Genomic DNA, 72089 nt, shown 5'->3' on the forward strand with positions numbered 1-72089 from the left:
CTCTTCATTAAATGGATTCTAGGGATTCCACTCAGGTCTTGGAACATAATACAGGGGTTCAGATCAAGCTCCTGTTCTCCAGACCTCGAATTTTTAGTTATAGAGGATAAATAGGACCTTAGTGTGCTGCCCAACTATTTAATTCACGAGGATCTGACCAACAATTAGCCATCACCAGAGATCTTTGCAGGTTAGATCATTCACATTTCCATTCAGGCCCCAGTGTTTATTAAGACCAAGCTCATTCTGCCCCTGGTAGTTAAATGCCCTATTTGAATGCTCATGCTGCTTTGGATCCTAGCATCCCCATTGCAAACAAAGAGCTCATGCCAACTGCATCATCTTTTACTGGCATTCCTGGCTTACAGAATATTTCCCTAGAGTATTTTTTCAAAGTTAGTGGTGCTCTCCTCATAAATATGTTTCTCAGTGTCTTAGTAAAAGGAAGGTCTTCTGGTCCACAAAGCAGACATGATTAAGGGGAGGGTGAGAAAATCACATTTGATAAGTCCATTTCAGCTTTCCTGCCTCCTTCAGTTTAGATTCTTCTCATCAAGGAATTTTGGCATTTCAACTTCATTAAATGTAGGTCACTGTTAAATACACATTTAGTCAACCAGTCAGAGAACTACTCCCAACTGCTTGTCTATATGCACCCATATATATAAGTCCACCCCTACCTAGAATTGTTTCTCCTTTCCTACTTTAGCATCTTTAAGATCCGTTTCTAATTCTGTTCTCCTTTTCTCCAAAATAAATTAGCACAATGTTGCAAATGTGGGCATATTAGCCCTCTCTTCTTGTTTTAAATTTTACTTTATTTTTTAAAATTTTTATTTATTAATTTTTTTTTTTTTTTGCGGTACACGGGCTTCTCACTGTCGTGGCCTCTCCCGTTGCGGAGCACAGGCTCCGGACACACAGGCTCAGCGGCTATGGCTCACGGGCCCAGCCGCTCCGCGGCATGTGGGATCTTCCTGGACCGGTGCACGAACCCGTGTCCCCTGCATTGGCAGGCGGACTCTCAACCACTGCGCCACCAGGGAAGCCCTTACTTTATTTTTTAATTGGAGTATAATTCTTTACAATGTTGTGTTAGTTTCTGCTGTACAACGAAATGAATCAGCTATATGTATACCTATACTCCTCCCTCTTGGACCTCCCTCTAACACCCCCATCCCACCCATCTAGGTCGTCATAGAGAGTCTGACTTTGTATTTTGCCTCTGAGTCAGGCTGGAATTTGATTCTAGTTGTGAGTTTGAAGACAATCAGAGGAGGTGACAGTGAGAAATGAGCAGAATTAGATTCCCTTGAGAGGTAACTCTCTCAGGAATGCTCAATAAGGGATTTTCAAGTAAGGCAGGAATGTCCTCATTTAACCACAAAAGGAGCGTATGGTTTTTCTGGCAGTGGATGCTAAGAAAGATTCGGGAATTGGGGATCTCTGAGTCATCTAAAACTTCCCACAAGACCCCACCCCTATTCTTCATACCATACTCTTTCTTGAAAAAAAAAAGAATTGTACTCACACAAGATCTGGTAGGACTGTGAATTTCCCTGATGCTACAACACTATAAATTGCAGAATAAAATTTGGAGTTTACAGATCAGAAAAATAAAATTATTTTATCACAGTTATAAATTTTTTGGAATTCCTTAAGCAAATAATTTAGTTTTCTATTTTTTTTTTAACTTCTCCAGCACAATGTTAAAGCAAAGAGCATACTGTTCTTGAGTTCCTCGTGACCTTCCCACTGGAGACCAACATAATCCTAATACCAAAATATACATGGACAAGACTAGAAAAGAAAACTACAAACCAATAATCCTCATAACCTTAGACACAAAAATCCCTCAAAATATTAACAAATCAAATCTATCAAAATATAGAAAATATTACTATAGTATATAATCAGGTGGGGTTTATCCCAGGAATGCAAAGTTGGTTTAATCTTCAAAAAAATCAATCAACGAAATTCACTATCTTATCAGAACAAAGGAGGAAAATCATATATAATATAACTAGACTTAGGAAAAGTATTTGACAAAATTCAACACCAATTCATGGTTTTGAAAAACAACTTTCAACACACTAGGAATAGAATGGAAGAACTTCCTCAGTTGGGTAAATGCTACCTTCAAAAATCCTACAGCTATCATCATATTTAATGATGAGCTATTGAACGCTTACCCCTTACAACTAGAAATGAGGCAGGAACATTTTCCTTACTAACACATTTCAACATTATTCTAGAGGTTCTACCCAGTGTAACTGAGGACAAAATAGAAAAGAAGATGTAAATTGTCTGTATTAGTTTTCTAGGGCTTCTATAACAAAATTCCAAAGACTGGGTGGCTTAAACAATAGAAATTTGTTTTCTCATGGTTCTAGAGGCTAGAAGACCAAAATCAAAGCGTTGATAGGGCTCGTTCCTTCTGAGGGCTGTCTTCTCTCTGTGTCTTCACATAGTCTTCTCTGTATGTATGTCTGTGGCCAAATTTCCTCTTCTTATAAGAATACCAGTTATATTGGATTAGGGCCCACCCTAATAACCTCATTTTAAATTAATTACCTCTGTAAAGACCCTTTCTCCAAATGCAGGCACGTTCTCAGGGGATTAGGACTTAGGAATTTGGGGGAGACAGTTCAGGCCATAACCTTGTCTTTGTTCACAAATGACATGATTATATACCTAGAAAATATTAAGAAATTTACAAGACAAAAAACACTAAAACTAAGTAAATTTAGCAAGATAACAGTCAATATTTTAAAATTAATTATATTTCATATACCAGTAAGAATAAAGGAATGTTCTAGGATGACAACTGTGCAGTAAGCACAGACAATAACCAGTACCAATTAGAGTAGAATATAAAAAGAGAGATAGTGTGATGGCAAATTAAAGGCGGTTGAGGATTTAGCATGAGAAAAATAGAAAAATAACTGGAAACTACAGGGAGAGAGAGACAGATGAGAGAGAAATAATCAATGGTCCAAATATAAAACACAGTAAAAAAATGGCATGACTTTGAGCACCTAATGGAATGTATAAACTGGTGTTGAAAACACTTTCTTTCAACTGTCCCCAAGGTTGTAACACTGGACCCCTAAAGAAGAAAAGCTTCTTTGCCTAAGAACTAAAAAACACTTTCATGGTGCTAATGATGTAAATGTTTCCTATTTTTAATCATTTAGAATTATCCTAGAGACAATGGAAGAAATATTAGTCTCTGGTTACAAGGCAAAACAGAGTATTAACAAATATGACAGTGTAACAATATAGCTACAGAAGGTGGGAAATTGAAGGGGAAGAGGTAAGATAGAAAATAAGGTGGGCACTCTAGTAACTTCATCTTCCAAGTGAGAAGTCAATAGGTGCTTCCTCAAGATGTTGGAGTTAGGATTATAGTTATACACTTTAAGTGTATATAATTAACATTACAAATGTAACCAATGACACAACAATTATTTATCAAACCCTGGAAGCAAGGAGGGAGTGTAAGTGTTCTATATTCTCATCTTTTGTATTGAAGAGGCAATAGATCTTATCCAAAATTAATACTTTAAGAACTTTATAGACATGAAATTTTGAGTTCTGAAGGCAACTACTGGAGGAATTAAAAACAGAAACAGTAATTACCTCCAGAGAAAGGAAGGGGGCTGAGGAAGGCATTGCATTGTGTTATAAGCTATTTTATACTATTAATTTGTTACCACATGCAGGTGTTACTCAAAATGAAAATCCATATTATCTATTATCTATCCCCTCTATTTCTGTCTATAAAATTTGGGGACAATTGAATGATCATTTAGAAAAAAGTTATTTTAGATTGACTTTCTCATATAATAATTCAAAGCCAAATTTCAGATTGTTTAAGAATATTAATAAAGAAAGAAATCCTAAAATAACTAGAAGAAAATCGGGTGAGCATTAAAAATCTTAAAATAGGAAAGGATTTTATTGCAACATGATGAAATTCTGAAACCACAAGGAAAATATTGATAGATTTGATTCAAACTGGGAAGATTCCTGGTCTTTTATCATGATTTTTTATTATTATAAATATAGTAAGAATAAGTAATATTACTATTATTTTTACCAAGGGGAAGGGTAAAGTTGAACATACAAAATGGCCTATCTCAAGCTCTCTTTAACTTTTTGGTTTTTTTGGTGACTATTTATTAATTTGGAAAAAACAAAGATATATTTTAAAAGTTCCTTGAACATGTAGAGTCCAGTGGAAAGAAAATAAATGTCTCTGAATTTCATTAAATCAACTACAAAAGAACATATGCTTTGGTAAAATGTGTTGGACTTGACAGTTCCCAGCAATAAGTTATTAAATACTGGAATAGTCTACCAAAAAAAATAGTATCATCAATTATACATTAGTATTAGGTGATACATTTCATTTTCTTAATATTTAGATGCCACTGGTTGTTTTTTGTTTGTTTTTTAGTGAGTCAAGAGTTGCAGGTATCAGTGCTCAAGATATATACTAAGAAGATAAGTCATTGTTTCTATATCTGTGGAACTTCTAAAATTTTTACTACACTTTTGTGTAAAATGAGGTGATATTTTTATTCAAAAATACAAAACTATTTTCTTTATTTTTATTTTTCTGCTTTTGCTATTATTTTGTTTTAGGGATTAGAGAAGTAGAAAAAGGAAGAAAACTATGGAGGACAAATGATAATATAATATAAAAATTTGTTTATCACTGCCCTCTACTGTATGATTTTCTCAAACCAACACTATTTGGTTAAGGAGACCACAATGTTACTGATAGGGATGGAACATTGACCCAAGAAGGTTGGGAACTCTTCAACTGCAGCATCAGCCTGCAGCAGGTTTTCTCAAACTTGACGTTTTGGACCTACTAACTGTTGCAGGTGGCTGTCCTGTGCATTGCAGGATGTTTAGCAGCAGCCCTGGCCTCTACCTGGTAGATGCCAGTAGTACTACCCCCAAGTTGTGACAAGTAAAATGTCTCCAGATGTTGCTAAGTGACCCCCGGGGGACAAAATCACTTCTGGTTGAGAACCACTGGTCTACTGTTTAGCAATCATATCTGTAATGTAATCTCATTATGAATCAAGGCCCTAGGCATCCAACAATGTTATCTGTTCCCAAGGGTCCACTTATAATCTAGATGACATATAGACTTACTTGTTTACGCCATCAGTTCAGTCCTAAAACACGTGTGTTGAGCTAGATGAGAAGGCAGCTCAAGTGATAGCATGACGTTCATTGATGGTGCTCTTCCTCTCATCGTCACACCCTCCAGCCATCATCACACAATCAACACAGTGTGAGAATTCTATTATTAATTAGTTCCAAAGCCTGAACAATGTTGTTTCTGCTACCTCAGCTGACCTTAACTTAGCATTTTGCATGTTGTCCAGTGTTCCAGGATTTCACTTGGCAAATAATCCTTTCCTCCTTGTGTTCTGACCTCATTTCCTATTTGTGTATCTGCTTCCCCCAGATCCTGACCTTTATGTGTCTGACCCAAGGCTGATAATGAGACTAGGTAATGAGACTCAAAATCCTGAATGTTTCCTTTGCTTAATGACTTGGCTTGGTATTTTGACTCTTGGACACCACTTTGACACTGATAGCAATATAACTCAGCATGAAAGTTTTTAGAGAATAAAACTGATTATTCTAAAAATAGTTGACAGATATTTGCTCAGTTTTATAGAACTTGGAAAAATTTGGGGATGCAGACACAACACACTACATAGGTTACCAATCTGATTGCTTTCATTTCCCTCTCATTCTCTCTCTTCATATATATTTCTGATTATAAAATAATTTTAAAGTTTGGAAAATACAGAAATATATATAGAAAATACAGTCACTTCTAATTCCACTATCGTTCAGAAATAACTATTGTTAACTAATTAATTCAAGTCTAAATCTATATATGTCTGTAAGTGTGTATGGATCTATCCACATACACTTTTTTTTTTTACAAAAGTACTATCATATTCCACACAGTGTTTGTAACCCAATTTTTCACTTTGTTATGTATCAAGAGTCATCTCCAATATAATTAACAACGCATATAGCAGAGACTGGTCCCACCTGAGTGAGATAACTCTATCATAGCTACATAATAAGGGAGACTCAGAGAGTCTAATAGGAAGGGCCCGGGTAGCCAGGGTGGTATGGGACATTCTAGTGGCTCAGAGCAGCTGCTACTTACCAACCAGTAGAAGTATTTCAATTATTTATTTTTTTAATTAAGATTTTATTTATTTCTTCGAACAGTTCACAGCAAAATTGAGGGGAAGGTATGGAGATTTCCCACATATTCCCTACCTCCACTCTTGTACAGCCATTATCAACATCCTGCACCAAAGTGGTACATTTGTCACAATTGATGAACCTACATTGACACATTGTGATCACCCAAAGCCCATAGTGTAAAATATGGTTCACAACTCTTGGTGTTGTACATTCTGTGGGTTTGGACAAATGCATAATTACACATATAATGACACATATCCATCATTATATTATACAGAGTATTTTCACTGCCCTAAAAATCCTCTGTGCTCCACCTATTCATCTTTCCAATCCCCCTCATAACTCCTGGTAACAACCAATTTTTCTACTGTCTCAATAGTTTTGGCTTTCCCAGAATGTCATAGTTTGAATCATACAGTATGTAGCCTTTGCATATTGGCTTCTCTTGGTAATGCCTTTAGGGTTCCTCCATGTCTTTTCACAGCTTGATAGCTCATTTCTGTTTAGCACTGAATAATGCTCCATTTTCTGAATGTGCCACAGTTTGTTAAACCATTCACCTGTTGAAAGACATCTTGGTTGCTTCCAACTTTTGGCAACTATAAATAAAACTGCTATAAGCATCCATGGGCACGTTTTTATTTGGATATAAGTGTTCAGCTCCTTTGGGTAAATACTAAGGAGCACAATTACTGGACTGTATGCTAAGAATATGTTTAGTTTTATAATAAAACACCAAACTGTCTTCCAAAGAGGCTATACCTGTACTATTTTGCATTTCCACTAGCAATAAATTAGAGTTCCTGTGGCTCAACATTCTCACCAGCACGGTGTTGTCATTGTTCCAGATTCTGGCCATTTTAATAGTGGTATCTCTTTTTAATTTGCGTTTTCCTGATGGCATATAATGTGAAACATCTTACCTCAGTATTTTAACAACGGGTTAGGATCGTATCCGTGTATATCAGCTGATTAGCAGTCCTGAATACTTATATAGTAATAAAACTATGATATATAATGGCTGGAAAATACCTGAATCTGTGGATATTTTATCCACTACATCTTTATATTGGTCTCCAGCACTTTTTCCTTTTGCTGAATCTACACCTTCACGATTCATCAAAGAAACCATCAGTTCTCGATCACATTTATGTTATGAATTACTCTTGCTGAATGACCTAGTGGCATCCTCAAAATTTGACCATATTAAACCGCCTACCACACTGTATTTACCTATCTGCTTCCCTTACCAAGATGTACATACCGTAAAAGTGGAAACTGTGTTTTGGCCATATTTTGTATTAGTGGTATTTGCTGTTCAATAGATGTTTACTAAACTGAACTGTAATAATATTCTTTCTCATGTTCTCTAGGAGTCTTACTTATTCATCAAATTAATACTTAGAACTCCAAATGATGTTTTTAAAAGATAGAGCATCATGAATTACCATATTACTTTCGTTTTCCCTCTGCCTACTCTTCTAGGCAAGCCTAATTAAAAGCTACTTTGGAAGTAAATCACCTTCTGAATCTGAGAATTTTTGGAAAACATTCTATTTAGAAAATTCTCGTCAGCATTCCATTCCAGTTACTTGAATGACCACTGGAATCCCATTTTCTTCACAGACCTTAGTGGTTAGCAATCATGATAACTTCATCTTGCCCTCTCTGGTTTGAACTTGGAAACTTATGAACTTGTGCTTGATACTCATGTATTCATTCATTCAAAAATGCATTACATCTTTATTAAACTCATATTACCTTCAGATCTGTGGATCAACAGATGAATAAAACATGGTCTTTGCCCTTGAGGAATTCCAGATTAGTGGAGGAGGCAGGCTTTTAGTAGTGTTGTGAGTTTCGTAAGATATTTATGTACAGAGTGTAAGAAAGCACTGTATTGTCATATTTCCACATTCTATTTCTTCAGTGGTAGGAATACCCTAACCAAGCTTAGAAAAATGTTTTGCCCCTACTAGCAAAATAAGACTTCCTAGGCCTTAAATGATTAAAAACAAGATTTAAATAAAAATAAGAAAAAAAACCTTGAATTTTCCAAACACTGCTTCTTGTCAATATCATAGAGCTCCTGAGTGATAAAGGAGAAAAGGAAAAGGAGAATCTGTGAAGGTTTTCCAGCAATGTTAAAAGTCCTTACAGTCGCTGAAATTTTTCATGTTGTATCACAAAGAGAAGATGCTTGATAATTTATCTTTACATTACCAGTCTCCTGAAAATGAATGTTAGTAAGCTTTCAGAATCGAACACAGAAAATAGTTATAGACCACGATGCCATTGTGTATAAATACATTTACATTTGCCTTCTGTGAGAAGCCCCTAAGTAAGCATCTCAGTGTATTTACCACCTGGAGCAGATAATTTTCTTAGTATACTCCACTTAATAATTTAAGAAAATTATTTTCAAAAATAATCATTACATGAAATAAATAATGATAATAGCCAGAAAAGAAATTCAGACAGTATACATTCTTTTATTGAACTTCATTATATAATCATGCTTGTAATGAATAATTAATTTTACAGTGAAAAGGAAAAAAGTAATGGATTAATCCCTTTTAATTACATTTAAGCAATTTTTGAAAAGGGAAAACATATTGGCATGTTGCAGTAATAAAAAATCTACATTAAAATGTAATAGCAATTAAATATCAAATGAGAAAACTAACAATTTTTAAAGAATACATTTAATTTTGAAGATATTATTTAAATTTAGGAATATGTTTCATGTATGAGCTAAAATTTGCATTTAACAAACAAAAATATTACCCCAGCAGTTCATAGACAGTTTCACTGTTTTAAATTTAAAATACAAATTAAAGCTCCAAGTGATCATATAGAATTACGTAATTGAAATAACTCAAGTTCTGTGTCTTTGTCTTTACAAATCAGCATGCTTTCAATGTTTATTTCCAACTCACTATTTAACAGGAATATGTGGTGCCAGTTATTAAAATTCAATCATAACTTCAGAGGTTGTTTAGAACTTAAACCAACAAAATATTTTTTTAGGGAGAAATATTTTATCACTGACACTGTTTAGAATCACTGGCACATTGTGACAATAAACGCAGACTGTGAGGATTATTTTTAATCCTCTAAAGACAATGCTCCCTCTTATTTGCCTGCTCCCATTGTAATGCCCTTAGAATAGCACTTACTGGACCATTTACCTAACGGTACTGTCACTTCTACAAATAATACTGTTTTATGATTACACTTCTGTGCCAAGCACTGGGCTAGGTACTCATACGTTACTCCTTTGGGCCTCGCCACAATCTAACAAGGCAAAGTATCCTTCCTTATTCTTATTTCAAAGGTGAAGAAACAGTCTTAGGGATATTGAGCAACTTGGTTCAGGTCATATGAGCAAGTAACAGTGTTCAAACGTAGGTCTGTCTGACTGAAAAGCCCTACTATACCCAATACTGCTTCCATTTATTCATGCAAAAAGTAGGAATTGAGTGCCTTTGCAAGCTGGGAATAGCGCAGTGCATAAGAAACAGACCCTGTCAGCAAAGCGTTGTAAGATTAGTCAAGCACCTCACTTTCCGCAAAGGTGGCCACTCTCCTATGTCTATCACCCGAGATTAGTTTTACCTATTCAGAAACTTCACCTCCATGAGTATGAGTCATAGAGTATGTAGCCTTTAGTGTCTCCATTTTTTTTTTCTGTTCTCTCTGGAACTCCTAGCAACAGGTTTTCAAACTTCAAGACCAACCCTCAAATTTTTCTCTTTTCTCTCTCTTTTTCTTGTTTGTTCTACTTTCTGTATTGATTTCATTAATCATGACATCCGAAACTCGCATTTTTAGAATTCCCCTATTTATTCTCTCTGCTACAGTCTCTCAGAGTCTTCATTTCTTTAAGTGATTTGTTACATTTGAGCGTGGGCTCATTTCCAGCAGAAGTTCCTGTTTGTGTCCCAGCCTGAGGAGCAACCCTAACGGGTATTAGTGTATTTGTCTCCATATAAGCTCTCTCCTGTTTCACTCGGCCTGACCAATGTTTACTACCTTGTTAAAGGGTCCCTGCGCCTTGTAAGGAGTCTGAATTTGGACTCTACACTCATGCATGGGTGCAGGTCTGGGGACTAAATTCCTCTGGGTTGCCTTTTCATTTATGATTCTAGGTAGATGGTTGGCAAGCTTCTTTGCTGTGTTCCCAGTTTCACAGAAGGAGCAGTCCTCTGAGATTACTGGCTTTTTGCAAGATGGTTAGCTTTAGCTCCCTACAAATCTATGACCTCAGGCTTGTCTTTAAAAAATGATTAAAGAAGACAATTTAGGTGATGCAAAAAAAAAGTTATTTAACACTTCATGATGTGGACCGTCTCCATTTGGAGAACTGCAAAATGGGTTTCCCACCACCTTAAGACAATAATCTCTAGTTCTTTCAGCTCCAGTTCTTACTCACTATTCTGACTTTGAGTTTTCTCTTCTTTTCTGGCACCTGAGGGTTTCAAGCTTTTTTTTATTGTATTTATCCAGAATTTCCATTTGTCTTGGGGGAATGGTCTTGTGACAGCTTCAGAGCCACTTATCCATCATTCTTCTCAATATTGTCCCCCTCCCATGTGCTGAACCTCCAGAGAGCAATCCCCTCTGCAAAGTCTCCTTAACTCTCGTCCCACTAGTCACTTGCTGTCTTTTTCCTCTCTCTCTTCTTCTCCAGATTCTCCCATCAAAAACACCCAGGAACCAGGTCAGGAAGTAGAACCTTCCTTAAAGCCATCTTTTTAGTTGAGTATTGAGAGTGGAAAAGGCTGGAAACTTCCATTGATATACAAAGTAAGACTATTATCCTACTGCTTATAACTTATCTATTAAGTGACTCAATGAATTTTAAAGATGTAAAATTAGGTCATGTAAAGACAGCATTTTACTCTGCTTTCTTCCCTTATTATATCCCTGTCAGGGAGGATATATTGCTTGGCACAAAGTTAAGAAAATATTTCATTTCAAAGTTTCACTCTTGTGGCCTCTCCCGTTGCGGAGCACAGGCTCCGGACGTGCAGTCTCAGCGGCCATGGCTCATGGGCACAGCCGCTCGGCTGCATGTGGGATCTTCGCGGACCGGGGCACGAACCCGCATCCCCTGCATCGGCAGGCGGACTCTCAACCACTGCGCCACCAGGGAAGCCCTCAAAGTTTTACTAGCAAGTTTTCAAGATGATAGTTTTCTTTGCAAGATAGGGACATAGCAGAACCTTAAGACACAGGCAAAGGTTTCCCTGAGGTTATGCTATATGAAGGATTTAAATTTTCCTTTCTCTTGGACTCCTGGTAACAGTCATATTTTGCATCCGCTTTGAATCTCTTCCCTATATTCTAATTCCCTCTACTTAGCCTTCATGCAGTACTCTTACATAGCCTTACCCGAACCACTTCTCTTCTAAATTTGGTATGACAGTGGCAGTATAACAGTCGAGTTCTAGGTGGTCCAGCTTCAAAATAAGCAGGGATACAAGGCAAAGCTAACAGTAGCACAAAGGAGCATATCTGCAATATGGATAACTTACAAAGGGTCTTAACACTATTAATGATGATGATAATGGAAGCTGACATTTATTGTATCATAACATTTATCAGGCATTAACCTAACTGCTTTGCTTGGATGATATTATTTCAATCTAACACTCCTATAATTTACTTACTATTTAGCTACTATTGCTATTTTAGTTTACAGATCAGGAAACAGAGGCACAGAGTGTTAAAATAACTTTCTCAAGGTCATAAAACTCATGTTAGATATAGTGACAGAGAAAGGGAAAAAAAGGCAAGGAAAAAACCAGAGCATCTCTGGGGTATCTGAGCAACAGGAGCCTGTGGACCACCTATTTACTGTGCTGGAATTAATGCAATTCTGCCACCCTGACTTCAGTTTTCAAGTTTCTTCATTCCCAATTTCAAATCCTAAGAGAATGCAACTAATAGGCCCAGCTTTGGTCTGTCCCTGGTAAGTTAATGAGCTCTGGTCAGCTAGCACAGTAATGTAATACAGGTATAGTCATCCCTATATATTAGGAGCATTGCCTAGAAATGCAGTAGTGGTTGTAAGTGGGCAGCTACTCCAAGTGGTATCTACTATATGACCTAATGATGTAAGAAGCTATCACATGTGTGTACATATACAATTTTCTGCAGCTGATACATGGTCTAAGAATAAGAATTACATTCACTACAAACTCTTGGGTGTAAGATAGGCTCAAGGATGTATTGTACAGCATGAGGAATATAGCCAATATTTTGTAATAATTATAAATAGAAAGTAACCTTTAAAACTGTATAAATTTTTTTTAATATCAAATCATTATATTTACACCCGAAACTAATATGTTTTATGTCAATTATACCTCAACAAAAAAGAAACAAAAAAACAACAGAATTATTGATACATTCATTAATTAAAATACATAGAGTGTAGGTTTTATTATTTTTTAGTTTTCAGGAATATGTATGTATATTGACTGAATTGGGAACCATATATTATCTCTTTTTCCTTAATATGGAAAACTCCCTGAAGAAGCTCAGTTTACACTGAAATGATGGATTTCTATTTCTATTTTTTCTATTTCTGACAGCATTCCCCCTCTGAATGAACCACCTGCTGAAAACAACAAAAAATGAAGAGTTAAAAAAAATCAAATACATTGATGAACTGGTAGGAAATGAAGAAATTCTCACAGGGAAAAAAAAGGAAGGAAGGAAGAAAAATGAGAATATCCTGAGAAATAATTGAGACCAAAGTGGGCTTCATACCTGTCTTGACCTTGGAACCCAGGAAGAAAAAGTCTCCCCTGAGAATCTATAACAAGCCACTTGGATTTTAGGCCCAAATTCAATCTATCTGTGCAATCCAATAAACTTCAAGTGGAGAATTTAATCTGGTACTAGGATTGATGGTGCCTCCAAGCAACTTGCAGAAGCAAATTCTAAAAATCTCTAGGAAAACTCAGTTTTAACTCTGGCCTCAAAGAATTCCCAGTTACAATCCCAGAAACACAAGTGCAGAGTCCAAAATAACAACCCACAAGGAAAAAGGCACCATGCGCAAAAGCTAGAAGAAACAGCAAACAGCACAAAAAACCAGTAAAATTTTCAGTATTGGATTTAACAGAGTATAGACTATGTTTAATTTGTATAAGAAATTAGAAAATGGCTCAAAAAGAGAAGCAAATAGAACAACTAAAATTAAAAAGTATTTGAAAAATTTGAGATGGACCATATAAAAGAAAGACTAAGTGAAATGGAGTTTAAAGTGAGAAAATTTTATTGATATCATATAGATGTTCTAAGAAATAATGGAGAAAAATAAGAAATGAGCAACTTTAAAGAGATAAGGGCTGAGAATTTTCTACAATTGTTGCAGGGCATTATTCCTGAGATTTAGAAATCCTCTCAAATCTTAAGCATGGTTAAAAAAATTTTTTTTAAGGAAAGAAAGAGGAAGGGAGGAAAGGAAGACATTCATACTTAGATTCATCACTGTGAATTGCAAAAATATCAAAGAGATCTTAAAAGCAGCCAGAAGAAGAAAGGGAGGGAGGAAATAAGACAATGCACTAGATTTTAGATAAAAGTACAGAAAATAAACTAGGTAATTCTTATTAGGATTGAGGTACGTTTCCTTTGATATTCATCAACATGACAGGTAAGTATCCTGATTAAGAGCTGTGAAAAAGTCTTGAGTACAAGAAAAAGTAAAGGAGGGAGAAAGGATAAAGTGTTTCAAAAGTAAAGGAGGGAGAAAGGATAAAGTGTTGCATAAAGTGTTTCAACTCCAATCTGAAAAACATAAACAGAACATTAAATTATGAACTAAAGACACATTTCCCTGAAAAAAAAGTTAAGACAGTTGTAAAATAATAATACCCAATCTCTACTGAGTGCAAACGTTTGAAAGAAAAAGGAAACAAACTGAGCAGTGAAAGGCTAAATATAGCACGGTTGAACAAATGCTGGGAGTAGTCGAAAGATTAAAAAAAAAAAAAAAAAGACAACTCCCGGGACTACTGACGTCTAATACAGGCTTTTTACTCAACGTTATCTAGTTATTGCTAAGATAGCCCATTAGATAGTAAGGTTTCATCCGTTATTTCTGCTTGCTTACTTTTTTTCTGGTGCAGGTATATGTATAGATCAATTACATTAGAGCGAAGACCAGACGGACCGCAAAATAGACTGTATAAGAGGCTATTGAGAAATATTTGTTCACCTTTTAATAAGGGAAATACATATTTACTCCATATTCTGAGTGTAAACTATTTTAGTTAGATGGCAGCCAATCTATCGTCCCACTTACATCTTTAGGAGTGGATACGGAAGATAAATTCCAGCAATGAGCTCTGTTTTAAACAATCCCAATTGCCCGAACTTTGCTGATAATTCTAGCGTTAGAACCTTTGCCGTCTGCCTGGCACTACTTGAAATCCATGACTCAAACGCCGGGGCGTGGAATCACAGCAGTAAAAAACAGGTGAAAACTTGTTCCTAGTTGTGTTCTGCAGGTGCATACAACTCCCGTCATTCCCCGTGTAAATATCAACAAATAAACAGAGGCACCGCATTTCAGATTCTGTTGCGCACCGTTCGCAACGGCGCTTGGTTTTTGTAGTTTCCACGTGGAGGACTGCCAGCGTGTTCAAGTTTGCTGGGGAGGTGCTAAAACTACACTTCCCACAAAGACGCGGAGGCGGACTCCGGTCGGCCTACGTCAATGCTTCAGCCAGCCAATGACCGCTCCGGGCGGCGGTGAGGCAAGCGCTGTCAGGAGCCAAAGTGGTTTTTTTTTTTCTTTTTTTTTTTTTTTCCGCCGAAGCCGAGCGGGCGCTGCTAGCGGAGGCGCCATATTGGAAGGGACAAAACTCCGGCGACAGCGAGTGACACAAATAAACCCTTGGACCCCCTCGCTCCCCCAGCTCTGAGGGCCGCGATGTTGTACCTAGAGGACTATCTGGAAAGTGAGTGGGCGGCACTGGCGGGCCCGACTTGGGGACCTGCGGGCGGGCGAGGGCGGGAGTGGACGGGCTGGCGGGATGGCGGGAGGGAGGGGGAGGCGGGGGATGTTTCTTTCTCACGGTAACTGGCAGCCTCGCTGTGGGCTGCCGGCTCCCTCGACCCCCCCCCCGACGCACGCACGCACGCACGTAGCGACGTATGCGCGTACTTTCGCCTTTGGCCCCGCCCCTCTTGACGGACTCTCCCTTTGACAGTGATTGAGCAGCTACCAATGGACCTGCGGGACCGCTTCACCGAGATGCGCGAGATGGACCTGCAGGTGCAGAGTAAGTCGGCGCGTTTGCCCTTGTTCGCTGCGCGCGTTCGGTGCCAGACTTACTTGCCATCGACACCAGCGACTCTGCTCTTTGGCTCTCCTCCGGCTCACTCGCTAGTACAGAAGGAGTTGTCCAAAAGAACCGGCAATGCCAAATCTTGCCTCTTCTGTCTCCCACGCTAATTTTCTCCTGGCTTTTACAAGAGAAGGTGGCATTAGAGCACGTGTGCTCCTTTCTCGAATTTGTGACTGTGCAATAAAAGTTTCTATACCTTCGTTGAGAATGTAGATATGTTTTAGTGCACATCGGCATACATGTTGCGAAGATTTTGACTTGAGACTTCATGTATAGAACATAGATTTCAGCATTTATATTTTTGTTGAAGTTCATGCCAATAAATATTCAAGAGCGGACAACACATAGAAGCACAGGTTATATGTAGTTCTTTAGAGACCCTGGTGAACTTGGAATGTCGCATTTGAAAAGTTACACATTAAAGGATGAATTCTCAACTGTCAACAATATGGTAGTTTCTCAGTCAAAATAAGAAAGTAAATAAAATTTTACTGTAAAGCTTCTTGTCTGCTGTAACAAAAATTTTGCCTTTTCTTCTTTCAGTTATAGCTTGGTAGTCCGGAGACGTGTTCCCCAAAATAACCTTGCTCTTTCATAGAACAGTATTTAATTTATTTGATCTTTTTTTTTCTGTGAAGTTTCTTAAAAGAGTTTATGATTCAGAGAGGGTAAAGAATAAATACCTTTGGAGATAACAAGGTAAATACTTAGAGCAAAATTTCGAAACAAGAAAACAGTGCTGAGTACCAAATGTATGTCCATCATGCTCTGAAAGAACCTCACACACCTTCCCCCTTTGTGAAATGAATATAATATAGCTGTTCCAACTATCTTGTAGAGATACTATATTAAAAATTTTAAATGTGAAATATACGATACATAATTAAAATGTATAATCAAGTGTACTTTGTTGGCTTTGTGTCACTCCTTTTGTTTGGAGAAATGTAAGTACTCCTTAATTGTTTGAATAATATTAATGACTGGCCTTCATGGGGTGTATCTGCAGATGTTTCTTGATCCCATGTGTACCAGCTATGTTTGGAGTATACATAGAATTAGGATTGAGGTAAGTTTCTTGTGCTGACAGGTTTTCTTCTTAGAAAAGTAGGGGTGGGGGAAGATCTGGGTTTTGGGGTATGATAGGGAAGAAAGGAGTATCATGGAAAGCGATCAGAAAACAACATTCCAGAGTGCGGGAGTCTTGAGGTAGCTAAGAACCTGCCCCCCCGCCCCTGCTTCTCTGCCCCACCATGCCACACACACTTCCATACCCAGTGTTCGTGAATATTCTTTTCTTAGCCTCCTGTCGGTTTTATGTGGTGCATAATACAAGGTGATACATCATGGAAATCACCTTCTGTTCAGTGGATTGCAGTGTGGAAGTCTGAATTGTGTGTTGTTTCTCCAGCTTGCTCACGAAATTCAGTTTAACTTTAATGTAGTTGAAATGCTAAATATTTGCTAAAGTAGTGTTTTCTACAGGATTGAACGTAGATTTTATCATCAGACAGATCTGAGTTCATTTTAGGGCTTTACTAACTTATTCGTTGGCCTTGACCACATTGCCACTTCTGAGGGATTTTTATTGTCTTGCGGATTAAAAGAAATACAGATAAATTAGAAAGTTTAGTACCTGATACGAAGTGGGCATTCAATAAAGGGAAGTTGTTATTTTATACTTTCATTACAAATGTTAAGTCCTCTAGCAATTTGGACTTGATAATGTAAGTTAGAGGTTTTTTTAAACTTGCATTTTTTACAATAATTAGAATTATCTAAAGTGAATAGGTATTATGGATTAACAAAAGATATCTCTTTGTCAAATAAGTTAGGAAATGCACTATTATGCACTGCAGATCTCCAAAACAGTATAGTAAAACAGTTTTCCTCAATTTACATAGCAACAAAATCCCTTTTATTTATTTTTCCTTTTTTAGCAGACATAGAATGAAATGACTATTCTTAGCACACACTTCAGGAAAAACTTATCTAGAACAAATAATAATGTGCGTTAAGTGAATAAATGATTGTACCTACCACATTCAGTCATGATATGAGATGATGAGGTGCTTAATGGTATATAACAAGAGGTTGAAACCTTTTTATCACATTTTTTTATTGAAATAAATGAGAGGATTATCAAGTGGTGATTTCAATAACGAATCGTGTTTCAGCATATTTGGCTGACTTTATACTGTTAGTTTTTGACCCCAAGCCTATACTATTCAACAACTATGGTATAGAATCTATCTACATTGTTGACTACTTTGACTATTGGAAAAAGTTTAGAAGTAACAACAAAAATAAATTGTCAGTAGGGAAAATTGTAGCTTTTTTTTTTACTAAGGTAATTAAGGCACCATATATTTACATTATTAAAACATGACATATTTAAGTTACAGACCAAGTAAAACAGTGTATGTGCTCAGATATTTTTTTCTTTCTTCACATCAAAGCATGTATATTCAGTGTATGAGTTTGGTCATCTAAATATGAAATGTTATGTCCTAGATGCAATGGATCAGCTAGAACAAAGAGTCAGTGAATTCTTCATGAATGCAAAGAAAAATAAACCGGAGTGGAGAGAAGAGCAAATGGCATCCATTAAAAAGGTATGTTCCACACTCCGGATGATTTATCTGTGAATTTTTGAGACCCTCTGAGGAAGCTATTTTAAAATTAAATAGTTTGGGGGATATCAAAATGAGGGAAAGTTATCAATAGCTCTTTAGAATTTAAACGTAACTTATAAAATTAAAAATGATGTATTAAATGTTAGAGCTTCAGGTATAGGAATTTATTTTATATATAAATTTGTTTATTTATTTTTGGCTGTGATGGGTCTTCGTTGCTGCGCGCGGGCTTTCTCTAGTTGCGGCGAGCCGGGGCTACTCTTCGTTGCGGTGTGTGGGCTTCTCATTGCAGTGGCTTCTCTTGTTGTGGAGCATGGGCTCTTGGCACACGGGCTTCAGTAGTTGTGGCTTGCGGGCTGTAGAGTGCAGGCTCAGTATTTGTGGCACAGGGGCCCAGGTGCTCCGCGGCACGTGGGATCTTCCCGGACCAGGGTTCGAACCCGTGTCCTCCACACCACTGCGCCACCAAGGAAGTCCAGGAATTTTTAATCATTGAAGCATCTTGGTAATTTAGAAAATTATTTCAATAATTAGTGACTCATTAGAGAGTCACAAAACCATTTAAAAAGTACATTTTTTCTTTTAATTTGTTTTGTTGTAGTTACAGGTAACTAAAGTTGCCTTGTCTTTAAATGTGTATTGTCTTCCAATTTGGGCCACAGACTGGAGTGAAAATTAGCAACGTTGAAGCATATTTTATACATTGCTAGGTACCTAGGTTGGTGGAATCATAGAAGAACAGAATCCTAAGAACTGAAAAGATCTTTAAAAAATATTTAGTTTAAAACTCTTAATTTGTACATCAGTTGGTCCTAGAAATACAGAATTCTTTGAGTTTTTGTTAGTATTATAGTACTCAGAGCTCTCTTCCAGTTTAGAATGGGTATCAGCTCTCCCCTCAAGGTTTGCTTTAAAGGCGTGATTTAGTTTATTTGGGGATACGGTGGAAGAACTACTCACAAGCCCTCAGTTTGGTCATGACTGTGCCATTTGACTATGTGACATGGGACAGGTCCTTTAATACCTCTGAGTAATAATGGCTCCCTTACCCCCAACCTTCATAGAATTGTTCAAGAATCAACTGAGAAAGAAATTTGAAAATTAGTTGTGTTGTTTATTTTACCAAATGGGGGGAATGTTATTTCTGTTAGGAGCAAAAACTTCGGAATCTTTTATAGAATTAGTCCTGACTTGGAGGATATCTGGAGGCCCAGGTGTGTGTGAGTATAGACTTCACATATATGCATCCTAAAGTCATTCATCATCCCTTTATCCTATTAGGTTTTTGGGGTAGCACGGCTTGGATATACCCTAAAAGTCTGATACTTAATGGAACTTCATAGAATTTTTAAAAAATAATTTGCTTTATACAGGGGAGAAATCTAAAGTATTGGTTGTATGAATTGATACCTAGCTTAAAATGAGAATTATAGAACAGTTGAAAACAACGGACATGCAGGTCAGAATCCTTTCAATAGTTGCTTTTATAACAAGTTTTAAAAATGGTTAGCATAAATACTCTTTACAAATTAGATAAGTCTTACATCTTAAATAACATTTATTTTTGAAGAAAAAGAACTATTCATTGGCTCACATAACTTGTACTAGTATAGAGGCTAGACTTGGATGATATTTATTTTTTATTTATATCTTTTCTAGGAATTCTGAACATCTTCCTTTAATCCTTGGCTGTTGTCTAAAATTTCTAATCTTACCCCGTTCCCACCCAATCCCTAACTGGATTTTTATTGCTAATGTATAATGGCTGACAGTGATAACAAGCTATGATAATGAAAAATGCAGTTATATGTCCTGCATACACATATTTTTAAATTATTAATTTATTCTTGAAACACAAATGTTTTTATTCAGGATTACTATAAAGCTTTGGAGGATGCAGACGAGAAGGTACAGTTGGCAAACCAGATATATGACTTGGTAAGTAAATTTAATGTGCATGCTATGCCGTATTTGAATTATGGATTATGTTTTAAATGGTGCTTATATGTAATAGGAAGAACAGACTAAACTGAATTATTGCTCTCTTGATCCCATTTAATTTCAGAGTTCAGTGTCTACTTTTTGGTTTCTTTGTGGAAGAGAGCCAGAGAGTCCACAGTCAGTAGTAGGTCAAGAACCTTATATTTTAGCCAAATCTACGTTGCTATAAGATTGTAGCTGATGTTAAGCTTTTTTTGTTTTTTTAACAAAAATGGGTGTTTATAATACTAATCCTTATCTTCTTAAGGGAGTGTGCTTACTTGCCTGATAAATCATCTTGAGATTGTTTCTGTGACAAAATACACGTAAGAGTACTATGTTGATAGTTCTTGGTAGTCTGATTAAAATGAAGAAGAGACTTATTTCAATCTGTGTTAATGGATAGCACTCAGCTGTCAATTAAGTGACGTCAGTAGATAGTGCTCAACAACTGGCACAGGTGGCAAAACTGGGAAACATGATTAAATGAACTTTAAAAACAGGGTTTTTTACAGTAGCAGCAGCACTTCTTAAAGATTGAAATCACCAAGAAGACAGATATATGCAATATTTCTCAAATTGGTATAATTATGTTTGGTTTTTTTTAACGTAAAGCATCTTCTCCCAAAGTACATACTTTAGGAAATACTCATTTCTGATTCTCTCTCAAAGCAAGTTAAAGCTGAAGACAAATGCTCACTTTTGATTAACTTTAGCATGTGGATTCATATCTTATTTTTGTAGTCTTGTGTGGATACAATTTTATTACTGAACAGATACATGTTAATATAAATGTCATTGGTGTGCATGACACAGATAAAAGGTACATATCCCATTTGGTATACATTGTGAATGCTATACTAAACTAGAAAGCATTTGTCATGTAAAACCACAGAAGATGCTTAATTGTTTTTACATAGTGAAAATATTTTAATGGATATAAAGACCTAGACTCTTTTGCTCATACAGTTAGTCTGAAAACAGTTTCATTAAAGATACTGACTAAAGAAGGGTAGAGTGGGCTGGTGGCTTGATTTACTGTGGAACGAAAACCAAAAAATGTTCTAAATTGTTTTGATCTTGAATTAGGTCTATAAACATAGAGAAGGACATTTATGTTTGAATCCAGGACTAATTTGTTTAAAACATTCTTTCTCATATGTAGTGACTAGGTGTCAATCTTTATTTAGAAACTACCTGCTTTTTAAATCATACAGCTCTTTGGTTCCAATCTTTTGTTTATATTTTACTTTACTACTTTTTACACCTTTATTAAAAGTACTTCATGCATTTAGAAAAAATATATATAACAAATATATGCTTTTTAAATGTGTGTGTGTATCCATCTCTTGTTTACAAACCACACTCTTCATCCACTGTGTACTTGGTGTAATGGAGTTTTATGTGGGTACAATGGAGGAATGAAGAGTAAATGCTGTAAATGCTCCTGTCCTCAAGGCGTCTGTTAACTAGTTGGGAAGACATGCCCACAGAGACATGCCCATAAGTAAAATGGAGAGCCTGTATAGAAACATGTTAACAAATAAAGATTAATACAGTTGGGTATTAAGGGGATATGGTAAAAGACTGACCTAAGTCAAGCAGAGTTACTGTCGATTTCTTAGAGTGTATGAGATGAGTTTTGAACAGAATTTATTCAGAGCCTCGGGGGCCTGGATTCAGGTATTGTATTGAGGGGAAAGCATTTCACTCAGAGGTAATGGATAAACACAGAATGAAAATAAAAATTAGTAAATTCTTTGAGGGAGATAGGTTATTTAGGCTAGAGATTGAAGGAATAACAGGTGATGTATTAAATTTAATACAATGTAATGAATGTAATAAAAAGCAAGGACCCATAATGGATTCTTGCAGACGTGAGTTCAGCTACTTCACTGACAGTAAGACTTTGGAAAAGTTATTTAATCCTGAAACCTCAGTTTCCTTATCTGTAAAATAGCAGTATTAATTTGTGCCTTAAAGGAAGATTTGAATCAATCTCTCTCTCTCTCTTTTTCGACAGAGATATAGAGACAAATATAGATACATCTATATACATATGTCTATATCTGTCTCTGTAAATCTCTTATCTATATTTGTGCGTGCGCGCGCACACACACACACACACACACACACACACACACACACACAGAGTGCTCGTAGCTTGGCAGATAGTAGGCACTCGCTCTTTAAAAAAACTCACTTCATCTCATTTCTCTAACAAATTTTCTACTTTCCTGAAGCCACTGCTTCCCTTTCAGCTCTGCCAAGTTAAGCCTGTTTTTTTTTTCCATAGTCCCCCATTATTTATTTCTAAGACTACCTTTTGTCTTTTCTCTACTCTTCCCTATCTCTGTCCCTTTCTTTCCCTCCCCTTTTCTTTTTGTTACTCCCCCCCTTCTTCCTTTTTAAAGACTCCATTGCTATTCCAGGTGACCACAATATCCTTAATATAAAATCCATTCTTCTTGAGACTTTATGTTAATTTATTATCTTCCCACCTTTGTGGCCTTTCTCAGTCTCCTTGGATATCACTCAGAGCGGTTGCTGTTCTGAAGGGTTCTGTCTTTGACCTGCATTGTTTCTTACTCTGTTCAGTGGTTCCCATGTAAAGGTAGTTTTCTTCTCATCTTCAGCCCCAACTCCAGAGGCTGATGAGACCAAATGCCACACGGTAAAGCATTGTTGTGATGCCAGTTTTACCCCCTCCCCGCCACACTCACCACCCAAGCTGAGAAACATTTCTCCATTACTTTTCCATGTGTACGCTTAGTTTTAGCAATTATGCAATAATTATTCTTCAAGCTCAAACTTCTCCTCTGAGTCTGTTCTTATCTGAGAATTCCTAGGCCCTGGAACTCATTGTATTAAGACTTAAGTCTTCTTGTTTTACTTCTTTCACTAGCATCACTTCTCATGAATAAATAATTGTTAAAATGTTAAAATCAATTATGTACCCTCATTAAATTCCTATAACATTTAACAGGTGAGAGCTTAGAAGGCCCTGTGCTTCAGAGGTGAATAGATAGGATATAGTGTAAGCGTTAAAAATACAGTAATTTTTATTTATAGATCCTTTACCCAGTAAACAATGGTACTTGTATTTATACAGTTCTACCTAGTGGGAGAGTATAACTTTCACTCATACAGCAAATATTTATAGATCTCCAACTATGCGTGGTCACTGGTGCTGGATGGGCAGTAATGATACAGACAGGAAATGAATATAGGCAAACTAGATTATTGGAGATTTTGGTAAGTGCTGTGAAGGAAATAAACATTGTGGAAAGAGGGGGAAAGAGTGAGTCACTGGGGGAGGCTTTAAGAGTCTACTAGTCAGGATGAGTGTAGTCTAAGGAGGTGACACCTGAGGCAGTACTTGGAAAGCGAGAAAGAGCCACAGCCATGTGACAGGCTTAAGGAAGAACATTTCAGGCAGGTGATGGACCAAATGCAGTGTCTGAGGTGCAGTGTCTCAGTCTCCTTGGGTAGACTGACAGGTTGCACCAGGAAAGAGGCCAGTGTGCTTGGTGTGTTGTGGGAAAGAAGAGGGTGTGAGCGGGGCAGGCAGAGGCCGGCACGCGCAGGCCTAAAAGCCGATGAAGCAGTGTTTTTAGTCTAAGAGCAGGGGGAGGCCAGTGAAAGATTTTAAACAGAGGAGTGGGACACACCTTAGAGGACATTGTATGTATGGCTTTGCTTAAACATTATATTATTATGGAAATGTCAAGTAAGCAGGTATTATTGTTACAGGTTTTGAGATACAGCAATTGAGTATATAATTGTGTTTGATTTTGCCCCTCAGTGTTTTCTATAGCACAGTATTTAATTGTATTATTTTTCATTAAAATATTTTATTTACTTTTAAAATCAATAGTAAGCTTTTTATTCCTGTGACCAGCACTGTACTGACTACCTCATGTATTAAGGAAAAAAATCAGACTGCATAAATATCCACAAATGAAGAAATTTGTGGAACTAGGGGTTCATTGGAACGAACCGACGCTTTATTTAAGAGGGTTTAGTGAAATTTGACTAACAGACAAAAAAAACATCTATCTTATTAAAATAATTTCTTTCCAGAATCCTGATGTTCGTAGGCTTTAAACACTTTTTGGTGTTCCTCAGTCAGATGTCACTGTCATAAGTCCACATTAGATTACAATACCTAGTAAAGGTGATTTATATATACGCTGATAAAGCTTGAGCTCTTGGTTAATGCTTGAATGGTTTTAGCAGCCTCTTACAGCGCTAAATACCCTTGAACTTGCTTCTTTTTTATATCCTGGTTTATTCCTGAGATGATTATATTTCAGGCCCACATTTTACCTATAAATTTGAGAATTCCTTATCCGATACTCTAATTAAGGAAATATATTATGTGAGCTTGACCTTTTGATTTGTCTCCTATCCTTATTGTCTTTTAGGAGAATGATTAGATGTAGTTTATGTGCTAAGGCCTTAAGTATTTGATTCACCCTAAAGATGGATCAAATTTTCATCTAGTTTAAATTTAATTCAGGATGTGAAGAATCATTTTCATGACTTACCATCAGAGAAATGATTTGCCATCATGTTTCCTTTTTATTCCCCAGTCTACCCTCCTGATTCCCTATTACTAGATCTTTTCATGGATAGAAATTTCTCTCTTATTGCCATGGATTTCCACTTAGAACCTTGTAGACTGAGTGCTCATTGTGAAAGGGCAAACTTGACATCTAACTTTTAGAATTTGACAGTGTTGGAAGCCATAAAATCATGGAAAAACTTTTAAAAACCTTTATTCAGTTCAGTTTGAGTCCATCAAGTGATGCATTTTAAAATTTGAATATTGGAAAACTGGGAGAGACAAAAGAGAAAGAATAAAGGATTATAGCTCTATGCAAAAATAATTAAAGGGTCAGGATTTTTTGTTTGTTTCATGCAGAGGGGCCAAGGGTGACTTAAATATTTTATGATCATGAATATATTAACAAATAATGTTGACAGAATTTCCTTTGTCTCTGTAAAGGTCAGAAAAAGGACACTAAATTTAAAGAAGTTATGATTTGGGGTTGTAGGATATGATTTAGGGTTGTAGAATAAGGACCTTTTGTGGCTAGCATTTATTGACATTAAGTGGGGAGCAGATCAATAATTAGACTCTGTGGTCAGCCTTGTGTTAGAAATCTGTGGTTAATGGAAAATCTCTCGACTGGATCAGTACCCTCTTTACCACTATAAATCAGTCTTACAGGGTCAGGTGTTTGTAGAGCGGTACGGTAACTTGGGTTCTTGCTTCACCTGATATCTGGGGGGCCATTATGGAGCTCAGCTAGGATAGGTGCTTTACCCATTCAGAATCATGTAGGTAGAGGGAATGCACTTAATAGGTTTCAGATACATTCAGTGCAGCTCTTACTATTGCTGTTTAATACTGTTTAAGTATCCTGGTGCTTTATAGCTTAAGTTAAATCTTGTGGTCAACTTCTTTCCAACTCCTAATTTGATTTAGTACAGCAGTGGTGAATCGAGTAAAAAGAATTCTCATTGTTTGATAATTGCTTATCATATTAATCAGTTCATAATCTTTTTTACCTACCAGTGGGAATGATTGAAAGCTCCCTTACAAAACTCCCCACCACAATGTGGTTAAGGCTTTTCTGTATCTGTTTATTTTAATTGTGAATTCTGTTTTTCGAGTTATTAACTCTTTGGGTTCCACTGCTTTTTCTGAACTATCTGATATTGGGAATTCCATCATTATTTCCATGTTTTCAGGTATAATAAACATTATTAGTGCTATCTTAAAAGATAATTAAGCAATTCTTAAATTCAGGGGTGGAATGAGTTAGGGAGGTATGTATGGTTTCTTCATCTCACCTCGATCCCCCCCTGCCCGCAACCGAGATTCTAACACTTCCTGTCTATACTGTCTGCCCCTATGACAGGCCACACCAGACTTTGTTTTTCTCTAAGAATTCTGTTTGTCTTCTTGTCTCTATACATTCTTTAGTTCTTTAATTATCACTCCTTCTTTCCACCTGTTTGAAAACAATCCATTCTTCACTATCTAACTCGTTCATAATTCCTTTGTCTACAATAGCCCAATATTATATTTTTTCTTTATGTGCGACTTCTGACCCTTTCTCGCTGTTTTTTATTTGTTACATCTAGGAGATTTTTATTTATTTGTTTGTTTATACCTTTACTGTGTTAAAAATCTTACATAAATCTTGATTTGTCAGCTAAATTTTAATTCCTATGAAGGCAGGGATTCTCTCATTCTTCAGGTATTCTCCATTTACCCAGTGCCAAGCTCACGATAGGAACTCAATATTTATTAGTAGTATAGTTGTAGGTAAGAAAGGTGGTGGAGTATTTTCATTGCATTAAGTAGACTTGGAATTTAGATATGAGTATTTTTTCTGATTTCCCTTGAGATTAAATTTTGACAATGTAAGAGATATTCTTGAATAACAGGTCTGTGTTCACACTTTATTATTGGAAGGGAGTCTCCATTAAAAAGGATGCTCAGTTACCTGCAGGTTCTTTGAATAGTAGCATGTGTCTATAATACGTGACCCTATAGAATTTTAAATATTGTAATTAAAACTTCTACCAAGCTCTGAAAAATTATGTGTGAAGATGGGAGGAAAATTGGGCCTTGAATTATTGAAAAATCATAAACCAGCATCCCAATGATTACTGTTAATATACAAAATACAAATAATAAGACAATATTCTTATTTTTTTTCAATTTGAATGCTATTACTTTGAGTTAAAAAATTGGCTTCTGCATGCGGAATTCCAGAGGGCAATGTTAGGTATAAACAGTGAAGCACAATCTATTACAGATAGATCAGAGTTAAGTCTCATTTTTATAAGGCACTAGTTATTGAATTTGGGCATGTTGCTCAACCCTTCTGAGCTTTAGTTTCTTCACTTATGAAGTCGAGACAGTAATAACCTATCTCAAAAGATTAGAGCAAGGACTAGAAAACATAAACCTTCCAATGCACCAAACACATTTGTGGCATCTAACACCCGCAAATTGTCTTTTGCTACTCTTCTTCCCCACTCCCTCATTTAGATACACATTATTTAATCGAAAGTCTTATTTAAATTTTTTGCCCTCTGGTGTATCATAGCATTTTGACATTTGTGAGAAAGTTACTCTTAAATATAACAGTGATTAAGAGGGAAACTAGAGTTTGAAAAAAAAAGATGTTGACAATAATGTGACATGAATATTTTTCAAGACTTGGTGTTTTTTGGTTTCACTTCAAAGTAGTAAATTTGAATAAGTATTGAAAAAATTTAATATTAAGCTTTAAAAATACATTGACTTGTTGCTAGTTTGAGGTGTCATAAAATTTTCTGAAATCAGTCCAAAGATCTCTAGGTGAATGAGAAAATACAATTTTGCCACCTTAACCAAGGGCAACAGTATTACAATAAAACCCTTTTTTTTTTTTTTTTTTTTTTTGCGGTACGAGGGCCTCTTACTGCCGTGGCCTCTCCCGCCACGGAGCACAGGCTCCGGACGCACAGGCCCAGCGGGCATGGCTCACAGGCCTAGCCGCTTCGCGGCATGTGGAATCCTCCCAGACCGGGGCACGAACCCGCGTCGCCTGCATCGGCAGGCGGACTCCCAACCACTGTGCCACCAGGGAAGCCCACAATAAAACCCTTTTGACCAAGCTCTTTGTGGAATGGCATTTTCTGGCTAAAAACCCTTTTGTTTCAACTCTTTACATAAATGTTTACAAGTATAATGGTCCACTTTCCTGCCTTAGAGAAATGTATGTATAGAATATAGGAGCCTCTTTGTTTGTAGACTGAGGATCTTTCATTCCTTACTCTGACAGTTATTATGGTCTGGCAGTGTGGATGGCCTTGTTATAAGTAGGAGATTAGGCTAAAAGTAATTGCAGGGCATACTAAGAACTGTTACCAACCCTCCTGTACCACCCACCGCCCATCTTTGCTTTACTTTTCATATCCTACTTCTTCCAAACATTTTCTAACAAATTGTGATTCTGGTTTCTTAAAACTTAAAATTTATTCAAGGAAACTTCGGAGATACTTAGCCTAGCACCCTCATGTTATAGATTAAAAACCTGCAGTGTAGGTTAATTGACTTGCTCAAGGATACAAAGCAGATGCGCTAAAAGGAATAAAGATTTAGGTTTCCTCATTAAACTGACACTTTAATAGTGTCCCAAATTGTGGTGGTTATCTTTGATCTTCTTTGAAACAGGTAGATCGACACTTGAGAAAGCTGGATCAGGAACTGGCTAAGTTTAAAATGGAGCTGGAAGCTGATAATGCTGGAATTACAGAAATATTAGAGAGGCGTAAGTAAACTTTACAGTTTTGCATCAATGTTGGACAGTACATGTGCACATCATTGAGGAGACACACGTCCCGCAGAGGCTTCTCAGATGCTGCTCCTTGGTGGACGGTGGCACCTGGGTGGGATAGCTTGGTCCCCAGCAGTTGGACTGTTTGGGTCACAGATACTTGGAGAGATAATATATCATCCACTCACTCTGTATGAAAATAACATATTAAGTCATTCCATTTTTTAACATGGATATATGCTAGTAAGATGAGTGGTAGGAACAAAGATTTAAAGGAATACAACCATCTAGAAACAAGTCAGCCATCTGGCATTACGTGTTTTGACTTTGCCCTGCCAGTTTATGCACTTAAGTGTTGAGGAAGGTTGTTATTTTTTCTTCTTAAGGACTGCCTTAAAGCTTTCCCTCAGCTGTGTTACTAAGAAAGATTTTAATGAGTTCTTCAGCACTTCCTCTTTTTCTCAAGAAGTCTTTCCTAAACTTTCTCTTATCAGCAAGAAACCATTTTAATATTTCTCTGCAAGACTCGACTTGATCTCCTGCTATAATTTACTCTTATCACTTCTAGGGTTTAACTCAGGAGACTTCCCCAAAATGGAGACATGAGCTCTGTTTCTTGAACTAATTTAGCTCTTCCAGCCTAAATAGATAACGTCCATAAAATCAGATAGTGCTGTGCTAAGCCCAGAGTAGGCACTCACTAAATGTTAGTTGAATCAAGTCAGTATTATGGCTGATTTCTAGTAGAATTTAATTAAAGGATTCAAGCATCTCTTTTCTTGGTGCATTTCAACAGCAAGAAATAGGTACAGCAACATGTACCTATTTCTACACACAGATGAAAGGTTTCTTTAGAGTGTTAGGTTACATATACCTCTGTTTATATACTCACTAGATGTCAACTAGGGCAGCAACCACACATGAATCCATCTTGGTACCCATAGTTGCATGTTTGTATTCAGAAATAGATCCATCATTTTAGATGATCATCGTATTTATTTGTGATACTTTTATTCCAGGGGGACCCTATCTGAAGATAATAAGTATTTTGAGGCAAAATAAAATATTTTATTTTATTTTTTTGAAATGCTGATAGTAGCTGTGAGTAGCAATAAGCCATGCCTATTCAGTACTGCAGGAAGGTTAATAAAGCATCCTCTGTAAGGACGCAGACATATGAAAGTAAATTAGATCAAGTTATAAAAATTGCTCCACCTTGTGCCCTGCCATAATTTCATCTCAAGGGATCAAGATAAACCCAGGAAATTTCTTTAAAAGTATTTTAAAGCTTGGCGGTAGAGATTCTATGCATCACTTTTCACAAACAAAATCCCTAACTTCTTTTAGGAAGTCTTTACTATCGCATGTCATTTTAATGATCAAAGGATTTTCTTTCATATAGTAATTTCCCATTGCCTAATACTTTAGACTCTCCCATTAAAAGGTCTCCAGCTCAGTAACTCTAGGTTGAGTTTTTCAGATCAGTAATGGAGTTATAATACCTATTCATCCACTTATGTTGTACCAAAGGTCGTGAATTCCCTAACTCAGACATTAGCATGCTTTGACCCATTTTGTACTTAAGGTGAATATTGAAAAATAGGTTACTTATTGTTTAGAAAGAGGATCAGATTGGCTCAGGGTAAAATTGGCAGTGGTGACCCTCTAATGTGTTTGGCTAAAATGATACAGGCATAGGCATCAGAGCTTGCCAGTTCTTTGCTGGTTAAGGGTACAGAATGCCTGTATTTGATTGATGTGTACGGTTCTGTGGCGATATCTCATGTGGTATATCTCTATGCCTCTCTTTTTTTTTTTTTAGGATCTCTGGAATTAGATACTCCTTCACAGCCAGTGAACAATCACCATGCTCACTCACATACTCCAGTGGAAAGTAAGTTTGATTTAGGACAGCTAAAATTTTAAAGACAATTAAAAATTCATTATATTATCTATGTATTCTCTTTCACTAGCTTTACACAACCAATTGAGAAACGAATATCCTCCCCTTTTATTTTGTGAGATGTGTTTTTTTCATTGCAATTACTGGCAGATTTATCTTCTTCATTTGGGAAGAGCATATTTGATTTGGGAACAGGTAGTCTGTTTTCCCTGGAATTCATTGCGGAAGAACGTGTGGTACTAGTAGCAGTGTATACTGACTACATACAGATAACTGATTCTCTCCACGGAGTGTTAGAACTAAGCCAAACAGTGAACTACTTGATTGTGGGCTCTTTGTCTTTTTTATCCTTGCTTTTCAATTTTTTAGCTTACTGTTGGCTTATAATAAAGTCTCAAATGGTTGGTGAGTTAGTGAGTAAATGAATGGTTAGTCAGATGCTAGCTGGCTAGATGATCGTATCGGTGCCTTTTTTTGACAGAGCAGTTTGATATGAAAGAAAGATTGAAAATTATTTTAAATTGTAGTTAATGTTTTGAAAGCAGAATTCTCCTCATGTTATATGTGAAACCATGGTGTATTATGGGTTGTCTTCACTACTTTCCTATTAAAGTTTTTTAAATGTCCAAGCAGTCTGCTCTTACTAAAACAGGTGACACAGAGAGTTCTGTTTGTCCTGTCTTCTCAGAAAACATAATGTTCTGTATTCCATGAGGAACTCAGATCATAACTGTATCAGTTTATAACCAGATGGAAGTACAATCTTATGCCTTGTCTATAGTTCTCTAAAATTTAAAAAAATTGAATTTTTAATTTATATTCAGAAAGGAAATATAATCCAACTTCTCACCATACGACAACAGATCATATACCTGAAAAGAAGTTTAAATCTGAAGCTCTTTTATCTACCCTAACATCAGATGCCTCTAAGGAAAATACGCTAGGTAAGTTTATTATCTTAAATATGATTGTTTTCTTTTTTTGTTTGCATTAAACTAAAGGGAAATGACAGCAATTAAGATTAGTTATACAGATTCTTTACCTGGTTAAAGTGTACGATAGGAAGAAAGAAGTAAAAATGTGACATGAAAATTTTAAATTTAGTGATTATATCTGTGCTGAGAACTAATATATTTTAAGCTCACTAACATTATGTTCTCTCTAACCATTTTTATTGCTTCTTTAATTCTATACAGGTTGTCGAAATAATAATTCTACAGCTTCTTCTAACAATGCTTACAATGTGAATTCCTCCCAGCCTCTGGCATCCTATAATATTGGCTCCTTGTCTTCAGGAACTGGTGCAGGGGCAATTACCATGGCAGCAGCTCAAGCAGTTCAAGCTACAGCTCAGGTAAAAAGGAAAAGGTTTGGAAACAATGTTAAATTTTGTCTGGATCCTTGGCAAACTCAAATAGAAACAACTAGATAGGAACAAAAAGAGTTTTCTTGCATTGTAAAGTTTCATTTTTAAATCATAGTTTTATGATATCTGACATTTTATTTAGTGAAATGAATATGCAGAAATTCCCTGATTGATAATGAAAAGTAAAAAATAGATTCATACAACCTCATGCAGATCCCTTCTCATAGTAATTGCTCATGACGCCCATATTCTTGACTGTAAGCCACAGCACCTGCTAGGACTATACTTTATTCTTTCTACCAGTTCCAGGGCTTTCTCTATAGCCTCAGAACGTAGGTTGCCTTGAGTTTGTTCACTTCTGTACTGGTTATCTGTATTCCAAATTAAGATACCCATCCTGTAGTTACTTCATAACTAGGTAAAAACTGATCTTAAATCTTTACATAAAATAGCTTAAATTACAATGATGAAAATAATGGTTTAAACAAAACAATATTGGATAAGCCAAAATAATGCTGTAACTAGTAAGACTTGAAAAAGAAAATATACATACTTACATTTATTAATACTACCAATGAATGTCTTTCTAAGATGAAAGAGGGACGAAGAACATCAAGTTTAAAAGCCAGTTATGAAGCGTTTAAGAATAATGACTTTCAGCTGGGAAAAGAGTTTTCCATGCCCAGGGAAGCAGCTGGCTATTCATCATCTTCAGCGCTCATGACTACGTTGACACAGAACGCCAGCTCGTCCGCAGCAGATTCACGGAGCGGGAGAAAGAGCAAGTAAGTTTTATTGCTACAGTAGCCCGTACCTTTACTAAGTATGCAAACTACCTGGCATCCAGCTGGGCTTCCATATATTAAACAAAGGCAGCATGATATGATGGGTCAGGGTGAACTTTGGGGAGGTGGGGAGACATGACATTTCCTTCACACTGACTTACTTTGAAAGGGATGAAGTCTTTAAAAAGTGCTAAGAGACCGTGATTTTTCTAGAGTCTTAAATTGGGTATTAATAAATGACTTCTTTTTACTTTCTTTTGTTCATTAAGATAAACCATCTTATGAAACTTTTTCTGCTTATAACACCTTATTTTGTCATGTGTTTCCTGGAAATTTTTTTAAATAAGATTCTTCATTTTGATTAAGAGCAAGTTGTCTTAATTCTTGGTATTACATCCCCAAAATTGAAATTATGAAAATATCCCTAGATTTTGTAGATGAGACTCTTAAGATGATTATATAAAAACCGAATAGCATTTGGCACCATCTTTCCAAAGTACCTGCATATGTTAGGTATTCATACATAGTGAAAGTTCAAATGCTCGGTCTAAAGAATTGTATCATAATTTTATCATAATTTATTCTTTAAATGTATTTTCTGCAAGTAAATGTTGTATTTTCTGGGTTCCTGTACTTTCTGTGACTAAATCTCTAAAAGAATGATCAATGTAGAATTACCACAAAAGTGCTAAATATCTTAAAAATTCATTAATGACCCAAACTTTTTATAACTGCCAATGATAAATTTTTGCATTTTTAAAATTTATTAGCATACGGATAATGGTAAATTTCTTGTGAATTTTAACACTTTTTTTTCCTGTCCTACACAGGTAAGTATTCACATGTCAGTTGATGGTCATGATTATTTTCATCAAATGCTTCTGTGTATTTGTATTTTAGATTTTGATGAAGAGTATTCAGTTTGCTTAAAAATACAAAGAATGTCTGTAAGGTAGCCATAACTAATACTAATTCTTAAAAGTATTACCTACAATTTAAATCAATGGTAAGTAGTAACTGATTAAAAATTTATTCTAAAAACTTTGAAATATTTTGAAAGAATTTCCTTTAAATATATTTGTTCTCCAGAAAACAAAAATCTCAGATAAAAATAAACTGTTATGAAAAATGTTTTATTGCTCTAAACAATTGTGCTTTTAAATCTGTTTATCAGATTATTTGAGTGTTAAATATTAATTTATACATTTAATGTTATTTCATATCATACCACTTACTTAGAAGTTATTTTCAGGTAACTTCTTATGGATGCTGAGCAAATAAAACTGATACTATTTTTTCAGAAACAACAACAAGTCTTCAAGCCAGCAGTCATCATCTTCCTCCTCCTCTTCTTCCTTATCATCATGTTCTTCGTCATCAACTGTTGTACAAGAAATCTCTCAACAGACAACAGTTGTACCAGAATCTGATTCGAACAGTCAGGTTGATTGGACTTATGACCCAAATGAACCACGATACTGCATTTGTAATCAGGTAAAAATCTGACATAGGTCTATAAAAGCATAATCTGAATAAATTAGGAAAAAGAGCTACTCCATTTTTATAGAGTTCTTTTTACTCCAGTTAAAAATACCTTTGCTTCTTTAATATATTTTTCTCCTGCTTCTTATAAAAATGACGTGTTTGCTGTAAATACAAAGAGTATAAAGAAACATACAAGTCATCCATAACCTTGGCCTTCAGATATAACCTATAATTAAACATTTCGATGTACTACTACTATGTACCCCATGTGGATGTTGTCTTAGCCTGCTCAGGCTGCCATAATAAAATACAACAGACTGGGTGGCTTAAACAACAGAAATTTGTTTTCTCACAGTTTTGGAGGCTGGCTAGTCCAAAATTAAGGTGCTGGCCAATTGTGTTCCTGGTGAGGGCTCTCTTCCTGGCTTGCAGACGGCCCCCTTCTTGTTGAGTCCTCACATGGTGAAGAAAGAGAGCTTTGGTATCTCTTCCTTTCGTTATAAGGACACCAACTTGATTGAATTAGGACTCCACCCTTACGGCCTCATTTAACCTTTATCCTCTCCTCACAGGCAGTCACATTGGGGGTTAAGACTTTAACACATGAATTTTGGGAAGGGACACAAGCATTCAGTTCATAATACATATGTACACAGATACACACATAGGTGTATGTGTATTTGAATTTGACAGTTGGAATCATGGTATGTCCTTTCATGTAACTGGCTTTTTTCAGTAAATCATGTGTACTGAACATGATTTTTCTTGTCATTTTTTTCTCCTCACATTTATCTGTTATACTCTGTACTGTAACTTATTTAGTCAATAGTTAGCTATAAATTATTTTAGTGGTTTTATTTTTTAAAAATTACAAATAACATTATGGTAGGCATTTTTTATGTAATCCATTTCATACATCTAATTTCTAGGACAATCCTTTAGAATTAAAATTCAGTTATAAATATTTGATACCAACTACCAAATTATCTTCTAAAATTTATTACCAAAATTAATTGATGAATATGCCTGTTTCCTAAACCCTGTCCAGCACTGCATTTTATTCTCTCTTAAAAACCATGTACCAATTTTGATAGTTTTGAATCACACAGTTGTTTCAATTTACCTTAGTAGTAAGATTGGATTTTTTTGGCCATTTTGATTTCTTCTTTTATGTGTTGGCTGATTTTTTCTATCATTTTTGTCACATATAAATATTTTGCTTGGTTTAGTTTTTTAATTCTAAAATTCCAATTTTATGTAGTAATGACTGTCAGTCTTTTTCTTTATGAATTCAGCCATGGATTACATCCTTAGGAAGGCCTCTTCCCCTTTACCCCTTATAAATGTGTCTTGATTTTTAAATGTTTTCGTCTGTTGATACGCTTTAATTTCTTCACATTTAAATCTTTAATCTGTCTGCAGTATATTGTGTTTAACAGTGTGAGTTGCCAGTCTAATTTTTAAGAATATGCCATTTAAGAGTTTGCTAGTTCTGCTGTCACCTGATAAACATTTTTTAACGTTAATGATTAAGAATATCCTATAAATATCCTGGCAGTAGAGGTAGATTACCTACAAAAGAACAAAATCAGATTCACCCTAGATTTCCCCTCTATAACACTAAAAACTAGAAGTTGATGAAATATGTCTGTAGAGCTTTGAGGGAGAGATCTAAGTGCCCTCCCCCCGGCCCCTACCCCACACCCCCGCAAATTGTTACCCAGAGAAGTTGTTGATCGTGTGCATAGAACCGCAAACAGATATTTTCACTCATGCAAAGAATCAGGAAGTATGCCATCTAGTAAAATAAACTCTATCTGAAAATGTATTCAGTTCATTGAGAACTTAAATGAATTCAGGAATTAGGAAGTCGTGCTGTAAAGTGCTAGTGAAGAACAGCAAAAAGAAAAATGAGAAAGGACATATAATAAACAGATAATAAGTTTAGAAGTTTCAATGAAATGGGCTATTGACTGCAAAAATATAAATGACCTAACCTGACCCAAGAAAAAGTAAAAAAAAACTTAAGTATGTAAATAATCAAGAAAGAAACTTAAAATCTTTATAAAAGGAACCACCCAAAAAGTTGGCTCCTTTGTCGAGGTAGTCTGCAGAACAAATTCTTGCAGACTTTCAAAGAGTACATAATTTCTGTGTATCTCCCCCTATATCCCAGTCCCAAAAAAACCTTCCAGAAAAAAAAACTGTAAACTGTGTAAAATTATATGCCCTGTTTCTTAATGCAGTTGGTATATTCAGTGTATTTCCCTCTATTTTCTTAACAGTATCATAGACAATTAATTTGGGTTTAGGTGCTTGTTATATAGTCATAACAAAAATATTTAATTTTCTTTTAACTAGGTATCCTATGGTGAGATGGTGGGCTGTGATAACCAAGATGTAAGTATTAAATTTTTCTATTTAGGAATGAAAAAATCACAGATTATTATTGCTAGAATGTATACTTTTTTGTTTACTGTGTCTCTCAGTATAAGAAAACAGGTTTGAAGTTATGTTAATTATAATAATGCTAGAGTATTCCTCCCCCAAATAGGATAGTATGCCTTAATGTATTCCCTATTTTAACTTTTTTAAAGCTAATTTTACAGTTTTATGTGCAGATTATACTTCTCAAAAGGTGCTGCGTCATATGAAAATTAGAAACACCCTCCTCCCCTTTTGCCAAAGAGTGCTGTGTTTGCTAGAATTCAGTTCACTTATCACAGTGAAGAATTGGAACTTTAGAACAGTACATTCTTTCAGGAAGCATGGTGCTAAGGTGAAGGCTCGAATGGGGGTTATTTTCCTCCTATTAGTGTAGTATTTCCTAAGGTACTCGGCAAGTGTCAGCTGATAAGAGCCACTTCTGATATTAAAAAATAAAGAAGGTTTGAAAGAAAAGAATTCCTATTTATTTTCTTTGAAGCTTAATTTGGGTTAGAGATATGTTTTGAATGCTGAGAATATTTTTGTCTAGTAATTTCCGCTCCCTTCTTAACTGTCACACAGCTCAGCCCCCTCTTGTCCATGTTTCCCTCCAGAGGGGTAACTGAGCCCTGAATTCTAAAGAGGACTAATCCGTATGTCAAGATCCTAAGGTTAATAATAAGAGTTTTAAATTTTTAAAACAATTTGAAAATTGATCAGGGTTGGCTCATGAAAATGTGTGCTTTCCTGACCTGCCAGGTTCCCAACAACACATTCACATAGAGAAAGACTTTCCTTCCACTCCCTGTGCAGAACCACTGTGGGCTGTTTGTGATTATTGCAAAACCATTTCAAGAAGACCATTGTAAACTGTCTTCTGGGGCGCTTAGTGCAAATGAGGGATGAGAGCTCTGTGAATACCTCGTCATACTCTTTCTGATCCCTCTCATTCCCAGTTGTGCTCGTCTAAGTGCTAAGATTTTCTGTGAAAGTGTAGAACGACTTAGTATATTGCACAGTGGAACTCCTTTTCTCTGCATATCTAGGAATAGATACACCAGAAAGGAAACCCAGGGCAATCCTTTATGTCTTAATTACAAGTAGCTTGTTCTACTTTATGAGGAAATGAATAAGGCTGAATATTAAATAAAATCTTTAAAATACATTTACCGCCTATGTGAGAGACCCATCTCACTTCTTCTTGTGAGTTGGTATCAATGTACTCTCCAGCTTAATGGAAATTAGTGAATTTGTGTTCATTATTTAAGATTATGGGAGTAGATTACATGAACCTCAGAGTTAACAAAGATGCACAGTTTTCTGTGTCTCCATTTCCTCATCTCTGAAACTTACCAGTTGGACTAAATGAACAACAAATCAGCTCCTAGATGTCAAAGTTCTGTTTCCATGGCTCTAATTATTAATATTTAGTCTGCTGGGCATATTTTAACATACTTCCTAATCTTTTACTAAAAACTATTTCTTTGCATTTTTGCTTTCTAGTGCCCCATAGAATGGTTCCATTATGGATGTGTTGGATTGACAGAAGCACCAAAAGGAAAATGGTACTGTCCACAGTGCACTGCTGCCATGAAAAGAAGAGGCAGTCGGCACAAATAAGGGTGGTCGTTTCATTTGAGAAAGAAAAAAACTCCAACATTTTATATAGGACTTTAAAAAAAGGAAAAAAAGAGAGAGAAGAGACAATGCATTTCCAGGCAACCACTTAAAGGATTTACATAGACAATCCTATAAGATCTTGAACTTGGATTTTATGGGTTGTATTTTAATAATGTAAGTAAATTATTTATGCACTCCTGGTGTGCTCTGAATATTATTCCAGTCAGCCTTGGATTATTTCAGTGGCCAACATATGCAGACGTTTGTACTCCTCAACCATTTTCTCCAAGTAATGGGCATTCTATAATTTAGACTTCAAGGAGTTCCAACGATGAAGATTTTAAGAAAAGGATTTTATATTCAACAGGTATGTTCTGCTGCATGGACTGTACTCCAGAGCTGTTATGTAACACTGTATATAAGTGGTTGCAAAACAAAAAAAAAAGTCAGTGCTTCTAAAAAGAATTTAAGATAATGGTTTTTTAAATGCCTTTATAATAAGCTTTGTTTCTTTGTGAAACTAAATTCAGCGGGCTGAAGGAAATGGTTCATGTGATGAAGTGGGCTGGTGTCCTCTAGAGTACCTGGGTACATAAACAGAAATGCCTGTAGGTAAAAACTAATCTGTGCCATTAGTCTTTATATGTCTCTGCATCCAGATAGAGTGCAGTTCACGAGGGTGGGAGGGGGAGGGGCTGAGGGGAAAGGGTGTTGAAGTGATACATTTTTATACCAAATGTGTTTATTTTTTTGTGCAAGTAATCCTTAAGATTGGAATTGTATTAGGTGTTAAAATAAAGTTTTTAAAAAATTACTTGTATTTATACTTCACACTTAATGATGAAAATTTCTTAATTCCAACTAACTTCCGATTTTCATAATCTAAAAAGGACAGAGACCCAGGACACAGAATGCTGCGTAATCTGTTATTTCTTTAATAATGCTTGGAATTTGTGATATGAAACTAAGGGAAAGACATTTTTAATGCAAATTTGAAATGCAAATGTATTTTTCTAGAACATCTCCCTGACTTTTCCTTCAGTCTAAGGGACATGAAAGAAGTCTAACTACAGCAGATAAGATGAAAATAATGATTGTAGTTGTTTTGACTTGTGGCAGTGTGGCCAGCGTAAGTAAAGAGAACCCTTGGATTGGAGCTTAAAATTCAGTTCTCTTTTTGATTCTACCACATGTTGGTATGACAGTTAATTCACATCTTTAATCACTCTGGGCCTTATTAAACCAGGGTGACACTGGCTTCAGGATGTCTATAAAGCACTCCTAAGGTTTTATTCCATAGGTGCTATTTAAATTATAAATTTTGCATAGTGGAAGTTTTATTTAATGTAATATCGAGTCTGGTCGACAGAAAAATCCTTAAAACGTTAGAAATACTTATTATGTTGTATTTCTTTTATATTGAAAGTTACTGGGCCCATCAGATTTCTGCTTTAATCAAAACCACTTATGAGCCTCTTAGAACTTACACAGAAAACTATGAAATCTATGCAATGCTACCCAAAGGGTATGGATTAGATAGGGGATTTCAGAGGTCTCTTTCCAGCTTCAAGATTCCATAATTCTGAGCTGCTGCAGTCTGATTTTATAACTGGACAGCCCATAAAACTAAGTTAGGTTCATTTGTGGGTACTCATGATTTCGTGATACTCAGTATTTTCATGGAGATTTTATAAACCTTTAAAAAATAATATATAATGTAGTATTCAGTTAGCTTATTAGCATGTTGCCTGGAGATGCTCAGTGGTATTGTTTAATCTGTATATAATGACTTTTCCAAACTCATTTGTTTTATAGGAATTGGTCAAAGGGAAGAAGCCTTATGTACAGCCTTATTTTAAGAGAAAGTTCCTTGTCAGAGTCAGGAACATCCCTATTTCCAGCTGCTATAGCCCCTTTCAATGTGTGAGTTCCACTACTTAACTAAATCACTCAGAAAAACATTTTGACAAATTTTAAGCTCAGACATTGAATATTTTATGAAGTGTGTATAAAGAAGTAAACCAAAATTTTGTGCAGTTATTTAGTAATGGGTAGAACCTGTTCATATCTGAGATCTATACAATGGGCCAAACATGGAACTACCTCATCAAAAAAAAAAAAAAATGTGGCCAACTATTAATATTCTTTGTGACATTTACATCAAGGAGTATATGAGCATTTTTGGTATTATAATATACACATTCAAAATCTTTGTTGTACAAAACTTGTGTAACAGTTGGTGGCACAAAAAATCCAAATGTGGGTTCACAGTTTATAGGTGGTGAAAATTGAGGCCTTACTGCTGTGGAGTGTATATTACAATGTTCATGGTGACACATTTGAAGCAATAAATGGCTTAATTAAATGCCTAAATGAAGCTGAGTGTTTGATAAACATACAGTCATTCTTTTTAAGGGCAGTTCATTTTTTTGCTCTTTTCTCCTTTAAAGAAATTCCACATATTTTAGATTTTTAACCATCTTTGTTTTGTGCAATGTTAGTGCTCTTTGCCTTTAGACCTCAGAAATAGTCTTCTTGATCTAATTAATTAATTATTTTAGTCTTAGAAAAATAAATATTTAATATACTGCCAGGAGTAAGATTCCCTCTGTAGACGTTGTAGCGTTTTCCTTCAACTCTCACATTTAACAAAAAATCTTTCAACAGATGGGTTTTAAGAGTAAAAGAATATCCTCAAAAATGTTCACTTTTGTAATTAAACGTTAAGCACTTAGATGTTGAAAATACACAGATGAAGGTATTCGTGTGTATATGGGCGTATGTGTGTGAGAGTGTGTGTGTATGTTGGTGGGGGAAGTGGGAAAGGATGGACATGTTGACAAGTAATTGCTGTATTTTGATAAGTGCTGTAATAGATGGATGTACAAAGTATTCTAGGAACACTGGGAAGTTTAACATAGGAGGTATCATTTGAACTGATTCCTAAAGACAGATGAAGCAGGGAAGGTTTTCCAGGCAGGTGAAATTGTTCTAGAGCTGCAAACATTCTGGGAATTTAAAAGTAGTCTGGAATGAGTGGACATGGGTTAGGAAGATGTGCTGTCAGGGAAGGGAGCTGGAGAGCTGAGCGAGAGTCCATTCGTGGGCATTTTACACTGGGCCATGGAATTGTTTGTCAATAGGAGCAGTGATAGCATTTACATGTTGTCAGTTAAATACTTTATGATATAACAGTTTAGTGAAATCATAGCACTTTTCTTATTGAGATTATAAACTAGAGATGGCAAAAATTAATTAGTCTATAACTTGGAAGTTGCTTAAAAGTTCTAAATTTAGGGTGAAACTTTTCTCCCAATTTTTGAAACTACAAATCAGAATTGCTAGTCAAGAGTTTTAGATTCCCCTATTTAGATGATAAAATCTAAATTATTAAAACAGATTGTAATTTCTGAACCAGGATCTTAATATTCATGTTTTGATTTTGCTGCAGAGAAAAAGTTTAAAGTGATTAAAAGATGAAATGACTTGAAAGTTGTTTTGTGTTTAACTTAAGTTTGATAATAAGGAAGAGATATACCCCCTTCTGGCCATTTCCATTTTAAAGTAGTAAGTCATGTATATCTTTTAAGTCAATATTTTAACTTAATAAATAAGATAAATGACTTTATTTGCTAACAAATTCCTGGAAACCTAGACATAGTAAAATGTTTATTTGAAAGAGATTTAATAATAAATTCTTCAGAGCCATATAATTTTCTTCACTCCTGGCAAAGGAGACTATAAAGAGCACATTATAATCATTCATTTTTCTGCTGCTCATTGAAAATTCAGAAGCCAATGTGGGAGGTGAGGGTGAGGAATGTGTACAGGTGTGTGTGTTGCTTATTCCCGTTCCCCACTTCTACTGGCCTGTTAGTGAAGAAGAGTAGTTTTTCATAGGAAAGTGTATACTTGCTAGTCTTAATGATGAACTAGTTTAAAACATTTACAAGTTTAATATTGCTTGTAGGAAAAAACAGTGGTCATATTTTAATTCATTTTGCACTGTTAAATCTACTCCAGTAGAGGGACCCTCCATGCTAATACGTTAAGAATAATTATAATTGGTACCAGGTTACTTTAAAAAGCTGTCGAGGTCAAGTGGAATACAAGGGGCCAGGCAGAAATATTTCTAAATAACCCTGAACATAAATATGAGTCAGTTCATTGGAGTGATTTTGCTGATATTATAATTAGCCCAGTAGAAACTTTTAATGTGACCTCCCCAGTATGTCCCATTAGAATTTATCAATTTTTTATTTGTATCCTTGAAGCATTTATATATTTATCTTCAATATGACAAATAATTGTTTTCTTGAGTAGTTTGAGGCATTGATCATAAGGATAATTTTTTTCATGGGCTTCCCAAGTGTGCCAAAAGATTCTTCACTTTTCCAATGGTTGCCACTTATGAATGTTTGAGAGAGTTCCCTTATCTGTTGAAAACAAAACAAAACAAAACATTAAAAAGCTCATATATTAGCATATGATTTAAATATAGAAGTAGTCTTTTGACTTTATGTGGTATACATGTAACCAAAGAACCATACTCTGTCAAAGAACGTTTCCTTCTTAGCCACTCAGATTGGCTAAATGAATGCCAGTCTTCATTGGAGTGATAAGACCAAACCTACCCCTTCCCATCTCCCATCACACACATCAGTCTTTCAGGGAGAAAATTTAATGCTGGGAAAATTTCAAAATACTTTTTGTTTTCTGAAAATAAAAATGGATGATCGAACTGTGATTACATTTTTTAAAAGAAAACAAGCTAAATTATGTGGCTATCTTGAGAAAATTTCTTTCAATGTATTATGGTTTCCAAGGAATATTATATTGTCAGTCTACAGAGAAGAGGAATGAAATTTCTAATTAAGGTAAAGAACATAATTTGCTACTATGATATAACAAATTGAATTTGTTCATGTTTTGTGTATTAATTGATAAAAAAAAATTAGGAATTCTGGATCCATGCCAAGGTGTAAGTTTACATCTCAAAATAGTAAAACATCGGGGATGTATAATTCATTGGATTAAATATTTACCATTCTACCTGTGTAGAGGATGCGAACCTTAAAAGCAAATTTGGAAGGCTTAAAGGAAATAATATGCCCAAATTGCATTTGTTTGGGGGAGCAGTATAATTACGCATTCAAGGAATGGTTAAAAATCCCAGTGAAACTAATTCTGTCATTGCCACAAGCTGCTCAGGGACTCACTATTCTAAATTAAGTAACAGACCATCTTTGGCACCCACATGTAAAAATTGTGCAACAAACTATTCCTTTGGTTAAACTTCAGTTTCCCAACGTTAGCCCTACTGACATTTTCTGCCAGATGATTCTTTGTTGTGGTGGTGCTGTCGTGTGCATTGTGGGATGTTTAGCAGCATTCCTGGCATCTACACACGAGATGTCATTAGCATCCCTCCTGGGCCCACAAGTTGTGACAACCAGAAAAGGCTGTAGACAATGCCAAATGCCCTCTGGGGAACAACATTACCCGCACTGGGTTAAATGTTAACAAGATGTGAAATATTTCTTGTGGGAAAAATGGCAATAATATGGAAAAATATTTGAATTTATGATGTATAGACCTCTACAAATGGGAATTTTTAAATCATTTGCAGGAAGACACTGATAGATACTGCAAGAATAGGGAGATGAGTAAAATAGTTTCTGTCAGAAAGCAGTTTATACTGTAAAGAGATATAAGTACACTGATAACTAGAATACAGCATGGAATATGATAAAAGTAATTTTGGGTACTGGTGCAAGCAAATTCAAAATGCTTATGAAGAGAGAAAGTTGTGAAAAATAAGTAGAGTGACTGGTCAAGAACTATGGAGAGCTGGCGAGTGTACGTCCCATTTCAGAAAGGCAGTACCGAGTGTTCTCATATGGACTCTCCGGGAGATTTATATGCTCAGAAACACTGGTCTAGTGGACAATTTAAAATGATAAGCATTTAGGGACTTCCTTGGTGGTGCAGTGGTTAAGACTCCGTGCTCCCAATGCAGGGGGCCTGGGTTCGATCCCTGGTCAGGGAACTAGATCCCACATGCGTGCCTCAACTAAGAGTTTGTATGCCGCAACTGAGGAGCCGGCGAGCTGTAACCAAAGAGCCCTGGAGACGCAACTTAGGAGCCCACCTGCTGCAACTAAGACCCGGTGCAACCAAATAAATATTTGTTTTTAAATGATAAGCATTTAGTCTGGAGGATTTAGTCTATCTGGACTGTTTTGTTCATCTAGAAATTTATAGACTATAGAATGTATTTGTTCAAGCAAACATCAAACAAGAAAAAGATAGAAAAACGAAGATTTTCACTGTGGTATTTTATTTCCATGTGTAAATTGAACAAATGCTGTGCCTGAGGGAAGTCCCTTCTAGCCTTTAATGCAATTCCCAGACCTCTGCAAATCCTGAGCTCACCATTCAGCAGCCTAGAGTGGTTTTAGAACCACTACAAAGGAAGGGAAAAATCTTTTTTTTTTTTTTATTGAACTAAAACCCCATAAAGTTTCAGTGGTCTTAAATTGAAATCCATAGATTTGTACAAAAAGTGACTCCACATAATGTTTAGGAGAGAGGCAATGGAATTGCGTTAAAAGGAAATTAAGCAAGTTTAAATGTTGATTGCATTAGAAATTGCAGAAAACTTGCAAAACTGTTTTCGGGTTTCTCTTCATACTCCTCCAGCATATCAAGAACAAGACATGAGCCTAACTGTAGACGGAGCTTTTGGTTTTTCATTATAATGAGTGGGAGGTGTAAAGTTCTAAAGACAAGTGAAAGGACGCATGATGCTAACCCTGATATAAATTAGTGCTCTGTGTTTGCATGGCTTTGTGGGATAACACATGATCAGGTGTATATGCACGTACCTTACACTAGTGCAGCATTTTCCTCCACAAGGACAGTGTGGGCCCTGAGGCAAGAATCTGACCTTGCACACAGACTTTTCTATTCAATCTTGCATATATTTTGCACCATTGAGAGTAACCACATAAACTTGACCCATGTGGTTGTTCTTATTCTACCCAAAAAACAAAAGAGTTTTTGCTTTGTGAGTTTACAACTAAAGATAGTGGTAATATAACAGTATTCTCAGATAAATGAAGACAATGGCCTTCCTAGTCTGACTTATAATATCTTCATTAATAAATCATGTGGGGAAGAAACTTTTTGGATTCCTGTCTACAGATGGCTAAATAAACCCTTTAACTTAGGAATTAGAGCCATCCTTGATCAGGAATGAACTCTCCGGTTCTATCCTTAGTCATCTCCCACTAAGACATAAAACCTGCAGCAGTTGAAATATTTGTGACTTTTCAGGGCCCAGTTGAGAAACTGCCACTTTCCTGAAGATTTCCTTATCACTTCTCAAAAGATGTGAACTCCCAATTACAATTCTCCATGGCACTTGACTTACCTCCATCTTAGTTGTGGTTGGGAATGCTATGTTTATCAGCCTCTTTTCCTTTTCCTCTTGGGCATGTAGCTAAACCTCATTTTCCATCTCAATTTCAGTTAGGTGGGTCCATATGATTGGGCTCTGACCAGTAGAACACGGACTGCAGGATATATGCCAATTTGAAGCTTAGTCCCAAAAGACCTCTCACATAATTCTCCTTGCCTTTCTCATTTCTCATCTGCTAGTAGGATTCAGAGGATCTCAGTGGGTGTCCAAGATTCTAGAGTATGGAAAGTCACCAGGTGGAAGGACCTTGGTTACTAAATGTCTTAATGGAAACTGATAAACACTGGAAAATTATATGAATGCAAAACGAGATTTTATTGTATCAAGTCTCTGAGATTTCAAAGTTATTTGTTACAGAAGTTATCCTATCCTGAGCAGTTCATCATTGTGTTTATCATATTTTAGTCATTTATGGTATTTGTTATATGTCTTCAGTTTTCCACATTGCCTGGGATGATGTTTTTGCATAGTAAAGATTCAATATGTAATTTGTGATTTAGAAGTTTCCTGTATGTTCAGAGCTTATGGGGAAATTTCCATAGTCATTATTTGAAGAGAGGTGGTAGGAGCTGGGAAGAGGTCATTCAGACTCTATAGGGAAGAGATACTGGAAGGTGAGTGCCCAGGTGTGACTGACAGCGACCCCAGGACTTAACTCATGACATCACCACTAGTATCTACAACTGAATTTTACATCACTGTGGTCAGGAGCTTTCTTGTTTTTTCTTCTTTTTTTTTTTTTTTAAGAAGATGTTGGGGGTAGGAGTTTATTAATTAATTTATTTATTTTTGCTGTGTTGCATCTTCGTTTCTGTGCGAGGGCTTTCTCTAGTTGTGGCAAGCGGGGGCCACTCTTCATCGCGGTGCGCAGGCCTCTTGCTATCGCGGCCTCTCTTGTTGCGGAGCACAGGCTCCAGACGCGCAGGCTCAGTAGTTGTGGCTCACGGGCCTAGTTGCTCCACGGCATGTGGGATCCTCCCAGGCCAGGACTCGAACCCATGTCGCCTGCATTAACAGGCAGATTCTCAACCACTGCGCCACCAGGGAAGCCCCAGGAGCTTTCTTGAAAGGAAAAAGGCTTTCCCCTGCAGGAAACCAAGTGGGCCCAGAATCTGAAGACTTCCTCTTCTTACCAGGTTGCAACAGAGAGGAAATCCATGTCAAAAATGCATCCCTACAAGCGTAACTTCGGAGCCTCAGGTGACCTGTGAGATTATCTAGTGATCACTGAAGCCCCTATTTTATGAGGAAAGTGACACTCAAAGAGAGAAATACTTTCCCAAAATTCCTGATAGGATACTGGAATCTTCTCTATTAGAGATAGCTTTATTTCTCTAGTTTAAAAAATAAAATAATTTTTAAAAATACCTTTTCAAACAACAATTATTAAATTCAACCTCTCCTTTCACCCCCACTTCATATCAAAACCGAAAGGGAACATAAGTGTGATGGAAGAGTATGTTTTGTGTTAGAGAGGTTTGAAGAGGAAGATTGTTGTGTTTTGTCCAACCTTGAACTATAGAATTCTAAAAGACCTGCCACTCTATTGTCCCAGGTTGATGCCACTTAAATACAGGCCCTTGAACACTGAAGTGATTTAGGGAAAGAGGTACTTTATGAAATTATATGCATAAAAACATTCAGTCTGAAAAACTGCCAGAATCCACAGTTTCATATAATTCTACTGCGTGTTACCCTCCTACTCCTCTCACTGAAACAACTTACTCTCTGTCTTCACTGTTCCCTGATCTGACACCTCCAGACTCTAACACATGCTCCTACTTCACCTTGCCTTACAACTAGGGCGTAAATACCTCCCACTTGTAGTCTCCACCTTCCTCTCATCCCTCTCTTGCTCTCATTCTCCCAAACCAGCATCGGCCCCCCACCATCACCTCAAAGAATAAAGGAAAGAGAACTAATACTAAGTGTTCATGTTTGCTTTGGGGGCTTCTCCAAGAGGCCCGATATTTGATAATTATCTGTTCATATGTCTGGCACCAAACCAGACTGAGCTCAGCCACAGGATTGAAAACATAACAGACATGCATTCAGCATGCATTTTTCCAACACATGTGCACAGAACGCTTATTGTATACATTATTTCATCTAGTCACGCCAACAACACTTCAAAGGAAGAATTAGTATCCTCATTTCACAAATCACTTGTTTAAAACCATGTGATAAGAGGCAGTGCTATGATTCTAAACCCAGATGGGACTAACTCTAACGTCAGATGTTGTCTATGGACTGCCTTAGTCTATTTGTATCTTATTTCCCACCTCTTCTTTCCAACTTCCCACTCTAATTATCCCTTTTCTCACTTCTGCAGATAGTCGTTTATTTACCATCTTCCCATTGGGTTTTTCAACCTGCCAGTATCATTTCTAGAACACTAATTTGCCATCTTCTGATTCCTGTTACTTGAAGTGTAGCTATAAAATTAACTATGCTGTTGTCTTTCACTTCTCCCAGATCAAAGACAATATGATTTTAGCATCTGGTTTATGTTTTAAATTTAATAATGCATAAAAATAACCCCTCAGGTTCCTCAGACTCTCAGTCTTCAGACTTTTTGCCTTAATAGAAATATGTGTTCATTCCTTTTCACCTAGTAAAGAACTTCGTCTCACCTCAGATCACACCAACACAAGGACAATTCCAGTTTAGAGAACACCAGTTCCTATTATCTCTCAAATTACATTGTAACTATATCTTCCAACACTACTGTTTAACCATTTTCTCTTAAAACTCTCTTGGCTTCTAAAAGTCAAATGCCACTTCATTTTCCCCTGCTATCAGTACTTCACTTGTCATGGGATTGAGGATTCTGAATCTATAAATAAAATATATTTTAAAAAACTGGAGGGGATATATGCAAGGGTTCGGGATAAATCTAGCTTTAGTGTGAATACTTATTCTCTAAAGCTTTAATTAATCTGTTAAGGTGTTAAAGTAGTTTCTTACAAGCGAGAAGGTAGATGACCTTTTGTCTCTGAATCTATAATAGCGAGGCACCCGTAGGGGGCGCTCCGTCTCACAAAATACAAGTGACTGACAGCGTGCCTAAGGGATGGGATCACTTTAGAGGTGTGGCCTCACAGGAGAACCTCAGCCCACAAGAACGAGTTTGGGTCAGAAATAGGTCACAAAACCTATTTAGAAGAGCCTTGGAAGAATATCTGCTATGAGCCTAAGCCAGTCCTGGGTGTCCAGAGATCGCAAAGCAAAGGCTGGGAGAGGTGAGCAACATGCACTGGACAGATTGCCTTTCTCCATGGCATTCCCTGAGCTGACTCAGCAAAAGTGGATGGAGTTTGCAGACTTGCCCTGTTAGGGGTTCCTTGTGGCAGTCTGTATAGCATTAGATTGAGTTGACTTCTGAACAAAGCGTGCTGCGTACCCCTTTCTGATGACCGAAAGTTACCAACGTCTGCTATAGTCCACTCATCACGGGAGTGAAGTGTCAGGCAATTAGCCTTTGAAAGACTCAGCCCTAGTCCAGGAAAGGAGCAATAATGAGTTAGGTACTGAGCAGAAAAAGATCATTTCCAGTGGAATCAGTGCATACAACAGACTTTCATGTTCTGAGGTCCAGACAGTACCCGTGACCCTCTTATCCCCATAAGAGTGACCGTAATTCCTTCGAGTGAAGATCCTCCCAATTCCCTCACCGAGCCTGCTTTAGTCTCCCCCTCGACCTTTGACATCAGCTGACGAAGGGCTATTTGTTTTTCCAATGCTGTATTAGAAAAAAAAAACAGAAGGGGTCAAATATCAAATAATGTATTTAAAATTCTACAGTTCTGGGTGGACAGTCACACTACAGGGGAAATGAGAAATGTTTCCAGTCTGGGGAAGCCCACCCTTTCTGATCCTGGGCTAACGGCGCGCTCCGGCCGCCCCCGAGGACCTAAGAGCCCGGGCCTTAGCCCCGCCCCCTCGCCGGACAGTGGCTGCGCTGCCCGCGGGCCCCGCGCCCGGCTCCCTGCGCCCTGCTCCCCGCTCGCCTCAGCGAGTGCGGCCGGCGCGCGCGTGTGGCTGCGTGTGCCTGCGTGAGTGTGTCCGTGGGTGGGAGATGAATTGGAGTCATACGACTGGGTGTTTCCTTCCGAGTGGTTTTGATCAGCAATCCATTAGGGGATCATTGTAAGTATTTTTTTTTTCTGGCTAAAAGGATGAAAACTGAGTAAGTACGTAGAACTTTGAACTCGAAACGGAATGAAACAAATACAAGGCAAACCCCGCGGATGGTAACCATGTCCCTTCAGACCCTGTATTCCCTTTTTCTGTTAAAAGCCGGGAAGGCTTACAGGAAAGTGGCAGTTTAAAATGGAATGAAGGGAAGCAGTTAAGAAACATGAAAGGCTGAAAGCAGGACAGCTTTAAAACCGGAGGAAAAATGAGGAACTGTTAAGGCAAGCTGGCCCGCCTCCAGCCGTGCAACAGGCACTATGGTATAAACCTATTGCGTTCTCCGGTGCTGTTTTTAGACTCCAGATTTACTTTGGTGTTGTTTCTCTTTTCCTGTGAAGCTTTTACTGTGAGCTTAAGGATGTTGTGAAAAATAAGGCATTACCGGAAGCAACAGTTTGACAGCCTGGGGTACGCTCAGGTTATTAGTTACAACTATTATTATTTTGATGTCTTTTTTTAACCGAGGCCAACCACTTTTTACTGTCATCCATGGAAGGGCTCTTATTAACCGCCGCAGACTTTTGGGACCGATGATTCTTTGGCAGGATACTTCGGAAAGTTCTTAAGTGGGGATGGAGCTATCTTGATTTGATTTAAGTTGTGGAAAAAGAAGACAGATTTGTGTTTTTCATGCTGACAAAAAATAGCTGCTATGACTTTTCCGGCAACGTGGACAGGGGCCAAGTGAAGCTGAACTGGTCATGGTCTGTCGTCCAGTGTTCCTTTGTCGTCGGCGATTTTGCCCCCGGCCCTTCTTGGTGGGCTTGGTGGTGGCAATCTGTCTCTTCTACCAGACCCTGACATTCCGGGGGGCAAGGAAGCTCACAGCTGCTGTCCCTGAGGCTGCCCCAAACACACCCACCGAAACCCAGGCAAGCAGATGCAAGGAAGGATTCTACCTGGACAAGCAGTGCTTACTTCTCTCCGATAAGGCACAGGAAGTCAGAAAGGTAAGGCGGTCATAAGCTTAACCTTGACATTCTCTGCAAAGATAGCAGTCTGCTTCTCTCTGTCCCTTCTGTAAGACTAAAATTAACTTCCATGAGGTCTGAAAAGGATCCAGAGTATACACAGTCCAGACAGTGACCTTATGACAGTGAAACACATGTCAGCTTAAACTTCTTACATTTACTTCCGGAGAGTCCTGGTCATTATTTTCTCTCTCAGAATTTCACTTCATTTCAGCTAAATGAAATAGACAATTTGGAGGAGATGGGAATGATGTGAATTCTTTCTAAAATACTGGGATTCTGAGAGATCTGAAGATTTACAGTTCAGGAACAAAAATTAAATATTCATAAAATTTGGTAAACGTTGAGTGTCTCTTTCCTCAAGGCAGTCAGTATGAGTGGTCAGACCATTCCAGACTTGAAGTTACTGCAAAATTACATTTTATAATTGGTTAAGTCTATTTGTCACATTTCTAAAGCAATATATTTATTTTTCAAAGCACTTAAAAATAGTATAATAGGCTTCTTCAAAAGAATTGACACGGCATTTTATTGCTTATAGAATTAGAAAAATACAGATTATTCCATACTTATACTATTCTAATTAACTTTACTAATCTTACTTGTCAAGTGTTGGAAAAACACAAAACATAAGTAAATACACAGAATTTCTATTTTAATATACCACTCTGTTCATGCCTGTTAGTGAAATGAAGACCTTTAAAATAATCCAGTCTAGAAAAGAAACAGAAAAACACACACACATATTCATGATAGCAAAACCACTGATTTCTATGCTACAGCAATAGTGTAGCAAGATAATTTAGGAATCTGTAAGTACTATCTTATATCTAGAGTAGATTTAGGTAGGTCCTATGATCATGGTTAGTGTTTGGAGCAGAATTTCTTGTTGAATACCAACACTTACTGCTACCATTATTGCTAACACCACACCATCTTGTTTTAAAAATTCTTTTATGTATTTCATTTCAGACTCATAACCTTTTGAGCTAGGTAAGATAGGTATGATGACACTCAAAGATGTTTAGGCAGGCCACATTATGACATGATACATCCATCTGGTCCCTACTGCAGGGAAGATGCTCTAAAAAGTAAATTCAAAGCTCTGATAACAATTTGTGAAACCACAGCTGTAAGAACTTACTGAAATACGAGATAATATCAGGTTTGAACAAAGAAAATGTGAAGACTTTTGAGTGATTATTTTATCAACAATGTCAAGAAATATCTTGACCAAGAAATAGGACAAAAAAGCAGATAATATCACTAGAAACATATCGAGATGAAACTTCAACGGCAAGTGTGAATCGAATATTAAATTAATTGAAGAATTTATATTTTTTGTTAATTTATACCAGCATTAACTTAACTCTTATCTACATTTTTAATACATCAAATTTATGATGGGTGTAAACTATGACTTTGAAAGTCACTTCTTGTTTGTTTCCAATAAGTATAATTTCTTTAAAAATATTTGAGACGGTTTTGCTCTTTAAGTACCTAAAATTTTTGCTAAGAACTTTGGACAAAAAGGTTTTTATTCATTAACTTACGGCCTTTCTTACTCACTACTTGACTTTACGGTGACTCCTGTTTTTGACTGTAACTTAGGCATATGTTAACTGTTATTTGTAGGCTGTCACAGAAAATTCCATTTCAGCTTTGGACCTCCTGCCACTTATAAACCATCTGAAACTTATTGGCTGCTCGTGTAAAACATTCACTCTAGAATGTTCTTCACAAAAAATGCCTACCACATGATGATTTTTTTCCACAGTCTTAAATATTTTAACTGTAAGCAAGATTCTGAAGTCACAATTATAGTTCAGAAGCTCAGTGGATATGAAAACTGAATTTCCAAACATTTGCCATGTACTTCTATTTTCAACTTAACTTGGGCCAGCCTTTGGTTTAGAGCCAGTTTTTTTTAGACAGAAAGTATCATGTGGAAGTTAGTTAAAATCCAATATAAATTAGTTCTCCTTGTAATATATGTTCCAGAAAAGAATCAAATAATAATCCCTTTTTGAAGATTAAATATTCTTTCAGACAGCTAAAGTGAAGAAAGAAATGTGTTTGGAGTACATACATAGATCCTTCTCAAAAACAGCTACTTAAGAAGTTCATTAAAAAGATAACTGATAAGATGCTACCTAGATTTTCCTCAAGACCTAAAATATAGCTTTTTAGGCATTTTATAGAAGATGCATTGTTTCTATCTATAAATTTTGGGTTTTGTTATTACTTTTATTGGCAAACCAAAATATTCATTTTACTAGCGCTTTCCCTTACTTGTATCCATCCATCTTTAGGTGACTTTTAAAGTTACCTAAAACAGCTGGTTTTGACCTAAGGTTCATGGATTCCAGAAAGTATTTGGATGTATACGATGTCTACCAAACCCAAGCATTTTATGCAAAAAATGTGTGTACATGTATGTGCTGTTCTCTGGGAAAAACTATGATCCTCTTCAGATATTCAGACCTAAAGAAACACTAGGAAATAAGACAATGCTTAAAAAGCAGTACATTTCAACTTTAATTGCCCCTTCAGGAAAAGTTGGGTCTGAGTTTATAAATCTAAAAAAGGAAAAAAAAATCTTAACGAATCCACTAGAAGACATTTGAAAAACTATTTCAGTGAATGCTGTAGTGTCTGCAGGGACAGACATTCTGAAACCGAAGTATACTCATAGCATATTTCTCAAATCATAGTTTTCATACTTTCATGAATAAGCAATAAGTATTTCCCAGTTGTTTTGGTTGTAGTTTTTCTAAGAGAGGACCTTTTATGCTTTACCAGCCAAGTAACAGAGCGTTCTGGAGTAGCAAATATTTAAAGGTAAGTGACTGTGCTCTTTACACCTTTGTAACTGGGATCTGGTTCAATGTCTAAAACTGTTTTCAGCACAGATTGAGATCATGGTATGGTATATGCCAACTTTCCATAGTGAGGAAGTGCGCTCCCTCCTCTGGCCAAATTCCTTTTTCCATTCGAGCTTTACAAACAGCCTTGCTAAGCAGATGTACTTTTGTCATTTTTTCTGGGTTTTCTCCCAATATTAGTTGCTTGTGCTGTGTCTTAAAATTATTTCAACTTAATATATAAACTGAAGACAATTTGAGTTATCTTCACTGAAGTAGGTCACACAATAGATTTATTTATTTTCCTAGAATCTAACATTTCAATATTCCATAACATAGGAAGCACATTAAATTATAAACAGACACAATGGAAGAAAATTTCCTTGGTAAATGCTCCTTTAATGGAAACTTAGCTCTTTGGGGAATATATTTGTACTCACCATAGCCATGTGTTTCTGATTATCTCTTGTTGATGTTCCACAAGGAGACTATTTCTTTGTTGTTTGACTCTTTGTTCTCCATTTCTCCTTGACTATTTTCAGTGACAGTTCCCTACAACTACTCTCACAGTGTCCAACAATAAGCCAATGCAGATAAGTGAATGTTTTCACTACAAATACTTTTTATTTAATCTGTTTCTGTTTCTAATAATGCATGATATATTTAGCATTTGAAAATTCTAAAAATTACTTGTTTAGCCTAGGTTTTCCCAAAACAGAACCTATGGCAAACACTTAAATGATAACATTTTATTGGTTGGTGCAACCCCAGGAACATGAGAGAGGGAGAAATAAAGAAAGAAGGAGAGCAAACACAAATGGGTGAATTATCAGGAGACATTTCCAGAGAGGCCGTATTAAACTACTGCATCTCAGAACAGGCACCAGGGGAAAAGGGCAAGAAGGACGAGCAATTTATCTCTCTCCTGGCTTTCTCTTTCTTCCGTCTTTCATTGGTTAGAATTGGTCCCATGCTACCTCTAAGTAGTGTTGCGTGGACTCTCTGGGTGGCCATGGGGGAGACAGAGCCTCGGTGGGTGCAGTGCTGCCAGGTAAAAGCGGGGTGGACCCTCCTTTCAATCTGTAATGTGCATAGGAGCGTCCAGGTCTCTAGTGGGCATGGTGATGAAAAGTGTCCATAGCTTTATGATCACAACAGTGGCATGAGTAATGCCCTTTGGAGGGGTAGGGCAGGGTGATCTAGTGTCTGATCCAGTAGTTGTGCTAATTTTGCTTTCTAAAATCCACAGAGAATTTCTAAATATGTTTCTACTCTTGGGAAATAGCATCACTTTCTTTAAATGAAATATTTGTAACTATCTCACTGAGAGCTCTCCTCTCCAACTGAAAAAAAACCCTTCCTTCATCTTTACCTTTTCTCCTTCTCATCCCTTTCATTCATTCATTCACTTTCTTCATTTATTTAGTAAATATTTGTTGAACCATTTATACTTGCCAGACACTGTGTCAGGTACTGGTGATACAGAAATATACAGCACTCTGAGACAGACAAGTAAATAAAGAGAATGTTAGGGAATCCATAACTTTAAGGCAACATTTTGAAAGATGAGAAGGAACTAGAAAGGGTAGAGAAAGAAAAGAGTATTACAAGCAAAAAACACCGCATTTGCAAAGAAGAAATTAAAGAGTGTGTGTGTGTGTGTGTGTGTGTGTGTGTGTGTGTGTGTGTGTATGATGTGTTGAGGGGAGCAGAGCGAGAAGGCAAATAGATGAAGTAGAGAGTTCAGCAGGATCTAGATGTCGGAAATGTGGGCATGATAAGGAGTCTAGATTCTGTCCTGAAGGCAACAGGGAACCCCCAAAGAATGAAAAGCAAAACGTGGCACGAATAGAGAGAACACTCCAGAATGCACATTGCAGAGTGGACTGGACGGGATCGAATTGAAGGCAGGCAGACCAGTTGAGATGCTGTTTTAGAGATGGGAGTTGTGCGCCTGCAAGCCAAGGAATCCCAAAGCTTGCCAGCAAACCACCAGATGCTCAGAAGAGGCCAGGAAGGATTCCTCTACAGGTTTCAGGGGTAGCATGGCACTGCTGACACCTTGATTTCTAGCTTCTAGCCTCCAGAGTTGTGAGACAATACATTTCTGTTGCTTTAAGCCACTCAGTGTGTGGTACTCTATAATGGCAGCCCTGGGAAACTAATAAAATTGGGGAGGCAGAATGGTTCAGCACGTGAGCTCTCAAGTCAAATCAATAGCACTTGTTACCTTGCTACCTTGGGAACATTTCTTGACCGCTTCAGGATTTTCTTTCCTCACCTGAACATGCATATATTATCACCTTACAAGACTACCATGAAGCTTAAATGAGAGAAATCATGTGAAGCACTTTGAAGCGTCTGGCGGGTAGGAAGTGCTCAGTTAGTATTAACTATCAGGATAATTATTATTTAATCTCTTTGAGGATTTACCTATCTCTGTAGTTTCTATAGACCCTAACATTTGGCCTTCCCAAAGTAGGTGAGCAATGAGTTATTGCTGGCAGTGAACATAAGTACTTGGGTAAGGAGAGTCTGAGATGAAAGATATATTGAGTTTCTCTCCCTGTTCTCCAACCTCTAAGCTATTGCCTTTTCGCAGTAAAATGAGCCTTTAGAACCAAGATAAAACCTAGGGAGGATGATAATGTCACTCAGAGTGAGGCCTGCTTACCTCTAAGCAAGGTCTTCGGTTTGGGCTGAATTTTTTTTTTTTTTTAAGTTTACGATGCTGGCACTGTCCGCACGTTATAGCTGAGGATATGGAGAGATGAGATGGGTGTAGAGTAGGGGAAAGAGGTTAAGATTTTTGACATGGAATAAATATTTATCTATTTGTTTACTATCTGTCTCCCTACATAGAATATAAGCTCCTTAACAGCAACGACTTTATTTGACTGGTTTATTGCTACATCCCCAGTGCCAAAGCAGTATCTGACATCTAATGAGCACTGAATAAATATCTAGTCAATGAATGAATAAATGAATGAATCATGAGTTTAAGGGTCAGAGACAGTCCTCTTTAAAGCAGAGGCCAGGAGATGAGAGGAACTCCGCCCCTCTCTCTTTTTGCCTTCACTGAACTCTCAGGTCCTCCACTCCATCTTTTCCCTGTACCAATATTCCTCGAAGTCCTTCCTGTACCATTTCTTGCACTTTTGCCTAGTGTAACGATCTTGCATTTTGCTACATTGAATTTGCTTCATCAGTTATTATACAGCTCTCTTCTTCTCTTCAGCTCATTTGTCTCTTTGGGATTCTTCTCCTCTAAATAAACATCCTCAAGTATCTACCATAAATTACAAAACAAAAAATCTCTCCTAACCTACATGCCTCCCTAAATACTTCCATCCCTCTTGGCTTCTCTGTCACCATCATTTAATCCCTCTTTGTCTCAAGCAATTTCCATTTCTTTAACACACTCTGACAAAAATTGAGGTTTTCCTTTTACATGTTTTTATATTTTAACCAGATTTGGATGTAAATATTCTAAAATAGAGCTGTTGGCATCTAAAGACAGAGGTCTATGTATAGGAGTCTCTCAGGAGATGTTTTCAGCATACTAACAGGTATGTGATTTTCCTAGAATTGTTTGGGCTAATGATGAGCATTTAACGCTTGTGGATTTCTCTGAGATAGTTTTTTTGTTTGCTTTTATTAATATACTTGCATATATTTTATTTTTTGATGTTTTTCTTATTAGTTATCTATTTTACACATATTAGTATATATATGTCAATACCAATCTCCCAATTCATCCCACCACCAGCCCCCCCACCCCGCTTTCCCCACTTGGTGCCCATACGTTTGTTCTCTACACGTGTGTCGCTATTTCTGCCTTGAAAACCGGTTCATCTGTACCATTTTTCTAGATTCCACATATATGTGTTAATATACGATATTTGTTTTTCTCTTTCTGACTTACTTCACTCTGTATGAAAGTCTCTAGGTCCATCCACGTCTCTACAAATGACCCAATTTCGTTCCTTTGTATGGCTGAGTAATATTCCATTGTATATATGTACCACTTCTTCTTTATCCATTCATCTGTTGATGGACACTTAAGTTGCTTCCAAGTCCTGGCTATTGTAAGTAGTGCTGCAATGAACATTGGGGTGCATGTGTCTTTTTGAATTATGGTTTTGTCTGGGTGTATGCCCAGTAGTGGGATAGCTAGGTCATATGGTAATTCTATTTTTAATTTTTTAAGGAACCTCCGTACTGTTCTCCATAGTGGCTGTATCAATTTACACTCCCACTAACAGTGCAAGAGGGTTCCCTTTTCTCCACACCCTCTCCAGCATTTGTTGTTTATAGATTTTCTGATGATGCCCATTCTAACTGGTGTGAGGTGGTACCTCATTGTAGTTTTGATTTGCATTTCTCTAATAATTAGTGATGTTGAGCAGCTTTTCATGTGCCTCTTGGCCATCTGTATGTCTTCTTTGGAGAAATATCTGTTTAGGTTTTCTGCTCATTTTTTGATTGGGTTGGTTGTTTTTTTAATATTGAGCTGCATGAGCTGTTTATATATTTTGGAGATTAATCCTTGGTCTGTTGATTCGTTTACAAATATTTTCTCCCATTCTGAGGGTTCTCTTTTCGTCTTGTTTATGGTTTCCTTTGCTGTGCAAAAGCTTTTAAGTTTCATTAGGTCCCATTTGTTTATTTTTATTTTTATTTCTGTTACTATAGGGGGTGGGTCAAAAAGATCTTGCTTTGATTATGTCAAAGAGTGTTCTTCCTGTGTTTTCCTCTAAGAGTTTTATAGTGTCTGGTCTTACATTTAGGACTTTAATCCATTTTGAGTTTATTTTTGTGTATGGTGTTAGGGAGTGTTATAATTTCATTCTTTTAAATGAAGCTGTCCAGTTTTCCCAGCACCCCTTATTGAAGAGACTCTCTTTTTTCCATTGTATATCCTTGCCTCTTTTGTCATAGATTAGTTGACCATAGGTGCCTGGGTTTATCTCCGGGCTTTCGATCCTGTTCCATTGATCTATATTTCTGTTTTTGTGCCAGTACCATATTGTTGTGATTACTGTAGCTTTGTAGTACAGTCTGAAGTCAGGGAGTCTAATTTCTCCAGCTCCGTTTTCTTCCCTCAAGATTGCTTTGGCTATTTGGGGTCTTTTGTGTCTCCATACAAATTTTAAGATTTTTTTGTTCTAGTTCTGTAAAAAATGCCATTGGTAATTTGATGGGGATTGCATTGAATCTGTAGGTTGCTTTGGGTAGTATAGTCATTTTCAAAATGTTGATTCTTCCAGTCAAAGAACATGATATATCTCTCCATCTGTTTGTGTCATCTTTGATTTCTTTCATCAATGTCTTACAGTTTTCTGAGTACAGGTCTTTTACCTCCTTAGGTAGATTTATTCCTAGGTATTTTATTCTTTTTGTTGCAATGGTGAATGGGATTGTTTTTTTAATTTCTCTTTCTGATCTTTCGTTGTTAGTGTCTAGGAATGCAAGAGATTTCTGTGCATTCATTTTGTATCCTGAAACTTTACCAGATTCAATGATTAACTCTAGTAGTTTTCTGGTGGCATCTTGAGGATTCTCTATGTACAGTATCATGTCATCTGCAAACAGTGACAGTTTTACGTCTTCTTTTCCAATTTGTATTCCTTTTATTTCTTTTTCTTCTCTGATTGCCATGGCTAGGACTTGCAATACTATGTTGAGTGATAGTGGCAAGGGTGGACATCCTTGTCTTGTTGCTGATCTTAGAGGAAATGCTTTCAATTTTTCACCATTGAGAATGATGTTTGCTGTGGGTTTTTCATATATGGCCTTTATTATGTTGAGGTAGTTACCCTCTATGCCCACTTTCTGGAGAGTTTTTATTGTAAATGGGTGTTGAATTTTGTCAAAAGCTTTTTCTGCATCTATTGAGATGGTCATATGGTTTTTCTCCTTCAGTTTGTTAATATGGTGTATCACATTGATTGATTTGCATATATTGAAGAATCCTTGCATCCCTGCGATAAGTCCCATTTACTCATGGTGTATGATCCTTTCAATGTGTTGTTGGATTCTGTCTGCTAGTATTCTTTTTTTTTTTGCTAGTATTCTTTTGATGATTTTTGCATCTATATTCATCACTGATATTGGTCTGTAATTTTCTTTTTTTGTAGTATCTTTGTCTGGTTTTGGTATCAGGCTTACGGTGGCCTCATAGAATGAGTTTGGGAGTGTTCCTTCCTCTTCAATTTTTTGGAAGAGTTTGAGAAGGTTGGGTGTTAGCTCTTCTCTAAATGTTTGATAGACTTCACCTGTGAAGCCATCTGGACCTGGGCCTTTGTTTGTTGGAAGATTTTTAATCCCAGTTTCAATTTCATTACTTGTGATTGCTCTGTTCATATTTTCTATTTCTTCCTGGTTCAGGTTTGGAAGGTTATACCAGTCTAAGAATTTGTCCATTTCTTCCAGGTTGTCCCTTTTATTGGCATAGAGTTGCTTGTAGTAGTCTCTTAGGATGCTTTGTATTTCTGCGGTGTCCGTTGTAACTTATCTTTTCTCATTTCTAATGTCATTGATTTTAGTCCTCTCCCTCTTTCTCTTGATGAGTTTGGCTAAAGGTTTATCAATTTTGCTTATCTTCTCAAAGAACCAGCTTTTAGTTTTAGTGATTTTTGCTATTGTTTTCTTTGTTTCTATTTCATTTATTTCTGCTCTGATCTTTATGATTTCTTTCCTTCTACTAACTTTGGGTTTTGTTTGTTCTTCTTTCTCTAGTTCCTTTAGGTGTAAGCTTAGATTGTTTATTTGATATTTTTCTTGTTTCTTGAGGTAGGCTTGTATAACTATAAACTTCCCTCTTAGAACTGCTTTTGCTGCATCCCATAGGTTTTGGATCATCGTGTTTTCATTGTCCTTTGTCTCAAGATATTTTTTGATTTCCTCTTTGATTTCTTCAGTGGTCTCTTGGTTATTTAGTAACATATTGTTTAGCCTCCATGTGTTTTTTTTTAAAACATAGTTTTCCCTGTGATTCATTTCTAATCTCATAGTGTTGTGGTCAGAAAAGATGCTTCATATGATTTCAATTTTCTTAAATTTACTGAGGCTTGATTTGTGACCCAAGATGTGATCTATCCTGGAGAATGTTCCGTGCACACTTGAGAAGCAAGTGTAATCTGCTGTTTTTGGACGGAATGGCCTATAAATATGAATTAAATCTATCTGGTCTATTGTGTCATTTAAAGCTTCTCTTTCCTTATTTATTTTCATTTTGGATGATCTGTCCATTGGTGTAAGTGAGGTGTTAAAGTCCCCCCACTCTTATTGTGTCACTGTCGATTTCCTCTTTTAGAGCTGTTAGCAGTTGCCTTATGTATTGAGGTGCTCCTATGTTGGGTGCATATATATTTATAATTGTTATATCTTCTTCTTAGATTGATCCCTTGATCCTTATGTAATGTCCTTCCTTGTCTCTTGTAACATTCTTTACTTTAAAGTCTATTTTATCTGATATGAATATTGCTACTCCAGCTTTCTTTTCTTTCCATTTGCATGGAATATCTTTTCCCAACCCCTCACTTTCAGTCTGTATGTGTCCCTAGGTCTGAAGTTGGTCTCTTGTAGACAGTATATGTGTGGGTCTTGTTTTTGTATCCATTCAGCAAGCCTGTGTCTTTTGTTTGGAGCATTTAATCCATTCATGTTTAAGGTAATTATCGATATGTATGTTCCTACGACCATTTTCTTAATTGTTTTGGGTTTGTTTTTGTGGGTCCTTTTCTTCTCTTGTGTCTCCCACTTAGAGAATTTCCTTTAGCATTTGTTGTAGAGCTGGTTTGGTGGTGCTGAATTCTCTTAGTTTTTGCTTGTCTGTAAAGCTTTTGATTTCTCCATCGAATCTGAATGAGATCCTTGCCAGGTAGAGTAATCTTGGTTGTAGGTTCTTCCCTTTCATCACTTTAAGTATATCATGCCACTCCCTTCTGGCTTGTAGAGTTTCTGCTGAGAAATCTGCTTTTAACCTTATGGGGGAGTTCCCGTGTGTGTTATTTGTCGTTTTTCCCTTATTGCTTTTAATAATTTTTCTTTGTCTTCAATTTTTGTCAATTTGATTACTGTGTGTCTCGGCATGTTTCTCCTTGGGTTTTTCCTGCCTGGGACTCTTTGCGCTTTCTGGACTTGGGTGGCTATTTCCTTTACCATGTTAGGGAAGTTTTTGACTATAATCTCTTCAAATATTTTCTCTGGTCCTTTCTCTCTCTCTTCTCCTTCTGGGACCCCTATAATGTGAATGTTGGTGCATTTAATGGTGTCCCAGAGGTCTCTTAGGCTGTCTTCATTTCTTTTCATTCTTTTTTCTTATTCTGTTCCGTGGCAGTGAATTCCACCATTCTGTCTTCCAGGTCGCTTATCCATTCTTCTGCTTCAGTTATTCTGCTGTTGATTCTGTCTAGTGTATTTTTCATTTCAGTTATTGTATTGTTCATCTCTGTTCTTTTGTTCTTTAATTCTTCTAGGTCTTTGTTAAACCTTTCTTGCATCTTCTTGATCTTTGCCTCTATTCTTTTTCCAAGGTCCTGGATCATCCTCACTATCATTATTCTGAATTCTTTTTCTAGAAGGTTGCCTATCTCCACTTCATTTAATTGTTTTTCTGGGGTTTTATCTTGTTACTTCATCTGGTATGTAGTCCTCTGCCTTTTCATTTTGTGTATCTTTCTGTGAATGTGGTTTTCGTTCCACAAGCTGCAGGCTTGTAGTTCTTCTTGCTTCTGCTGTCTGCCCTCTGGTGGATGAGACTATGTAAGAAGCTTGTGTAAGTTTCCTGATGGGAGGGACTGCTGGTGGGTAGAGCTGGGTGTTGCTCTGGTTGGCAGAGCTCAGTAAAACTTTAATCCACTTGTCTGCTGATGGGTAGGGCTGAGTTCCCTCCCTGTTGGTTGTTTGGCCTGAGGTGACCCAGCACCGGAGGCTACTGGGTCTTTGGTGTGGCTAATAGCGGACTCTGAGAGGGCTCATGCCAAGGAGTACTTCCTGGAACTTCTGCTGCCAGTGTCCTTGTCCCCGCAGTGAGCCACAGCAACCCTCTGCTACTGCAGGAGACCCTCCAACACTAGCAGTAGGTCTGGTTCAGTCTCCTATGAGGTCACTGCTCCTTTCCCCTTGGTCCTGATTCACACACTATTTTGTGCAGTCTCTGTTTCCCTCAGTCCGTCTAAGTCCTGCAATCAAATCCTGCTAGTCTTCAAAGTCCGATTCTCTGGGAATTCCTGCTCCCATTGCCGGACGCACAGGTTGGGATGCCTGACGTGGGGCTCAGAACCTTCACTCCAGTAGGTGGACTTCTGTGGTATAATTGTTCTCCAGTTTGTGAGTCACCCACCCAGTGGTTATGGGATTTGATTTTATCGTGATTGCGTCCCTCCTACTGTCTCACTGTGGCTTCTCCTTTGTCTTTGGATGTGGGGTACCTTTTTTGGTGAGTTCCAGTGTCTTCCTGTCGACGATTGTTTAGCAGTTAATTGTGATTCCGGTGCTCTTACAATAGGGGGTGAGCATACATCCTTCTACTCTGCCATCTTGAACCAGTCTCTCTCTGAGATAGTTGATTAGAGCTATGTTAAATTTTTACAGTGAAATATGCACATGGATGAAAAATTGTTCATACTGAGAGAATTTTATACAAATTCGAATTTGCTTACATTAGACAAACTTTAATGAAGTCTTGATGAAGCTCATATTTAAGCAAGTTATGTTACATTTCCTTTGAACCAAGGAATTTATCAGTTTATAGGTGTCATTCTCTCTTGGTTTTTTTTTTTGCACAATAGTGGCAACAGCCTCTGCCTTTCTCTCTGTAAGCAATTCTGTTTCTTGTTCTAATGGAATTGGAAACTCTCATAAGATAAACCCTCTGAGATGGAAACCACTGGATACACTGACATTATAAAAAGTGGTTCCTATTATCAACTTGGAGTCTGTGGCCTTTGGGGTGAAAAAATGTTTTGGTTTTACTTTTCTGTTTGGTTTCCACTGGATATTTTTTCTAGGGAGCCATTCTCACTAAAACGATGAGCTCATGTTCTAAAATAGGATTTATGTTCTCTAACAGAAACTATACCAAAGTTGGAAATCTGCAAGGTAAAAGTCTTTTGTCAACCTTTGTACTTTACAAAGACTTGTTCAAAATGCAAACCAAAATATCTTGGTTATCAGGCACAGGGTTAAAAAAGGAATATAATGATAGAAGACGTATTGATTGAGTCTTGTTTATATATAAGGATCTTAATGAAAAAAATTTATTCAACTTTCAATTAAATTCACTAATAGAGGCTATGGGTACTTAATAGATGAACCAAAGTAATAATTAAAAAGAGCACATGAATTTGAAAGTGCAGAATGGATCCTATCAATGTGTTCTGAAATGGAACTGCATTTGGCTTCACTAATCCTTACTTGGGGACTCTGAACAGAACCCCCCACCAGTTTGCTTGTACTGCAACCCAATCAGAATAACTCTTTAAGGGGGAGGCTCTGAGACTCTGCATATTGATGGGGAGAACAGACCTGACTATCCCCAGCAAGGCTTCTAACTCCAAACCTGTTTAGTATACGGAATAAGCAGTCTAATAGAGCATCAGAATGTTGTGGAACAAACATGGGCTTTCTTACATATTGGTTCAAATTCCAGATGTGTTATTTACTAGCTATAGCACATAGACAAATTTTACCTAGACTTCTAAACTCTCAATTTTCTCGTTGGAAAAATGAAGCTAACTAAGCCTTACTTGTGAAAACTGATTATGTGTTTGAAAACAGTAAGCATGGTGGCTGACCAGAGTTGGTGTTCAATAAATTATGGTGTCCTTCTTGCCCCTGAGAAGCTGGGTTTAAGCTCTGCACAAAAACAAGCACTTTAAAGGGCTTATATTTGTTTCAATAATGCACGTATAGTACATATTTTTGATCCTCAGCCTATGTGCTTTCTTCGTTATATTTTGCTTAGGCAGATGTTTAAAGCGGTGTGTCCTATACTAACCGTCTGTCACTTGACACTCTCAGTGCAGTCAAACGCAGGCACATTCCACTGGTTTTCCAGGGCTGTGCACAATACTTCCTTCTTCTCCCAATCAAGAAAGTGTTTGCCTGCAAGTAGTGGGCATGCAGCACGTGTTCCCTGATTTATAAAGTGTAAATTATTACAAATTTTGATATTTTAATTCTTTTTTATAGCCAATATAGCCAATATCTTATAACATACCTTACAGCTGATCTTGGCAAAAAGAACCCGGTATCTGCTGCCATTCTGACTATGACTAAGAGAGACATCTGGGGAAGAGTGGCCAATTCAGGATGGGAGAGTCAGGCAAGGGAAAAAGCCTGATGACAATGACTAATCTATAGGAAGAAAGGACAATTTATTTAAATAGTAATATTGCTCCAGGATCCTGGTGTTTCTCGTCGGTTTTGCAATAAGAAAAAGTGGATGGTGTCGGGCTGGTGGTGTAGACTTCTGGAAACCTCCTGAACCACCTGTTAAAAGTCTGTGTATCTGAGGCAGATCCTGCTGCGCCCCACTCACGGTCTCCAGGCAAAAGAGAACACACACAGATGGGGACCCGGAACCGATGCTGAAAAGTTGAGTGACCATGGACAAGTGACCCTTTGGGGTTCATTTTCGTGGACTGCGGCATGTGGGTGGAAATGCCTGTTACAGGGATGATATGGGATCAAGTTAGGCATGAATTAGGCAGAATGCTTTGGAAAACATGAAGATTATAAAAGGCAGGCGACTAAACATTATCACATTTGTTAAAAGATAAACTGAGACACATTGGAAATTTTAAGACTTTATGTGAGCAAAAGTCGATTCCAATTGGGCAGCACCAAACCTGAAGTGGCTAGGAACGCTCCGAGGGCACGAGCCCAGGGAGAGACTTTTACGGAGAAAAGGTGGAAGGAAGCAGAGCAAGGAAATTATCGATTGGCCACAACTTAAAGCCTCCTTTGCTGCTTGTGATTCGTTGTCCTTAAGTGTCAGTTTCAAAACCTCCACTTTGATTTGCTTATATAGACCACTGGCATTACAGCCACCTCAGTCTACAGGCCTACTTGTTCAATTAATTTAACACGTCCCAAAGAATAAGGCCATGAAAATATTCTCATTGCACTTGGCGCCTCTGAGGGAGAAGAGTGCATATATACAGCATAACTGTGAGTACCAGGAATACTCCTTCTTTTCTTTAAAAACTTATAGTATAGTGTGCTATACAGATGTCAGGTTATACAGTTATTTTTGAAAATGCCACTAGGAGTCCAAATTGGCACTGTCACAGTTGAGTTTCACTGTTTCTTTAACAAGTGATAGGAAGTATAATAGCATTCCAATAGTTTCAGCCTTAAGCCTGCTTCTTTCCTAGTGGAAAATCTAGCATTAATTTAGCCAAAGTGCACAGATGCCTCAGGAAAAATGGAACAGGAAATTAACTTTTATGTGGCAGGCAGGAACTGCCTGACTTTAGCAAAGTATCAGCCAGAAAGTCGGTTTTCATACTGAGCAGTAAACCTTCCCTACTGGACACACCCAGAGGGCAGAAGTGATTTCAAATGGGTTTTTCCTCACTCCTCCATTTATTATTAATTATTTTTTCCGAGTAAATAGTGAAAATTAATAACACATCTGAAGCTTCCTACACATAAGCTAAACCTATTTATCCATGTATTTTAGCGCTATATATAAGCTATTTTTAGAGCAGATAGATTTGGAGCAGTTAATTTTCTTTTTCATGGGGGAGTATAGAGGCAAAAAGAGGTAAGCTGATTACTTTTCTTTTAAAGAAACAATGGTTAAAGTAATACTATGTCTGCTTTAAACACACTTGTTTGCTGTAGAGCAGAGAAAATGTATTTGTGAAAATATCTTCTGTCAGAAATAGAAACCTCAAGAAGCTAGAATTGTCTCCTGCTTTTAATATAAAATAACAACACTTTAAAAGGAGCCCTTCTCTGTGATATAAATGAGAGGATGTCTCATCATTCAAAGATGTGCACATGATCTTAAGCACAATTCTTAGCAAAACCCTGAACAAAGTAACCAAGTACTTGCAATAATACAACCACTCCCTGAGAAATCTAGCATTTACACAAAGCCTTCTAATAAATTACTGGCAGTTAGATCAGGGCAGGGATCAAGTTTACACCATGCCTGGCACATAAAACGTTGAATGAATGGATGAATGGGAACTCGTATAATTCACGCTGTGTGTCCAGTAAAGGACTTCCTGTGGTGGCCAGCAGTCCTTGAATTCTTCTTTTGGGGTTTCAATTGGGTTCTTAAACACTGATCTCCACTGGGTTCATCCAGGTCCTTCTCCATTTATAAGATGTCCTTACCTCCTGCTTTCCTGAGAAAACCAAAGCAATCTGTTGTGTTTGAAGAGATGCTTGCTTCTTTAGGCCTGACCTATGAGATCATCTGGTGGACCCTTTAAAAATAAACTGGACTTCTAGCAAGAGAACTTACTTTTCTAGCCAGTCACAGAAAAAAAACAAACAAATGATATTCTGCAATCCCTTACGGAAAGGATTATAGAGTTTAGGGAGTTGAAAATTTGATAACAGTATTAGATGATGTCTTATTCCTTCCTCTAAAGATAGCGCTTATGTTGTGGTATTACTGGATATTGTCATTTCCTGCCAATTTTTGATTTTTAAAGCAAAAAGTTGGCCATGAAATACTTAAACATTCTAGAATGAGTGTGTAATTTGGAGAGCTCTAAGATTTTAGCAGGAATACGTGAGGTTGTGTTATGAGGTGTTGGTGTGATGGTACAGCATCTGGCAATGCGAAGAGGATCAGGGTGGACTGGATGGAGGCTTCTAATGGGGAAGCACAGAGAAGAGCGCTCTCAGGGCTCAGTCAGGCTGGGAGGAGAGTTACCCAGGGTCGTCCTCAAGCTTGTGTATTGGTACTGGCCAGGGAGCTGAAGGGACAAGATGAGGAGACCATAGAGAGTGAACAGCCACTCTGTTCACTCTGAGTGAACAAGGGTGCTCAGAGTAAGCAAGCAAAAAATGTGTGCCAAGGCATAAATGTGCACTTAAGGAGACTTGGTCTACACATTTGATATAAGGCAGGATGTTTCCTTTCTGCAGACTTTGGTGTCTAGATGTTTAACACGCGTTCCCCCATTCTTTTCAACACTTTGAGCCCCACATGGGTAGGGTGAGGCAGAGTTCCTCTGGGTTTGTGAGATGTGTGCCTCTATCCTGTAGCCTTTCATTCACCCAAGAATTGGAGCTGACCTTTGCTGCCCTGGAGATAGATGCAGGACCACCTGCATGGAGTGTGTTGGCTTTCTATCCTTAACCATCTGTGCAATTCATGGGGACCCTGGATTTCTGGGGAGAATCCAGATAAACTGGGTGCTACTTGGATGTGAGTGCTGAGGGGAGATGAAAGGAGCCGGGGATGCTATCTGCATGGATTGACAATATTAGACACTTGAAGTGGCCTTAGGAACCTCTCCTGGGAGTATGAATGTGGTGACTGGATCGACAGTGGATGGAGAATCTTAATCGCCATCTCAGTGCCTGAATTCTATCCTTGCATCCAGCAGGTGTTTCATTTAGGCTGGACTCTCTATCCAGGGGAGGGCATATTTGCCATGGTGCTGGAAGAGATTCTTGGCTGGCCACCACAAGTTTTTTCATGGTGGCCTGATGCAGACGCCTGGGGTCTTAGTGTGTGCAGTGGTGAAGTGCAGAGAGGACTGCATGGCTAGGAGGAGAGTCGAGGTCATAAACTGGGAAGGATGGGTGGTGGGAGGATGTGCAGCAAGCCTTGTAGTAGGGACAGTGCAGAGAAGGGAATAGGATTAAAGTGGAGAATGAAGTGAGTAAAAGTTAATAGGTAAGTCCTATGGAAGGTCCTAAGAGCAAACAATGGTGACCATATTTCTAAGCCCCAAAGAGGGAATGTAATCTTGCTAAGGGCTTTTTGTATCCTGGTTGTGAATTTATTTATAGGACATTAAATCATATTTAGTTGTGCAATGAACATACTGCCTAATTTTTATCTGGCACCCAAATCTAAAAAGTGTGTCCATTGTGTATATGGTGTCAGTGGCCATATTTTATTTTCATAATGATATGTTTGCTCTGACACTGGATTTTTAGCAGAGAAGAATAGTAGAAATGGTGATCCATTGATTATTTTTAAATGCTTTAATGCCCCTAATATATAAACACAGCCCTTTAATATTCTCCTTGTGACAGAACCCTTATGAAATCATTTGACTGAAGTTTGTAGGGTCTTAATTCTGTTAAATTAATTAAACAAGGAACCCATTAGACCGAGGTGGCTGTGAGGCTGTGTGGGCCTCTGTAGGCAAACCAAAATCTAATTCTGTGAATGGCTCAGGGTTCTGAAATCAAAATGCCAAGGATGACCAGTCACAAACAGCCAACTAGGCTTTAGGCTACAGCTCATCGATAATTTCCTTTCTCTGCTTCCATACTTTCTCTATATAAGTCTTTCCCCAGCTCCCGTTGGCAGAATGTTCCTAATCACTTCAGGTTTGGTGCAGTCCAACTGGAATGGGTTTTTGCTCAAATAAACTCTTAAAATTTTAAATATGCCTCAGTTTATCTTTTAACAATTTAAAATATTTTAATTTGTCAAGATCACTTTTATGCTATCTTTTTTTTTTTTTTTGCGGTACGCGGGCCCCTCACCGCTGTGGCCTCTCCCGTTGCGGAGCACAGGCTCCGGACGCGCAGGCTCAGCGGCCATGGCTCACGGGCCCAGCCGCTCCGCGGCATGTGGGATCTTCCCGGACCGGGGCACAAACCCGTGTCCCCTGCATCGGCAGGCGGACTCCCAACCACTGCGCCACCAGGGAAGCCCTATGCTATCATTTTTTAAGTGATATTTATGCCATTGCTTTTTTTTGGCCACGGGATCTTAGCTCCCCAACCAGGGACCAAACCCGTGCCCCCTGCAGTGAAAGCACAAGAGTCTCAACCGCTGGACCGCCAGGGAAGTCCCAATGTGATCACTTTTTAAGAGATATTTAAATACGCCTTACATTTATGAGGGGTTGTACATTTTCTAAAGATTTTATTTCACTGTTTGAGTCTCCTTTGATCCTTACAACAGCGAGAAAAGTAGGATGGGAGGTTGATGTTCATTTGCAGTTGAGGAAAGGGAAGTACTCCTAGTGGAGGTTAAGTGGTGTCAGTAGACAATGAATGGGGGAGTGGGGTGGGAAGTAGAATGGAAACTCAGGATTCAGAAGTCCTTGGGGTGTTGCTGGCAAAGCCTCTGACTTAGATTCAGGGTCTCTGGCATCCATTAAACTGTTTGGTAGATTGTATGCTGCTTAGGTATTGATATTGTTGTAATGACCCCAGTGTTCTTTCCTTTCTGTTATGTTGCCTTTGTATGGACTTCTATTTTAAGGTTGAATTGCAGAATTAACTCCTTGTTTTGGCATGGGGGACAGAGACTTGCTATTATTTTAACATTTTTCAAAAGAACAAGGTCTCTCCTTGTCCTCTGCTTGGTATTTCATAATTGGGAATTGTTGATTTTATATTTTGTTATATTTTTACGGATGTCCTTTAACTACTGCTGACACTGTGATAAGATTCAGGGGGCTGGGGAGCTGTTACTCTAAGACCAGCAAACGCTATCAGGGTTTGAGGATGGAAAGCAAATAACGTCTTCCTCCTCTGAAGCTCTATGTGATTAAGTGTCGGATTAATAGAAGACTGAGAATGGGAAAGAACTGTAGAGAAAGAGGAAAGCAGAAGGAAGGAGAAAAGGCAAAAGAGGGACACTTAGAGTGGTTTTTATTTGATCCAAAATAGAAAGTAAAATCAACTGTGCCAAAATAAAAAGTAATTTACATTCTCTTCTGATCTCATTCAAAGCTTTATCTAATTCTTAAAGATGTCTCGAAGGACGTTATCATGACCACCATCTCCCAGCTAGTCCTGTGTTTTTGTAATCTCAGCTGGGTTTTGTTATGTCTGTAAAGTTATAGCAAATAGTAAACCGATGGCCCACAGCTGTGCATCGTGGGTGGCACCTCAAGGAAAGGAGTCTTGAATTCGTTGGAGGAACAGCCTCCAGAGGAAGCTGAAAAAGATGCTTACTATGACCTTCAAAACAGCTAGAAAAGAGGAACAAAAATTTGGGAGAAGCAGAGAGGCAATCTAAGCTCCTCCGTGTTGGTTGAAATGGATGAGCACTTCAGGGGGGTGAGATAAGCAGTCAGCAACTGCAGGCATGGGGGGAGGCAAGCAATCACAGCAGCAGACTCCAGATAGGGACTCCAGGAGAAACCCCTGTTCTTGTGTTCTTGGTTTGTTTTCAGTTTCTCACTATCTCCAAGATTCCTGCTCTGTGTGCGGGTCAGCCTGGGGAAGGAATGAGCTGCACCCAATTGAAGCTACGCCCAGCCTGTCTGTACATTGGCTGGGGTTTGAAGAGCTGAGAAGTGGCCTTTTTTTCTTTTTTTTTTTTCCTGTCTTGAAAGTTGCTCTTCTCCAGGCACTCCTCTTCTTCCTCTGGCTACACAGGCTCTATACCGCGCACCCCTCTTAGAAAGGCGCGGTGTGGTTCTGAGTTGGGAGGGCAGAGAAGGGCATTAGACAGAGATGGCCGAGGCATTCTCATGGTTTACCATCAGGTTATATGCTTCGTACTTTATAGGTGGAGTGGGAAGTCTCTTCTGATGAGCAAAAATCATACTATATCTCTTAAGTCTCAGTGTTTCAGATGTTCCCAGTGGACTAAGGCAATGTGATGTTTTCTCTCATTAAATATTTTCTAGCTTAGGACGGCCGGGTCAGGCTCTGTCCTGCTGTTCTCTTCTGTTTTCCTCTTTTGTGCCCCTCTCCTCTTCTCATGTGTCAGGCTTACAGACTCTCTCTCTGTTTACTTAAGATCTTCACAGCACATCCTTTCTTTGGGACTTTTCACGCCACTTCTGGAATGCTTTCATCCTCTGTACCTGACCTCTCCCTCACACTGTGAGGTGCGACTGTCCTGTTGCTGCCTCTCCTTCTGTTGCAGGAAGGAAGGTGGGGCTCAAGAGGATCGTCACATCCCAGGACTTAGGCAAGTTCCTGGGACAGCCGCCAAGTGTGGGTTCTTGGCTTGGCACAGGAAAAGATTCAAGAGCGAGCCAGAGTAAAGTGAATGAAGGTTTATTCAGGGAGATACACACTCCATAGACAGAGTGTGGGCCATTTTGGAAGGCAAGAGGCCCCAGGGTATTTTTATAGGGGTGGGTAATTTCATAGGCTAATGAGTGAGAGGATTATTTCAACTACAGTATTTTGGGGAAGGGGTGGAAACTGCCAAGAATTGGGCCACAGCCTACTTTTTGGCCTTTTATGGTTGGCCCCGGAACTATCATGGTGCC

General features: G+C 37.5%; 2 protein-coding genes across 6 annotated transcripts in view; both read left to right on the plus strand.

The window, feature by feature from the left end:
- Window positions 1-15074: 15074 nt before the first annotated feature.
- On the plus strand, window positions 15075-38607 carry ING3 (inhibitor of growth family member 3). 3 transcript variants are annotated; one of them, XM_029234458.1, is made up of 12 exons: window positions 15075-15239; window positions 15492-15563; window positions 18141-18241; window positions 20135-20200; window positions 28485-28581; window positions 30410-30481; window positions 31315-31434; window positions 31687-31844; window positions 32448-32641; window positions 33943-34135; window positions 36488-36526; window positions 38057-38607. In XM_029234458.1, exons 1-12 carry the CDS (start codon window positions 15212-15214, stop codon window positions 38171-38173), a joined length of 1257 nt encoding a protein of 418 aa, XP_029090291.1. In that variant the 5' UTR covers window positions 15075-15211; the 3' UTR covers window positions 38174-38607. The 3 variants fall into 3 exon arrangements, 2 of the variants coding, with proteins under 2 accessions (XP_029090291.1, XP_029090293.1); XM_029234460.1 differs by lacking the exon at window positions 31315-31434 and having other exon boundaries at window positions 15098-15239; window positions 31786-31844; window positions 38057-38268; XR_003795352.1 differs by lacking the exons at window positions 28485-28581; window positions 31687-31844; window positions 32448-32641; ... (1 more) ...; window positions 36488-36526; window positions 38057-38607 and having other exon boundaries at window positions 15098-15239; window positions 31315-31436.
- Window positions 38608-49684: 11077 nt separating this feature from the next.
- The window catches only part of CPED1 (cadherin like and PC-esterase domain containing 1), a 300014-nt gene continuing 277609 nt past the window's right edge, over window positions 49685-72089 (plus strand). For 2 of the 3 annotated variants that reach the window (XM_029233388.1, XM_029233389.1), the window contains exons 1-2: window positions 49685-49805; window positions 50319-50803. In XM_029233388.1, the coding sequence (XP_029089221.1) occupies window positions 50555-50803 (249 nt within the window). In that variant the 5' untranslated portion in view covers window positions 49685-49805; window positions 50319-50554. Of the gene's footprint in view, window positions 49806-49841; window positions 50804-72089 lie in introns of those variants that run through there. The other variant, XM_029233387.1, reaches the window with a different exon arrangement.

Source organism: Monodon monoceros, unplaced genomic scaffold (assembly GCF_005190385.1).
Source record: "Monodon monoceros isolate NGI ecotype Baffin Bay Population unplaced genomic scaffold, NGI_Narwhal_1 Super_Scaffold_2, whole genome shotgun sequence".
NCBI classification, from domain to species: domain Eukaryota; kingdom Metazoa; phylum Chordata; class Mammalia; order Artiodactyla; family Monodontidae; genus Monodon; species Monodon monoceros.

Bases quoted from the DNA above. Each gene is read 5' to 3' on its own strand.
- ING3 (XM_029234458.1), top strand. From the start codon at position 15,212: ATGTTGTACCTAGAGGACTATCTGGAAA. The intron at 20,201-28,484 runs GTAAGTAAATTT...TCTTTGAAACAG, and splicing joins CAAACCAGATATATGACTTG to GTAGATCGACACTTGAGAAA. The intron at 30,482-31,314 runs GTAAGTTTGATT...ATTTATATTCAG, and splicing joins CTCACATACTCCAGTGGAAA to AAAGGAAATATAATCCAACT.